This window comes from Centroberyx gerrardi, chromosome 2 (assembly GCF_048128805.1).
Source record: "Centroberyx gerrardi isolate f3 chromosome 2, fCenGer3.hap1.cur.20231027, whole genome shotgun sequence".
Lineage (NCBI taxonomy): Eukaryota > Metazoa > Chordata > Actinopteri > Beryciformes > Berycidae > Centroberyx > Centroberyx gerrardi.
Genome location: NC_135998.1, coordinates 31,160,394 through 31,221,341, shown reverse-complemented (window position 1 = coordinate 31,221,341; position 60,948 = coordinate 31,160,394). Strand labels below are relative to the sequence as shown.

General features: G+C 39.2%; 1 protein-coding gene across 2 annotated transcripts; it reads right to left on the bottom strand.

Annotated features, from left to right (window-relative positions):
• Nucleotides 1-2,613: 2,613 nt before the first annotated feature.
• On the bottom strand, nt 2,614-32,538 carry syk (spleen tyrosine kinase). Of its 2 annotated transcripts, XM_071917557.2 has the most exons (15): nt 32,516-32,538; nt 32,315-32,408; nt 23,443-23,916; nt 22,022-22,182; nt 19,546-19,684; nt 17,616-17,697; nt 15,730-15,770; nt 15,057-15,125; nt 13,238-13,322; nt 12,204-12,363; nt 10,291-10,500; nt 6,925-7,114; nt 4,762-4,902; nt 4,245-4,357; nt 2,614-3,493 (listed from the first exon to the last, which is right to left on the bottom strand). In XM_071917557.2, the coding sequence occupies exons 3-15, from the start codon at nt 23,842-23,844 to the stop codon at nt 3,421-3,423; spliced, it is 1,866 nt and encodes a 621-aa protein (XP_071773658.2). In that variant the 5' UTR covers nt 23,845-23,916; nt 32,315-32,408; nt 32,516-32,538; the 3' UTR covers nt 2,614-3,420. The 2 variants fall into 2 exon arrangements, with proteins under 2 accessions (XP_071773658.2, XP_071773659.2); XM_071917558.2 differs by lacking the exon at nt 15,057-15,125 and having other exon boundaries at nt 32,516-32,537.
• Nucleotides 32,539-60,948: the final 28,410 nt, after the last annotated feature.

The window sequence follows — 60,948 nt, the reverse complement described above, 5'->3', positions numbered from 1 at the left end:
ATGTGGAGCACTGGTCATCAAACCATTTCCTTCAAATTCTTGCATTTGTATAACAGTTATCTTTTCAAGAATTTTGCTAAGAATGCTGATAGGACGGCTGTTTGGGCCATTAAATGGAGAATTACTGTCCTTTGGAAGTGGAATGACCTTTGATGTGCCAGGAAAGGTAAGGAAAATATGGCATATAGGGGCAGAAACATATGGAGCTGCTACACTGCTGCTATAATTTTGAGCCATAATCTACACTGATTTCCCGAAATGAAAACTTACAGGTTGTAATTTTTAGTTTGAGTATGAATGAGATGTGTTGCACCTAAAAGGTTTTCCTTTGCATTTTGCTTCCATTCAGAAAACTGTTACAGGAGGAAAGACTCTACTGCCATTGGAGATAGGGAAATGTAATGATAATGTGCTCAAAAATTCCCAAATAATTTGACTCTCCAATGTAGAAAAAAATTATAAAAAGGTTTTTGAACTGTTATCTTACCTTGTAAATGCATGTTTCATCAGATAACTATAAAATTGTTTATGATGACTTTACCACCAGTTTGTGGTGAAGTCATCATAAACAATTATGTTGGCACTGCAAAGCTGCAGTGCCACCAACTGTTAAAACAGGACATAACACAACAAAAGACAATCATGTGGCTCAAATATGTGTGATAAGGACCTAATCTGAATTCAGAGATGTGTTGAATGGGGTGAACAACGTGGAACACTGACTCATTTTGGGGAGGCTGTAGAATTTTGGAGTAATGATAGAGGAGTAATGCGCAGACCAAACATGCAAATCCTAACATAAAAAGCCATAATGCTGCATTTATTGTGTTTGCTAGGTCACTCTTATTTTGAAATGTGTTCTTGATATGATAGAAGCCATAGGATTATGGAGAACAGGGGCCCGTCTCAGGAAGCAAGATTAGTGGGTTAGAGAGCTAACTTTGGGTTTAACCCTGGCTTTTGGGTCTCACGCTTTTCGGTCTCACTTTGGTACCTATGCTGCACGGCTAACCTGCTCCGGAGCAGGTTCAGTTCAGGCTATCGGATCAAAACGTATGAAAGGCCCGCCTCCTGACCAATCAGCTCTCTGGAAACAGGGAATCGGCATTCCTACAGGACAAATATAGGCCTACTGCATTCAAATGAAAGTGACAAGTAATAAAGAGAACAATTAGGCTACTATTGAATTAATAGATAGTAAGAAGGGCTGTTCACAGACCAGTAGAATCACTTTGCTTTTCATGATAATTTATTATATCAGAAATATAGCAGGTACTTAATTGACCATATTATCAATTAATGAACTTTACTGTTGCATATTAAATGCCCTGATCTTTTTTTTTTTATTGGATTCTCGACAGTGTTTGGTTCCATGCAGCCTATTGCATTCATATTCCATTACCACAGCCCTGATGAACATGACGCTGACTTTATGAATAGAAAATCTTTTTACAGCCCCAGTGCGTCTACAGACTATTTTATCAATGGAAAGTTTGCCCACTGTGTCCTAATGACAGACAGTTCCTCCAGTAATCCTCTCTAGCCATGGTAGCAGAAACAACATGACTTTTCGCTGTTATGTTTTGTAATGCTGACATTTATTCATTATAAGAGTTTGTTCTTCTTGAGAGAAGAACCCAAATGTTAGTAAGCCTAATCCATTTTTTTCCCCGATACCCACGTTGAAAATAGCAATATATATTAGGGCCTATATAATCCTTTAATTAGGCCTATTTATTGTCAATGGCTTTTATTGTTTGATTATTTTATTATTTTCTCCTATTTCTGTTGCCTCTTTTTATAGTTTTGTGCTTATATTCTATATCCTTTTCCTGGCTGAATCATATTATGCTACTTTTGCCGCTGCAACAATCTAATTTCACCAAGGGGATCAATAGTTTCATCTTACCTTATCCAAATTGTCTGATCTGGATCTGTCCATGTTGTATGTGATTGGCGATTTTTTTTTTTTTACAAACCCCGCCTCTTTCATGTGAACGAGCTCATAGCTGATAGGTAAATCCTGGGTTGACACACAAAATGCAGTGGATTTACACATATGTGAATGAGGTTAATAACTGGATCCCATAAATGTCCACACTTAGCCATAAATGACTGTTAAAGCTCCATATTCACCTATTTCGCATTATATATCTCAAAGGCATTCAGTCTTGCCAGGAAAATAGCAAAATTTATGTGAAATTGAAGCATGTTCTTTTTCACATTTGTTTCAGACTTGCTTCATATTCACAGTTTACTGCAAGCTGTCCAGTACAACCACAGTCTTCTACTGGAGGCCACTGAGCAGCTCTATTCATTCACTTTCCCCACTGACGTCACATCATAGCCGCTCCATAGATTTGAATCAGTCATCTTCCAGTCACAAATGTGCTTCTCTAACCTCTGGACCACAATTCATGTTTTCTTTCAGCTTTTCCCTTCAGCTTTAGCTTTAATTCAGTTCGTTGAATTCAAAAACAAATATCAAACATCACAAGATGTTATAATAATGTAATGAACATGTTATATTACTAAATGGTTTCAGCTTTAGATGCGATATTGATAATGCAATACTGATAATCCCCGGCCCTACAGTATATGAGAAGTTTGAAGTCATGCCCATCCATCACATTAAAACAATTAATAAAAATGACTTCATGGTAGATTCAACAACAATCAACATATTTTGCAGGATTTAAGTCATTACCAGATCATTTTTGGCTCTGCAAGGGTGTGTGTATTTTCAAGCTTTGTTTACTGAATAAACTGGACTAGTTTGTGTTCATTACAATTTTTATACAGTTTTTATACAGACCATAAGCAAAATATAATCTTAACTTTTGGACATGCAGAAGGCTCTATAGTTTTGCTCCTTATGCTTTGTCTTCAATATGTCAATACCCCATAGGTCTTAAATCATAAATCAACACAAGAACTTCAACATAAGGTTTAAAATATTTTCTTTTTAGTTTTAGCACATTTGCGTCTTGGTTGTCAAAATTATATTCAGTGATAATTTCACATGTACATTGTATAATTAAACTGTATATTACCATTATGCCAAGTAATCAAGAATGATAAACTGGGATAAAAGAGTGCCTCATGCTGAATCTATCCAAATTACTGCAATTACATACCACATTAGATATTTCCATAGATATCGTACAAGTAATAAAACCACTATAGAGAAGTGCAAAAACAAATAAAAAAAAATTATCAAAGTACATAAAGGAAAAGTAATAAAATACATATCATTTATTTTATTATGGTTACAACAAATCCTCCAGTGCAAGTTAACATTTTATAGCTGCATTCAATTCATAACCATTCACTTATTCATACACGATTAAATGCAATTGTACTTATCAGTACGAACCAACAGTTTGCATAGTCAGTGTCCTACAACATCCAAATGAATAATCATTGTGCAATGTCATAGTAATACTCCCTTAGTCTTGGCTCAACAACTGAAAATCCAGGCCTTTCATCTGCCCTGTAAGAAATGATAACATAGTTAGCGCTCATTTAGTACTAAAACTAGTGCATCTTCCACCTACTCATTTCGTGTTTATGACAAGCATCTACATTTACTTCAAACATGACATTTATGATCTTCTCCATAACCCTGTATCAACTCCCCTACTCTAAAGATACACTGCAAAAAATCTCCATCTTAACAAGTCATTCAGTCTAATATTGAATCCTAAAATCCAAATTTTCTTAAAATAAGCGACAAATCTGCCACTGGGGTGAGATCGTTTCACTTTTTCTGATGCAAATCAACTTGTTTCAAGAATTTTCAAGAATCAAGTGTCATTTTCTTGATAGTAGTGCAGTGATCTGCCTTATTCTGTCAACATTCTGACACTCATTTCTAGAAAATTCCTCAAACAAGTGAAACTGCATTGGAAACAAGTGAAATTATCTCACCCCAGTGGCAGATTTTTTCACTTGTTTTAAGAAAAATTTGATTTTTGGACTAAATAATAGACCAAATGACTTGTTAAGATGGAAATTTTTTACAGTGTACCAAGTAACAACAGAGGAAGAATTTTTATTTTTTTTACAAATTAGAAGTTGACCTAAAAAAAAACAAGGCAGGGAGAATTTATGAAGATCAGTAGTCATCAAGAACAAGGTCTTCTATCATACTCTGTCCTTAGTATTCATATCTGGTGTGAGATAATGAGACAGCCTGTAGTTGGTCCAACCATTACCGAAAGACAAAAATACCGTCCACTCACTTGTATGTCCAGCACTTCCTCATGAGGTCATACATCTCTGGTGGACAGTTGAGTGGGGCATCCATGCGGTTTCCACCCTCAATCATCTGCATGACTTCATTTCCTTTCATTCCCTGTGAACACAGCGCAGTGACACATTCAGATGGACGGTGACATCATCAGACAGCATCTCTTGTTAACTAGTGTTACATCATCTGGAAAGGTGACTAAACAGTCTGTTTTAAACTACATGACAGGACAACTCTGCCAGGAATTCAAGAGGATGTGTTGAAAATATAGGGTGTCATGACCAGGGATATTGTGGTAAATTGTGGAATTCCAGTTGGTGAAAGTATGTTCAAATATGAAAATCAATTATAATTACAGAAAAGCATTAATTTTGTTTTTTTCCCTTTCAAAAGACTATTCTCATACAAATTAGCCCTCCACTACATCCCTAGCCATAATCATGTGAAGACTCCATCATGAACTGGATGCCCCTCATATCAACAGCAGGTTGTTTGGAGACTGTTTATACCTTGTATGGTTTCTGCCCAAGGGAGTAGGCCTCCCACATCAGCACACCGAAGCTCCACACGTCACTTTTCGATGAGAATTTGAAGTAGTTCATACACTCAGGAGCATACCACTTCACCGGCCACTTCCCGTGACCTTTGGCCTAGAGGAGGAGGCACACACCAGAACATCAGTGGCTGTGGTTTCATTGTCATATTGGAGACTGTTTTCCAGCTGTTTTATGACACAATTTAGGTAAATAACTTTTGTGCTATGGGGCAATACAATAATATCTTCACTAGATGTTTCTGTTCTTCTGGATCTCTGTTCTAATTAGCTAGCTTACTCTTCCTCTCTATTGGGAAAATGTGCTCAAGGGAAAGGGAGAGGTGAGAGTGGTTGGGGATAGAGACCTGTGTAGGCGGAGGTAAATAATATTGATGTAGATGCAATTCCTACTTGTCACCAATAGAGGTTGATAAAGGTCAGAGATTAGGTAATGCCCCTTTAAGAAGGTATCCTTGATAGAAGAATAAATTCTAACATGCCAAAAAAATTGGAATTTAATTAAAACAATTTAAAGTTTTGAATTTAGACCTTTTTTAATGCTACCTGTAACTTAAGACCAATTCAAAAACCAAAATAAATAAACACATCATCAAAACCAGCCTATTTCTGATTGAACATAGCTAATGAAAGTATAAGAAAAAGGACACCAGGAAATTAACTGTTAAGGGACATGAGGTCCAACGTGTTTGTCATATTGTATTAACCTTCTGTATTAATGTTCTTTATCAATCCAAGAGTGGACATGCATCATGTGACCAGCTGTAAATGTAAGTGATGTATGTGTTCATATCTTTCGGTGAAAGCATAAAATACATGGCATTTGTCTTATTTCTTTTGCCTAATTTTCCAACTCTGCCTCGACTAAATGTCACTGAATGTAAAGGATCGATCAATACCTATATCTAAATTCTTTATCAAAATGAAAACTAAAAAATAAACCTGTCATTATACAGTGACTTGAAGACCTCCGATGACTGTATTTAACACATTTAATATTTTTAAATATTTTTATGTTTTGACATAATTTAATTTCAGACTTTTCACACTTTTTCAGGATACACTCTCTCTACATGCTCTCTTCTAGCTGATGCCTGGCCTGCTGTCCACTGTAAACAAACAGGATATCTCATCATCATGTGCATCATCTGCATCATCATCTGCATCATCATCTGCATCATCATGCCTGCAAGTCTTGCAGGCATGATGATGAATTTTGATTCTACGATTTATGGTTCAGAAGTTATGGACCAAAACGTAAAGTGGGTTGTTATCGCGCCACCATCTGGTCGATTGGTGTAATGTTTTTTTTTTGCCTAAGTAGTGGCTGAGACTTAGGGTTTCGAGATCCAGATACGTTTAGGGCAGAAGCGTAATAATAACAATAATCCGAACAAAAACAATAGGGCTCCAGCATCTACGGTGCTTGGACCTCTAAATATAGCCGCAAGCGGTCCGTTTTGACTGTTTCTGATGATTGTTTTTAATGAAACTTGCATACTTAGATTACCATATCTACCAAGTTTCACAATTATTGAACAAACTACAATGGAGTTCTGGCCAATTGTGTAGTTTGACACAATTTTTGGGAAATTCATTTGTTAATAGCGGCCAAACAGTTCATGAGATTGGGCTGGTTTACAGTAGGTTTGTGTATCTCAGTCCTCTGAAGCTGTCTACCAATTTTGGCATAAATAGGAAAAAAATGTGAACAGCCTGTTGGAAAAAACTGTTTTGCATGAAGTACAAAATGATGGAAAATCTAAATCACTGACATTTGTATTCCCAAAGGCAAAGATGATTCTAAATGATTCTAAAACTGTGTAGTTTCTTTTAAAAATGACCAGGATTCAATTCACAGCTCATGTCAAGAAGTTTTCTACTGTGAAAGAAGTTTTAATTTTCGGTGAAAGGATTTTATTTATTTAACCATGACCAAACCATACCCTAACCTTAACCAAATTGTTTTGGTTGCCTAATGTACTTAACAAATAACTAAAAGTGGCATGTACATTTCATGCTAACGTGCGGTGGAATGTAATATTCACATAATTTGTGCCCAGAGATTTCTATTATAATTGAATTCCATACATCACTCTCTGTCCCCATCAGCCATTACCTTATAGTAGTTTTCCTCCTCAGTGAGAGCTTTAGAAAGGCCGAAGTCGCTGATCTTGGCGTAGTGCTGGGTGACCAGCAACACATTCCTGGCAGCAAGGTCTCTGTGGACGAAGTTATGCTCTTCTAGGTACTTCATGCCCATAGACACCTGGTGGACCAGCTCTGTGATGTTCTTGACATTTATGTGCCTGTAGATGATCAATTACATGTTGTTTTGACTACAGATCCCAAGATTAAAAAGACCAGGCTGATCATCAAAGATTTCTTAGAATCTTTTGAAAGGTGATACCTTAAACTCTGGTGGGTGGGCTGCACCAGATTTTAATTCAAATGTAACAACATGCCAAGAGTATTAAGAAGACTTAAGTAAGAATATTTTTTTGTATTTTAATTGCTTGTTTTTCTTAAAACCAAAAAGCTCATCTTTGATTGTTTTTTCTTTTTTCTTTCTTTTTTTTTTTGTTAACCAAATGCTGCTGTTTGCAGTTTACTGACATCACATTTACTGGGTGATGAAGTTGCCTAGTGCAGCTTTAAACATTGAAAAATATTTTGTGTTCAGGGTTCGTTTGTCACATGTTCATTTGTTGTGTTCAGTTGCTGAAATTGTCAGCTTCACATTTCATTTATTGCTTAATTTATATTCGATTCTATTTTTGTGCTTACCTTTGATTGTTTTTTTCTTCTTTTTTCTTGTTTAACCTATCACTAACTGCTGCTGCAACAAATCAATTTCCCCACGGAGTCGAGTCGGGTCGAGTCGAGTCTTATCTTCATCATCTTGTAGAGTACCTAGGGTACTCTTCAGGTCTAAACCATAGAGAAGGTATTTCCCTTGTGTGAAGTGTTTCTCAATTCAATTACATTGGAATGTTGTCAAAATAACATGAAATTGTTGATGCAGACTCATGGGACCTTTCTCTCTTTGTCTCTTGGTCTAATGTACTGTATATCTCTTGTGTGTATCTTAAATGTGTTATACTGTGTGTATTCATATGAATCAATTTCCTCATTCATGTTTTCCTCATTCATATTTTATATCAAAACGCTCAGGAAATTGCATTGAGTTTATTACTGTTAATGTTAGAAATGTAAATTATATTGTATAGATCTGGGAGCCAAAATTTATGTTTTATGCATATGTTACAAGCTTTTTCCTGCTGTAACTTTAACATTACCACTCCACAAACGGCTACTTGGCAAACACAACTATACACCATGCACCCTGTTAAACTTCGGACTTATGCACTACATCATCACGACACAAGTGCTAAATGAGATTAAAGGACAACTTTGTCTCCAAAGACTTTCCCTCTGATGGACTCGCCTCAGCATCTTCTCTACAAGCCAAACAGAGAAACTGTTTCACCGTTGGACCTGGGGAAGGCTGCCTTGACAAAAAGACTCTATCTGCCTGACACACACACAGTCCACCATTTCCATTCAACTACATGACACTTTGCACAACACATCATTTGCCTTATTGTGGCTCCCTATGTTTGGTGACTGAGCGCTTTGCATGTCCGCATACAGCTATCCACAATGCAGTATTCTCAGTTATTCAGTATTCTTAGTAAGTGTTCTCGGGTAGTTCAGCTGTCGCCCCTTTCATTGCTGATCTGATTGCTGACTTGTGTCTTCCATTGCTTAAGTTGTGTAATTGTGTCTGCTTAGTTGTTGGTCTAGTTATCATTCTTCTGCTCATATGATCACACATCTCCATATTGCTTCTCATTCATCTCCACAATTCAGCCGTAGATTGACTTCCTGTATACTTTATGTTCACTTGTCAATGCTTAATTATTGAAGTGTGCCTTAGCTTAGTTAATAAATATACTCTTTTACATAAAGTCATCTCCTGTGTTCATAGTATGAGTTTAAATTCAAGCAAGTTCGAAATTCAGTCCTTCGGATGAGGCCTATTGATACTGTCTGACATCTGGTGCCATGTTCTTTAATTCTCATTGAAGTTATTCCTAAATTGTTTATGGATATCAGACACTATCAATAGTTGCTCACACTACAGCTATCAGTTCAGGAATATAGTGAGTAGGGGGAAAGGTACTGTTCTTGAGGCATTAGGTCCACACTCTAAATACAGGGCTGTAAAACCAAGTCCAGCTGAATTCAAGTCAAGACTAGGTCCAGAGGGGGTTGAGACCAAGACAAGACTGAGACCAGAGCAAATCGAGTCCTATATAAGACCATATAATAAGCAATAAGCAGTGTACATGTCTTTCCAAATGTAAAAGCAAAGCTTACAGAGTATCTTAAGGATCAACAGAGATGTGCATCTTTCTGCAGGAGCTCTGTACTAATCTAACTGAACTAATAAACCTAATTAACCTAATTAATGCATAGTAGTTTGAGGACCATTACATACTACATACAGGTGAAATCCGTGAAATTGTTTTTAGTGCTTGTGAGAAAATGAACGAACATGGACCAGCTGGATAAAAATGGATCTTTCTAAATTTTTAGATAGGCGGGAAGAAGTCAAGTCTGTGTCAAAATAGGCACAAGACCGAGACAAGTCCAAGACATCAGAAAAGTGTTCTGGAGACATTATAGCCCTGCTATAAAGTATTAAATAGGGATGTAACAAAAGTTTGTGTTACAAAAATACATTGTGGAGTTGAAAAAAATGTGATCTCAGCAGCAGTCTCATATCTAAGAAATTACATTCAGAATGGTCTTTTCGCTTTTGCATTGTTTGAACACTAGAGTGCGCAAGGTTAGCATGTTTTAGTGTGGGTCATCACACTTCCGGTGAACCCAAGTGAACTCAGCACTGTGTAGATACAGGAAGTGAGCAGATGAACTTAGGCAAAACTGAAACTGAGGACGCTACGTCAGGTTTTATGTGCTATGTGGCAGCATTTTGGTTTTCCAGTTAAAGCTGCATTGAGTAAGATTGGAATGTAGAATCATGAAGAAATCAACCACGATACAATTCTGTCAATTATGGACTTAATTTAGAGGCGAATCTGCATGATTATAATTTGACAGTCTGCTGGACTGTTTGAGTCTTCAATGTGGCTTCAGAGGTCTTAAAAACATAGCTCTTCTAGAACTGGTTGTGCAAATGTTTACTTTACTGTCATTCTTTTTTTTAATTTACTTGTCAAGCTTATTTGAGGATGAAATTGGCCATGAATTTGGTTTGTGCTTTTGTTTTTGTTTTTTCAGCCATAATTGTCTTCATTCAAATTTTTTTCAAAATGTTGTGATAATATAGAACTGTGAACATTCATCTGTTAGATGAATGTATCCTTACATCCCTGGCATTAGTAAATCAGAAATAACCAATGTCATTAGATTGCCTCATTGTAGATAATGACCAGGATCAAGTAGGAGTACGTACTTGTTCTTCTGCAGGAACTTGTTGAGCGGCCCTAGCTCAGCCAACTCCATGACCAGCATGAGGCTCTCAGCCTCACAGATACCAATCATGCGGACAATGTAAGGGTTGTCCAGTTGCTGCATGACATTGGCCTCCCGCAGCATTTCCTCACGCACCACCGGGTTGTTATCATTGTTCTTCAGGATCTTCACTGCAACTGGCTTCTCTGTCCTAATGCACAGGGTCATAGGGCAGGTTAGTATCAGATTCACTGAATACAGAGCCAAAGACAAGCTTACTCCAGTAATGGGTGACCTTGATAACGTCGTCTGAGTAATGGTAATGAAGTGGCAATGAAGTAACCCATTAGTTTAGTAACCCATTAGTATATTTCACTGCGCTATTAGAAGCGTGTGCATGCAGTGTGAAAAATGGTTGCTTGTGACAAATAAAGACGGGTTTGTCCATCCTGTTTCGTAGTTCAACTAATAGCCCACCCAAAACGCTGATCAATCCTATAGCATTCTAATTTTGCATTTATGCCAGCATGTACTACATATTGCTTGCAGACTGTGTGCATTGTTTATGGGAAACAGTAGCTACATTTATATGTATAGAGAATTCCCTTCTTATCCTGGTTGGTAACCTGGTTTTGGGTCAATGCATGTAAATGTCATAACTGGGTTAGAATAGGCCCTTTTCACAAACATGGCTGCCGTACTTCCGCAGGGTGTAGCTCGGTTCTCACCATTGCCAGCAATGTTAAAAAGCCAACTTTCTGTCACCCATAACTCAGTCTGTGATCACTTATTTTGTGCTTCAACATAATGTATAACACAATACAGGTGTTGTCACTGACATATCTTTCTGTTTCTGTTGTCAGACGACTGCACAAATATAAAAAAGTTATTTGATTGAGGGTCACAAAATGCTAACAGTACAGAAATTAGCATTAGCCTTGGTTAGCCAGTTAGCATTTCGTGACCCTCGATCACAGTTAGCTTGTGCAGTCGTCTGACAACAGAAACAGAAAGATATGTCAGTGACAACACCTGTATTGTGTTATACATTATGTGGAAACACAAAATAAGTGATCACAGACTGAACAGAGAGACAGAACAGAGTTATGGGCGACGTTTGTTTGTGAAGAGGGCCTATGACCTGGGTAAGCTCATACTCTGATTATGAGAAACCTGGGTAAGATGCCTGGCTCGTACAGCGTTATGGGTACATTTTGATGTCCGTGAGCAGTACTAATACATTTATGATATTCATTTGTTAAAAGTAAGCTAAAAACTCTCACTTTCTTGCTCTTACTATGCTCAATTAAAGACAGAGGAAGAATATTCTGTTAATGGTAACATCAATACTCAGTCACAGGATATCACATGTTCATGGAAACAGCTTAACCTGACTATAAAGGAAAAATCCACCCTAAAACCTGTTTGTTTGTTTTTTTTATCCCCGATTGAACTAGCCAAAAGTAGATGATGTGATGCCACGTCTAGATATTTCCAGTGCAGCTACAATGGAGTTTGATAGCAGAAAATGTTTTCGCTATCTAAAACATCAACGGTAAACATCAGGTTTTGGTGTCAGAATCAAAAAGCAAGGGCTTCTTTCTAGAGCCGCCATTTTGCACCGATATTCAACAATCATACAGGGAGAAATCCATTGTAGAAGAGGCAGAGAGACCAATTTCTCCACCACCAGTAGCCTCAATAGACCAGAATGCAATGCATTTTGAAGTAAATGAGGCAGGTTGAGATAAAGTAGGTACAACAAAAACGTAAATTCCAACACTTTATCACAAAATAACTCCTGGAATGCATTGAACACCAGAGATCATTTCTAACAGTGTCCCAGGGTGGACTTTTCCTTTAACCAGGGCATGTAAACGTAGCCATTGAATGTTGTGATGTGATATAGCATACTTCCTCATCTTGTAGATGCCCTTCATGACTGTACCAAAGTTCCCAGAGCCCAATTCTCCATCCTCCAGGAAGAGATGTCCGCGGTCCACTGTGGAACTCCTCAGTTCATCTGGGTCTGCATAGGGACTCTCATATACCTCTGTGTCCATAGGCATGGCCTCTGATGAGAAAATTAAACATATTTGACGGATAGTGATTCATATGATTCATTCATTTGAACAACACTTTAATGCGAATGAGATGAATCCACAAAGGGAACTGAATGTCACGAATTTCGCGTGACAGTATCTGGTTGGACTGCACTCTGTACAGTTCTAAGCATGCGGGCGCACCACAGTCACAACAAACTCACAAAATCTCAGATTTCAGTGTTTATTCATTCGTGACAGCCAAACAGCAGCAAGCATGATACTGTATGTTTTGTTATGGAGTTCAGTTGCTAGTGTATGAGTTAGTCGCTCAGAATCATCATCTTTTGTTCAGACTTGTTCAGTTGCTGTATCGGATTGAACAAATCATTCAGGTGAGCAGGCGATGCCACCTTTGATCAAAAGACACTGTACAAATATGAGTGATTTGTCCGTTTAGTTTGTGCAGCAGTGCAGATGCTTGTGTATGGATGTTTCTTTTTTCTATTATTGTACAGTTTAAAGTAGAGAGAGACAGGAAAGATTGGGAGAGAGAGGTGGATGACATACAAAGGTATGTGTGTGTGTGTGTGTGTGTGTGTGTGTTGGGGGGGTTGTTGTCATGAATTGATGATTGAAAAGAATCGAGTTAGTAAAAATAATCGATCTTCACATGCACAACTGGTGAGGGACAGGAAAGCCTGTGAGTGACAGTAATACTTAATGGTATGAGTAAATATAGATGATATACTGTACATGATGTAGAAAAATATCAGAATAAAAATGGAGGAAACCAATCTGCCTAACAACTTTAGGGAAGAGATTATATATATAGTATTTTCATACTCATGGGTGTAATTTTGTAAACCCTTTCATCTTACATAAGCCATTTTTCACTCAACTCACCATTGTTGGCTGCTTGATTATTTAGCACCCTGGTTTCATAAGGATTGAGATTATCTGTTGTGTTGTGTCGATATCCGCCCCAACCCTGTCGGTCCATCAGAAAAGACATTGTTTAAGGAGAAATACAGCAGTGAAAACACAACAGGTATATTTCAGAGGGTGCACTGCTGAAATGTAACCTGCAATGAATGAATTCAATAATCAGGTGAGCATAAAATATTAGTTTTTCCCTTCTGAAGCAGAGTGCCACTCTTTATGGAACCTGTATTACAGTGATAGATTTTTTTCCTTGGAATGTTAAGGTACAATAAAGGGGCATTCTTCCAAGAATCTGATTTGTTGTTCCCTTCATCTTAAAGAAAAAAAAGGTGTAAAATCCTTATTTTCCCAAAGCTGCATCACATTTCTTTAGGAGTACGTAATCTGATGATGTGAACAACTATTGAAAATAATTTCCAGGACACTTAACACTCAATTTAGTTATGACAGTTACTGTTACTGTTACTGAACGACGTGACTATGTGTCAGTATCATCTTCATTCACGGAACATGAATTGTACGTAGAAAAAACCATGGAAAAGAAAGCTTTTTATAGATCAAATTATGTGAGAAAATATTATTAAGCATATCTATCAGTGTTAAAAAATAGTACATTGGGATATCTTGAACATTTTTCCATCCATCACTTTTTCAGTATCACTGTAATACATGGGTGTCCATTAAAGGGAGATTGCATGATTGTCCATACAAAGGGTAAGAGGAAAACAATAAGTGCAGGGGTCAACATATTGATTCACATGCATTCAAAGAAGGGGTATGGAACTATTTTAATAACTGATTTACTGTCCAAAAGTACCTCAGACTGCATTACAAGCAGTTGATATGTAAACTTGAAAAAGTAATAACTTGTGAACCATATGTTCCACACCCCTGCTTTTAAGAGCGGTGTGCTTTATTTACAGAAGCAAGTTCATGTCCAAGAATCCTATTTGATTCTTTAGCTTCAGTGAGCAGAACTTTACATGAAATTCCTAAAAAGGTCTTTAATGCTATTGTATGTTTTGGCAACTGCATTCAGTTAGAAGAGGCTGGAAGTGCTGAACTGAAAACACAAAAAAACAAAGAAAGACAAAGTGATGTGCAAGAGACTCCAAAGCTTGCCAAAACTGGGATAATAATCACCACTCATTCAGTGTCATGCAGCATTCATAGAGTAACTGAACCCCAAACCCAAATCTGTGGTGAAGCCTGACATCTACTGGTGAAAAGTAGGGTACTGCACTGGCAATCTGCTATTGGCTGGTCTTTGGTGCCAGGCGATGTCACCTTCTATAAAGTGGTGACATCACCTGGCACAAAGACCAGCCAACAGCAGATTGCCAGGGCAGTACCCTACTTCTCACCAGTAGATGTCAGGCTTTACCACAAATTTGGGTGTGGTTTAGTTACTCTTAAGAGCGCTGGATATTTTTTTCCAATTGCAACTACACTAAGTAACCTCTGGATGGTGTTTATTTTTTTTTAATCAAAAGTAGGCCAACTAAAATGATGTTGCACAGATTGAATTGAATTGAACACGTGTGTGTGCAATCAATTCCAGTTGTGAAGCTGTCTGCTCCCACCTTTGATTCCTGAGAGGGATGTGAGAAGGGAAGTGAACGGAGTGAAGGACCAAGAGTGCGAGTAGGTCTGAGGTGTGTTAGTAGGTAGCAAACCACACATGAGCAAGATCACACTTGGGAGAGTTATGGGAGGGATGCACACTACTGTTACCAATCAGTTGGGCATTTATGAGGAGGCAGGAGGTGTGTTAGTGCACCTTTTTCCGGCCTGGTATGGGTACAGAGTAGTTTTTGAGTCTGGAGAAAAATCCACCTGTCGCACCTTGCTAGAAACCACAATTTCAGAGAGGATATAAGTAGGTTATGTTGTGATGTTATGGTCATGCATGTGATCGTTACACTAATAAGTGGTCAAGGGGAAAGGTTAGCTCACAATCTAAAAAAGGGTGTGAATAGTACACACAGGTTAAATGTATATATAGTGAATTATCATCCTAATTTGTTAAGATCTGAAAATTACAGTAAGTGGAGAAATAATTCATTCCCAAGTTACTGTACATTTACTTCATGTTCAAGTCAAAAGGTGTGTTGTCAGAAAACATAACAATTTTAAAGCCAGTCTTTAAAGCTATGTCATGATCAACAATACCAGACATCCAAGAATATCAATAATGGCAGATATCTGGGGAGAATCCCCATTTGCTCCATCTAATCATGAGATACATTAAAGTAATGTGATGATTATCAGATCACTAACCATACTTCATGTTTGTTGGACAAACGAAAATGGACATCAAACACTCAAAACACATTCTACAAATGAGCCAAAACTGTAGGCCTGAGACAGACACACACACACACACACACACACACACACACACACACACACACACACACAAACACGCACTGTGTACAAGAAACAGAACTTACTCCAGGGTGGTCCCGTGGTAGGAGTGGCCGTCCTATAGTCCCTGTATAAGAAGAATGAATTAAATGATTTACTTATATTAAAGAATATTATAATAGAGTATGATAAAGCATAGCATGGATGTACTACATTATATGGATCCCAACAAAACATTTGAAATTTAAAATCAGTTAGTGTCTGATTTGGGCAGTGTAGCCTACAGTGATGTTGGCTATGAATCTGTCATTTTTACAAAGCTGAATCAAATGTATGGAGAATCAGATAAGATTTGTTTTGGAATTTACTTGCACATTTATTTGTGTGTTTATTTATCAAGGCATTTATTCATTTATTTTTTATTTTGACTGATCTGGTCCTCAATACAAATTAACCTGTCTTGAATTCACTACTGTCAGACAGCTCGGAAAAAAAAATCTTCCCTCCTACTGTGAACTTAGTGGGGTTGTTCATGTTCCAATGGAGAATGAACACAGTCAAATGTGACAAGAACACCTTCTACTTAAGGAATCCGGTGGCTTTTTGGCAGATTGTCCCATGGCCATTGGTCAATTTACACATAGACACCAAAATCATCCATATGTCCCTCATTGGCTCTTGTGCTCCATGCTCCAACACTTTAGCAAACACTATGTTGAGTGCTGGTAGGTGACTAGTAATACCAAAAGCAAGAAAACTGACCTTTTTACTAATAAAATTTGGTAGTGTTTTTTTATTATATGGCCTGTACATTCATAAATTTCAAAAAATGAAATATCAGTAACTCAGTATAGCTGATGTAGCCAGGTTTAATTTTGGAACTATTTCAGACGAGCAACCAAATATTCATCTTGTTGTACAGTACATTACACAACAGTACACAGTCTCCCATCACAGTCTCACCACCACCTTCACTTCCTATGGAAACAGGGGAAGTAGTCCCTGGTACACAGGGACAGCATGTCATCATATCATATTTCATATATTTCATATCATACATTATGTAAATTTTACCAAGCTGCACAAAACTGCCAGATCACATATCATTTAAAATGACTTACCATTTAGTTTCAGAGCTGTTACAAGTTCTCATTTTCTCTCTTTTGAGATAATGCTAATGGCCTACTATTACTGAACATGCTGTATGCTGAAGTGTTAGCTGGATAAGTGGACCAACGGGACAGTCTACCAAAAGCATGGTGTATTCCTTAAAGCTCTATGGGATAACTTGGCACGTCAGCGGCTACTTTGGTCAGAATTGGCAACTGCACTCTGTCGATTTTACTGCCGTCGCACTTTTAATGACGTCAGACAACAAACAAGCGTGTGCTTATTGATCACGTAAACACTCATGACACTGTAGGCTGCTTGGGATAAAACTGTCCACATAAACCCTCACAATACTGTAAGATGCCTGGGATAAAACGCTGTGCCTGCCGTTGTAGAATACTACTCAAGATAGCTAACGAGCGAATGCGTTAGCTACGATGCTAACGCGGCTGTGGCAGTTAGCATTAGTGTTAGCGTCTGCTAACATAGTACCCGGACGTTACGTAAAACTAGCCTACTACTATTTCCCGCCAGTGTTCTATCCAGTGCACCGCCGCTCAGAATCGGCTGTTCAGAGTCTCATGTTACAATTGTGGTTTCGTTGGAGCTTGGAAAGGTCCAGTCTAGCACTAATAGCAAATAAAAGTCAACGTTTTACCATAAAAAAGTTATCACATAGAGCTTTAAAGGGGAAGGCCCAACAGAGGAAGTTTCAAATTCCTATATATTTATTCTCCTTGGCAATTAAGGTGAATTCTGCCCTAAATTTTGAGTATATGGACATGAGCCAACATGCATGCCAATAGGCTTCTCGTCAATCTTGCTGGATACATGTTTCCATTAATTGTGGGTGTGTGTTTACCACTGTCTCCATCAGGTCGTGGACAGGGCTCGGTTAGCACTCGGAGCAGGCCGTCTGGTTTGTATGAGTAGTGCTCCACCAGCTGTGGTAAAGAGAGCAGTTCAGATGTCAGAGTGTAATCTGACTGGTGAGGCCTGTGTGGGACATCACCAGTCCGTACATTTTCAAACATTGTGGCAAGGCACACTCGGGTATGCCTTGATATTTCTGTGAATTGTTCAGAAAATCTATTAAAAAAAAATAAAATTGGTAACATTATTTTGCAATGGCCTCTTCTCAGTGTTTTAACCTGATGTTATTCTGCAGTTTTGAATAATTGGAGTACACAGTAGCAACATAATACATAATGTGCATACTTACAAATAAAAATCCAGCACCTGATATAAGTGCTGCTGAGTGATGTACAAATATTTCTGGCTTTTTTTTTTTACCAAAATTGTGCTGTATTGACTGCATAAAGTTACGCAGATGTTTAGTGTTTTAGCTGTTTTTATTCAGATTTGGATGATATAATGTGCACATTGAAGATTTTGGGCATACCTTTATGCATCCTGGTTTATTCAAAACTTTGGCTTCTTTGTGCGTCACATTGGTATGGTGGAAAATTGGGCCACAGACATTTCACCTTTTCATGTTTTTGTGCTAAAGCAATTGCATGTCATTTCCATGCACCCTTAATTCAGTTTTGTTTAGGATGAACAAAGGGCCACCGTAGCCAACTTAGCGACTGTTGCTCTATTTAGAAATTTATCTCAAAAGCATTAGCAATAAATCTAGCAACTTGTGGGCTCTATTTTCATCATGGCATATGGTGTGGCTTTGTGCTGGTGAAGGATGGAATTGATTGGTTGAGTTTGTACATTTAGGTCAGTGCTTGTAAACTCCTCTTTACAGGTTTGTACAATCAGCTCAATGCTTGAGAGCATTATTTGGTAAATTTGTACATTTAGGTCCGTGCCTCTAAACCCCATTTTGCAATTTTAATTTTACAAGCTGCGAGGCAAAAATTCACGTCTGCGGTCACAGACTTTTGACAGACACTTTGGCTTTTGCTGTCTGTTTGGCTCTTCGCCTAATATCACTGACCCATTCCCTACATTGGGCAACGATTCTCCTTCGACCACAGCAACACAATAACCAAATGTGCTATCTCCACCCAAGCTACTTTAATTCAAGGTGCTATATATTCGCTCATGGCAATTCTGCACCTCCTACACAGGCACATCATTCCTCCTAGGAGACGCTTTTGTGGTGGAACCGCCCCAGACTCCATCACAAAAAAAGTGCAGTTTAGGCTACTTCACTGATTTTATGTTTTGTATCGTTGATAATAGTTAATGATTTCTAAGCATGCCTGATTTTAAAAAGTAAAAAAGAATGGTATTAATCAGTTTTTAATTTCTTTCAAACCGTTTCGGGAACTTTATGTTGGGGGCGGAACACAAGAACAGAAACAGAAAAATATCGCTTCTGCTCAGAACGGACCGATTGAAAAAAACATTCAGTTTCCAAGCCCTGATTCTGTGTTATGAAGTCCTAAAAACACTTACCTCTTGCTGTCATTTGGAGCTGTCAACATGCAAAATGACCTAGTGCAGCTTTAAGTTTTATAGAAAAGGAGGGATTGAAACTGAAATGTGAGCAACGGGACAAGTAATCTTTGAGTTATTGGTATTGATCAACAACTCTGTCAACCCCCCACACATATATTATGGTAATTTTGTGCTATGGGGAAGGAAAGATCTTACTTGTTGCAAACTTTAAGGTGATTCTGATATATCCATAACCTATTACCTTAGTGGTCAATGAGATACAATATAACTTCAACAAAAAAAAGTGGCAAATTGGGGGCATTGCACAGCAACACTTATTTTCAGGTGCTAGAAGTCCAGCATGATAGACTAATATGGTTAAAATGTATTGCGTTGACCTGCCACAAGGTGTCAAACTTCTTGCCATCCGGGATAGAGAGCTTGCCAGACTTGTCCCTATCAATGCGGTAGTGCATGACTTGTCCTTCATGTAGCAAACACAGAGCGTAGGATCCATTTGCATCCCTCTGTCGTATTCTGCAGAGAGAAAGAGACAGAGATGGAGGGAATGGGAGGAAATACAGCAAAGAAGGGATGGTGAGTATGTTGGTATTATAGGAACAAAAATACCTAAATCTAGCTTAAACTGTGTAAAACCCTTCACGAACAATAATCATAATTAGGGTTTTGAAATAGAGAAGTACAATTGTTTCAGTTTCTGCTGACACTGTGCTGAAATCCCAATAAAGTTGGACAAAGACAATGCACACACAGTGAGGTACAGCGAGGCCTAGATATAATTATTTTCTATTTGGGGAAGATTGTAGCTATAGGGAGGGGAAATTAATGGGAATTTTCTCAGGAATAAATTCAACCAGCAGAGGTGTTATTTACTATCAGTTGTAATGCTAATGAAACAGGCCTCTCTGATACTGAAAGACAGCTGACCCACTGGAGTGTAGCTGTATAGTAGAGTGGATCTATTCTTCTTGACAATACATTGGTGAATGATGTGGTTATCCTGATATTCCAGGACTGTAGTAACTTCAACTACAGTAACAGTTGATGCTGCACCTAGCTAGGCGCCATGGGACTGGACAGCATCTGGATTTGTCTGTTTGTTTCGTACTAACAAGTAGAGTGAGGCAGGCCTCTTCCTGTTTTGGTTGAGGCCCCTCCTGTGTGCCGTAAGTCAATCCTGCACATTTTACAGGAAATATATTTTGTGAATTAAAATATATTCCAAAAACATTATAAATAATTGTTTTAATACGAAGAACTTTATTCTGTCATTGTCATGCTGACAACTGGTCATGAAACGTAGGTACGGCCATATGGCTAGCCTACTCTTCTGCTCACTTTGATCATGTGAAATTATTACTGTGCCTTGAGCATATGATAATAAGTGGCCAAAGCAGTAGAATGGCTAGAGTCTGGAAAATGGTGGTAGCAAAACAAACAAGTGGCCATGAGATATTCACCAATGTATTTTTGATATGGAGACCTGGTCCAATACACTGAAAATGATTTCAAATGTCATATTATTTTAGTCATGAAAGATTCATGTTGACCATCTGGAGACATCTTTTTCAATTTTGAGCGCACTAGTCCTACTCACAATACTATAGTTGAATGTTGTTCATACATGAATTAAATATTTTTTGAGCACTTGATTTTTATTTGGATGTGCAAAATAAATGCAAAATATATATTAATCAAATGGTGTGTATTTCAGGTGATTTTATTACTGTGGTTTTTCTAATACAACCTTAAGTAAAATTGACAATAATAAATCAAATACTATCTGCCAAGATAAAATGACAAATGATTACAATTGACAGAAACTATGACAATAGCATATTAATTAATAGACGATACCTTATTTTCTGTAAAACCTGATGAGAAGCTTATACAGAGATAGTCTTAATGTCCCCTTGTGGACAATATTTGAACCATCAGTCATTTTCTAAAAGTAACCTGCACTATATTATTTCTATGAAAAACTGGCCAAGTGGTTCGCTATAATGAATGTTTCAGGCTGCGTTTTATTGGAAAAACATGATTTGTAGATGATTCATGACAGAAGGTACAAAAGACAGAACAGAGCTGTCATTCTTCCAGCTCTGTCTGGCTACTGCAGGAAGTCCTTTGCAAACTGTCACAGCGGAAACCACAGTGTGCTTCTCTCTCTCTCTCTCTCTCGAGACCACTGCCTCTCAGCTGAAGGAACTATAAATACTCCACACACCCTCAACACCCCTGCTATCTGTTCAAATGCTGCAAAGCAAGTGGCCATATTTCATTTGTTAAGTGTGATTAAACTGTGGGAAGTAGAACGTATCGATGCAGTTTTTACTGTAGTTTTACTGCAGCATTTTTATTCACTTCACAACTCATAGTGTTGCAAAGCGGTTCTTCATGATAGTTTGACCACAGACTTCTGTCATCAAGCAGCCTAGTGGTAGGTTAACCCTGTATTGGATGAGTCCGCCTCCGCCAAGGAGGTCATGTTTTCGGTGCCGTTTGTTAGTCTGTTTGTCAGCAGGATTATGGAAAAACTACTGGCCCGATTTTCATGAAACTTCATGGAAGGGTGTAGCATGGGCCAAGGAAGAAGCCATTACATTTTGGAGCGGATCCGGATCCGACTCACGAAAAAGCAATAATAGCGAATTATAGCGGATCCGACTCACGAACAAGCAATTCGTAGAAGACTGGACTATTGGCCTTGGCGGAGGTCTGCGCTCTCCGAGTGCCCTTCTAGTTAAATATGCACTACATGTATCATATTTTAACATTAATAAAGGAAATGCCTTTAAAGCACCTAAAAACTAATGGTAAAAATAAAAGAATTGACAATTGTCAAAACCTTACAGAAATTTTCCATTAGTGCGGGAGCCACTTTGAAGCCTCGGCTCCGAGCCCTCTCGAGTTATGGTGCCATGGAACCAGGGCATTTTTTCATGGGCGGTGGTGGCAATGAGCTTCTCCAGCTGAGGCCTCTGGCTGATGATTGCCTGCTCCAGAGCTGCCCCCTGTAATAAGCAGGAAAATATTCAGGCCAAGCTACAGAGTCCAACTTGGACACTGCAAAAAAATCTTAACAAGTCATTTATGGTTAGGGTTAAGTCTATTATTGAGTCCTAATCCTAATTTTTTTAAAACAAGTGGAAAAATCTGCCACCGGGGTGAGATAATTTCACTTGTTTCCAATGCAGTTTCACTTGTTTCATTTTCTAGAAATGAGAGTCAATATCTTAGAATAAGGCAGATCACTGCACTACTATCAAGAAAATGACCCTTGATTCTAGAAAAATCTTCAAACAAGTTGATTTGCATCAGAAACAAGTGAAATTATCTCACCCCAGGGGCAGATTTTTTCCACTTATTTTAAGAAAATTAGGGTTTTTGGACTCAATATTAGACTGAATGACTTGTTAAGATGGAGATTTTTTGCAGTGACTTGGAACTAATGAGATATTCAGCCAACCGTTTATATGACCAGGTATTCTAGCGCCTCATGAAATCTTAGGTTGGTGGCCTTAGTATTGGAGTAAAAGTCCACAAAGTAGCTAAAGTATTGTTTGAATCATATTGCATTATCTTGCAACATATATGCATTTTATCATGCCAAGAGGTGTAACTACAATACATAACTATACATGCTATACTGTTGAAGTAATAATCCATAACATTTTCATATAAATAAATGACATTGTGCTACTCTTTATCGCCAACTGATATAACACAATAGTGATTCAACCTATAGCCAATTCATGAAAGCTTTTACATTTGCTGTTCTAAACTCCCAGTGTCTGGTAGGTCTTTCCTGGGAAAATCCTCTGGTGCACAGGAAGTGATGTTTGGAATAAACAGAACACAAACTGGGTAGTTAGTATGAGCAGCGATAGCCACCATGGCTGAACAGACAAAGAAAAGAGAAACTCAAACTGCATCAACAGAAAATCCAAGGAACAAGACGTCACAGTACTGGACACACTTTTTGATTGACAGGTGATCTCTGGGAAGAGCAGTGCAGAAACACCACAGCAATGAGCGCTGAGCACCAAAGATAGAGACAAAATCAAAATGACAAGCAACTCGCAGATTGCACCACAAGACTCATATTTTAAACAAATAACAGTTTTATGCACACCCACAAATTCAATGAATTGGCTTCTATGATACAGATGAAATTAGCATATTAATATACTGCTGCCTTTAGTTTCCATTCTGGATATTCTAAATGACTTTCCTTGTCTACTTATAGGACAGCCAGTTGTGTTGAAACTTACCTGCAGGTTCCAGGTCTGCTTTACATATTCCCGGATGAGCTTCTCCTTCAGGTCTTCAAACGGCCCCACCTTGGGCTGCATGTTCTTGGGCCTGTTGCAGGGCTTCTTCAGGACACACACAAGGCCATCCATCTCCTGCGAGTGGTAGTCGATCACGTCCACAGGGTTTCTGTGGCTCTTGCCACCAGCAATGGCATATGTATCATTGGGTTCCCTCTCAATGGTGTAGTGGTAGCAGTGGTGCGTATAGGCCACTGACAGCGCAAAGCCCCCCAAGTAGTTTCGGCTTTGACGGAGCAGGTACAAACCGTTAGCCATGCCTGCCTGCTGCAGGTAGTCCTCCGCCTCTTCTCGGGTGATGTTGCCATAGAAGTATGGCAATGAATTCACTTTCTCAGCCATTTTGTCTTCTGGCTATTGGCTACCTGGAGAAAGGGCCCACACAAAGTTCAGCCAAGTTGTCAAAGGAGTCACCTAAAAAAGGAAGTACAATCAAACATTAAGATTTTTTAAAAGTTTGTTTTTATTTTATTTATCATTATTTTACAGGATGTAGTAAAATATATCAAGTCGAGTCACACCCAAACTCAACATGTCGTTCTCCTATTTTTCAGATTGTCTTGTATTATACGTTGTTATTTTTGTATTATTTCTATTGCATAGGATTCCTGTGGGGACACCTTATTCTCAACAGAATGGTGAAAAGTAGGGTACTGAACTGGTCTTCTGCTATTGGCTGGTCTTTGAGCCAGGTGATGTCACCATCTATAGAGTACAACAGGTGGTGACATCACCTGTTCTCCGGGCATGGATTGATTTCTTTTAGAGTTCTATAAAATGTTTCTGCCCAAGCTCATTGACCCTATGTTAACGACATTTAATTATGCCACAGAAACAGGTAAATTCCCAGAAACACTGGCAGAAGCTCTAATTATAGTTCTCCCCAAGCCTGGTAAGGATCCTAAACTTTGCCTATTTCTATATTGTCCAGCGAATATAAGATTTTCTCTAAAATTTTAGCATTAAGGCAGGAAAAAATTCTAACTGACTTGGTGGAAATGGACCAAACCGGGTTTATTCACCTACAGACAACATAAGGAGACTTTTCAATTTAATCCATTGCTCTAAAGCATATTCCAATTCTTAATTAGCAATATCGTTGGACGCCAAAAAGGCGTTTGACCGACTTGAATGGTATTATTTATTTGAAATGATGGAAAGAATTAAGATTTATTGATTTAGTTAAATTGCTTTATAGACGCACAGTAGTCCAGGTGCAGACTAACAAAGATATCTCTCCTAAACCTGTTCTGTCGTGCGGGGCTCGGCAAGGCTGTTGGATCTCAGCATTATTATTTGGGATTGCCATTGAACCGTTGGCAGTGGCAATTAGGTCAAATCCCTTTATCCATGGTACTCAGGGTGGAGAAAATATTCATACTTTGTCTCTATATGCAGATGATATCTTGTGATATCTTACAAACCCAGACATATCTGTCCCTCCTCTTATGAAAACATTAAACAATTATGGGTCTTTCTCTGGCTACAAAATGAATTTAACTAAAAGTGTTGCCATGCCACTTAATGCCAAAGCTGAAACTTGGACAATGGATAGTATGCCATTCCATTGGAGTCCTACGAAAATGACATACTTGGGTCTTCAGATACCAAATCAGTTAAGTCAAATCTTTTCCCTCAACTACTCCTCTTTACTTAAGAGAACAGAGGAGGACATCAGCAGGTGGGGGGGTTCTACCTTTGAATTTGATCAGGCAAATTCATTGTATTAAAATGACCATACTCCCCAAATACATATATTTATTCCAAATGTTACCTGTTAAAGTACCCAAATAATTCTTTAAGAAACTCAACATGCCTGACACAGTTTATATGGAAATAGAAACTGCCTAAAATAAAACTTTGAGTGTTACAGAGGCCAACAAATGAGGGAGGTCAAAATATGCCAAATTTTGAAATATTCTATTGTACTTCCTGCACAAGCCAGGGCAGGGCGTGGAAACAAATTGAACAATATCACCTCAGTAAGTTCCCAGTATCATCACTCCTCTATATCCTATCACTAAAATTACTGCAGTCCCTAACCACTAATCCTCTCATTCAGCATATATATATGGTATGTAAGCCATTGCTAGTTCTTATGTTGCTGTATACCTGGGAAATAAATCAATTTTTTTAATCAACGTTAAATAATTTTTTTTTGCCTTGTTAAGCCGTTTTCACATTAAGCCTTTTAGAATGTCCCCTTTTGCTTTCACAATAGGAGGTTCTGTTGGATTGAGTGCAATGCTACCGGTCTACTGGTCTGAACATCACCAAATGACAAACATGACATGATGTGCACATTTGGCGCAGCGTTAGAGATCGATTTAGATCAATTTCTATAAATTGACCAACTTTTTATTTTGGGGCGGCTATGCCAATACTGTAGTGGGGCACCACAGCTGAGCCTATGTATGGGAAACACTGCTCGCAGCCAAAGACGCCCTCTAGAGGCCATCTTATGAAGCGTTGATGACTGCCTCCCCGCCTGACCAGAATATGCCTCTTGATGCCCTCGGCTGTGCCATGGGAAAAAAAAATTCAGCTACAAATGAAAACTTCACTCATGGCAGAAATCTTCTTGGTATGCGCTGGGAATCAAACCCGGGTCATCGGAGTTGAAGGTAAATGTATCCACCCATCCACCACTCTGACCTCAACACCTTTACTTTCCACCGCACTACTACTCTAGTCGTGCCACCTTCACATAATCCTTTTGTGGCGGGGAAATATTTCTCTCACTTCCCGTGCATGGAGCACGTATTTAAATTTTAAGACATCGTGCCCATTTCAAGAAAGATCAGGCTGGCTTTCAGCCAACACACCCTCTGGCAGCCATACTGGAGGTCCTTAGCTCTTGGGCAATAGTGGCTGAACAGCTGATCGCATTCATAGATATACAATGTGGCTGTCTTAACAGAATATAAGAGACAAGGTTAATTTCTGTACTCTGTTTGACTGGGAACTGGTCATTTCATCACTGACATGCAATTGATTTTATGTTTACATTATGTCAGATTGTTGGCTAGCAGCTAACCATCACTGCCTTGTAAACACATCTGGTTTGTGCACTAGCTAAAATATCTAGTATAAGTACATTTTAGCGTTAGTAGTGGATAGTAGTCGCATCTTGACATTAACATTGGTTGCTTAGCTGACTCTTCTTAAGCTACACTTGTGACTTGAGACTTGGGCTATAGACAAGACAGCTTACTGTGTTGGAAGTTTACTGTGTTGGGAGATTACTAAAATTTTGGGGAAAAAATGTCCAAGTCTCAAAATTCTCCAATGGATCTCCATGATGGAGTCACAATCAAAATGACAAGCAATTAGCGATTACCACCACGAGATTCATATTTTAAACAAATAACAGTTGTATGCACACCCGCAAATTCAATGAATTGGCTTCCATGATACAGATGGAGTTTGCATATTCTTGCTCTACTATCTACCTGGTAGATAGTGGATTTGTGATGCAAATGCAAAGCCTCTGTGCCAGTTCTCATACATAGTGTAGCTTCCCAATGGCAACTCCTAAACTGGTGTCACAATAAAATGATGAGCTACTAACTCTGAAGAATTTTTTTTTTTTCTTTCATCTAGCATTAGTGATATCTCTGCAGACAGATGTTGACATAAGAGAGGCCAAATCAGACGCTTCAGGTGTGTATGCTAGATATTAATGTTCCCAATGAAAGACATAGATAATAAATAATAATATACATCTTATAAGCCTTCCATGACAGTCAGCTTACGGAAATTGGGTGAATTCTAGCTAAGAATGACAAGCGTTTCCACAGTATTAACATATTTATATTTAGACAAATTTCTAAACAATGTGACTCATGAGTATATAAATACAGTATATCACTGTGCTGTACTCATGCAGATTATTTTTAGCAGAAGCTGAACTTTGGAACTTTGGTCTCTCAAATAAATACTGATTGTTGATGGGGGTACACTGTAAGAACTCCCTGTATATTTCCACGCTTTAAATACAAATTCTACCCTAAACTTTTTAAAAACCTGACTAAGAAAATGTGATTAGTGAACTCTGTGTCTTTTTAAAGAAATAACTGAAAATGAATGATTTGAATTTGTATTTAAGTGGAGTCAGAAGAGCAAATCTTCACATATAGATGATTGTTTTGATCATCTTTTTTAACTTTGCTAAGGAATGTGCTATACAAATGCAGTTACTAGTAGAACTACGATGACAACTACCAAATGTAGAGATTATACACAGAGCAGTAAAATAGTCATTCAGGCAGTCACCCAGGGCGACAGCTGGCTGAGGGCGGCACACCACGGTAGAGTGTTGTTTTATTTATAATTATATTCAAAATAGTTCCCTTCCTGTGTGCTCATGCTGTACGCTGTGCTAAGAGCAGCAGAGTGCTGTTTTTGTGTTTAATTAATTAATTAATTAATTTCAAAGTAGCTCCCTTCCCACTCTTGTGCCGTGCGCCCCATCAACTGTGCTGCACTGCTGCCCTGACTGACTGACCACTAAAGGCTTGTAAACACAACTTTCAAAGTTGACCCCTTCTCCCTGCGGTTGCCAGAATGGTAAAAACCAGTAAAATAGTACAGTGAGGCAAAATACCAAGCAGACAAGGTACGTTCCAAAAAAAGAGTGAATCTGTTGGCTTTCACCCATTGGAGAGTATTGAAGAAGAGGATGGGGATGAAGAGCGACAGAGTTGGCCTGTTTTGTGTTGGACAGGTAGGTGCCAGTTAGCTTACCTATCAGTTTTTCTACTATAATGAAGCTACGCTAACAACGGTAGCTAGCTACCAGCTCACGATACAAACAAGCTCTGACCAGTAGCTCTGTTTTAGAGTTCAGACCTCTACCGCAGCCAGCAAGGCTTTTATAAGCCTTAATATAAAACGATTTAGCATTGGTTTTGGTTGCAGGACACACCTGCTGCCAAAAGGCTGATGTCCAGAAATGTCTCAAACATTCAGAAATTAGAAAAAAGCCGGAAGGCAGGCTCTCTGCAGACACACACACTGTCACACACTACCAATGGGCCATAAGTAATGATTGAGTAGGATCATTTTTGGATGAGTTTATGCTATTTCAAGGGGGAAAATCCTGCTCAGTATGCCTTTATCACGGGGGGATGGGCAATCACTTGGTCAAGCACACAAACAAGAAGCATCAGTGAGTGAGAGAAGAAAGCTTTGATGTCTTCACAATGCAGCAAGAAGACATGCATGCATTGTGAAGACGTCAAAGCCTTTAGGTGAACAATTTAGAAAAAAAGAAAACAAGTAGAGAAGCAAGAATGTCATGTCATCATGAGCATTTTTATAAGATAATGGTTATGATTTTGAAGTGTCAATAAATTGTTCACTGATAGCTGGCTAGCTAACTATAGGTAGCCGGATGGCTACCTATAGTTATGGCTGGATGGGCTTAGATGGCACCCAGATGAAAAATAAACACCAGCAGTTTTTTGTTTCACCTAGGTTCATTCATGAAATAGAAATAGTTCAACTTTGAAAGGCATTGCTACCTTTCTTCTTTCAGAGTGAGGCATCATTTTTGAAAACACTCATGAACTTTTAGTTTAACTTAGGCCTCATTGATTTCTGTAAATTGAACTCTAACGCTTTTTGGAAAAGCATCCAAAAATTCGAAACCAGTGTTTACAATGAAGGTGCACACACCGCTGCCGACTGGCGGCGTCTGGCGGCGGCCACGACTTCCAGCGCTGCTCAGAGTCTTGGAGCGCCAAGACCCACAAATCAATATTACATGTGCAGCTTGAAATGTATCATTGTGAACAGAAGTAGCAAGCTATCTAATATTTTAAAAGCAATAACTCGTTTTTATTTTGTCAGCTGACATTTGTTTTCCATCTAAAAAACATTGTCTAGTAAATCAAATAAATGTAGGCTATCCAGTAGGCTATATCCATTCATTCACTTTATGAATGGCCCTCAAAAAATAAAAATAAAAAATAAAAATATCTGGAATTATACGCCACCAATCACAGATTATTCAAGGATAACCAATGAAAGTCAGCAGCTTGGAGGAAGATTGCGGGAGTATCGGGATGCACCGGTAAGTTGTAACATTATAACGTTAATCTATCATACATATTAACGTCTACTGGTGCTCTCTGTGCGACGCTTCCTATGTGGTATACCTGCGCCTTGTCCTATCTGCTACGCGGCGCGATGCTGTGCTTCTCGTCCTGTGTGCGACCCCCTTAACAGTGTTACTGCTACACTGAGCTACCTGACCACAATGTATTTGCCAATAACCATTGAACAGTTTAAAAGTTGAAACACTGTTGAATAGTGCACTACATTTTCTTCTGGACTTAAAGGAGCAATAACTAAGAGTTTTACTGCTCCATACCACAAAATGATCATAATATATCAGTGGGGGGTTGATAGTGTTGGTGGTCAATACCAATGACCCAACGATTACTTGGCCGCTTTCCAGCCTGTACTTTACTTTGGAACAAATTGGACTCCATACAGTACAGTTGGAACCATTACACCAATAATCATCATTCACAATGCATCAAATGTTTTAATATTCTATAAGGGCAAATTCTGTGATTGGGTTCTTGTGAATTATAGTAATTCAAATCCAAATAGCCAAGGTGATAAATTATATTCAGCAACTGAATTGTCAAGCAAATAGGAGATTGCCAATAAACAGAAACACAATAAGGCAAACAGCAGGTACGATTCCATTTGCTATGAAAACAACAAGCAGGCCAGGTTGCTGGGAAATTGTCAATATCTTGATTTATCTCCAGATATTTTCTATTAAATCCCTACTTAGTTGTCATAACACCATTACATCAAATTATGGAAGCTACAGATGTAACCCTCATTGTCAAGCTATTTTTTCAAAGTAGTGTAGCTTGACCATCCATTATTTAGGGTAGATAAAATATACTGTAATCTCACTTCCTTCTGTGTGAAGTAATTAGTTTGGTAAATTACAATTTGAGAGTAGCTTCCCCATCATAAAATAATAACAAGATCTGCTTTATTTGCTTACTTTAATTACTTACTTTCCAGTTGAATACTAATTTACACATCAGAACCAGGGGTGAAATAAGAGCAATTAAATATACCAATGGAAAGCAAGTAGAAATATACCAGTGTATACCAATTAATTTGACAACAAAAATCCCATGAGTTGTTTTTTAATCACATCAATATGTGACCATAACGCTGTTCAGAACAGCCCACATTATGTTATTAGAGGGACTTTGGAGAATTATCCACTTAACAGTGCAGAAGTAACATAGACTTACAGTTCCTTACAGTACCAGGTCTCTCTTGTGAATGAGACTCCGTGTCTCAATGAGATTACCTGTCTAAATAAAGGTTTAATAATAATAATACAGTTGATGAATTTTGGAACTATTAAAGTTTGGGTTTTTGTAACATTTGGAATGTTTAAAAATAATAATAATAATAACATAGAGTATCAGTTAATTTGTTATATTAATATATTAGTTATATAATTTTTCTTTGTCAAGCATATTTTTTCTCATTCAAGTTTCAGAAGTATAAATAAAAGACTCAAAAAAACAAGAAAGAAACCAAGTAGTATTAGATCTACTAGCGGTAGTATTTGACTATTAAATAAAGAGATCATACAAATATAATGGCACTTGCTGAACAATAATATAAACAAAAGTGTCTAAAACAAAGTGACAAAGTGAAATTTGAAGTTACCACTTTGATTCTATCTTTCACAATTCTCTGCAAGCTATCTTTGATATATTATGATTTGATGTATATCTTTGATCTATTATTGTACAGATAATAGATCTGAGAGATCACCACAGAAGCACCTCACAAGCAAATCAACTACTCAAACATGTAGTACATACTTCACTGCATTAATGAAGCAAAAAAAAAGATGCAAAATTAATCTACACTAAAGGAAGGTCAAGGCAGTGGCTTCCCTAAACGTATTTCTAAATAACAATAATAAAATAACAATAAAGGAAACACTTGCACTGCTGGATCCACACACAGAACTGAAATGACACAACAGTGATATTAGCATACAAATACATTTTTTTTATATAAAGTGAAACTATATAAGTGAAACTGACGGCTTGTAAACGTACCTCAGGAAAACTTCAGAAACTATGTTGGACATAGCCTAATTAAATAAGCAATACTACTATTTCATAATAAGAACAATAAGAATTTATCAAGTTTATAAGAATGAGTTTTCAGTTGTTTGTTAAAAAAAAGTTGTTCCAAAGTTTAAGGGCTCTGACCTCAAATGCTGAGTCACTTCTTTAATCTGGACTTTTGAATAGTCAAGAAGATCTATGACCACACCTCTATACCTAGAGAGTTAAAAACTCTGTAATTTAAGCTGTGGCTAAGCCATTTATTTCTTTAAAAGTAAAACATTTAATTTTAAAAACAAATCACAAAAATGAGGTATCTTTATGTGCGACAAGAATACAGCTGCAGTCATCAATGCCAGATGAAATAAAGGAAAAACGCTCCTCAGGTCAGAAAAGAAATGACCTATTTTTTAAGAGATATTTCTGAAATGTTAGAAACAAGACTGACAAATGCTTTGGACTTAACTCAGACACACAGACACAAGCAGCTTTTACATTCTTAAAGAATTGCATGACGATGAAGATTGCATGACAAAAAAACTAAAAATATTGGATGTTTCCAAACTAAGAATTGTATGACCAAGTGGGAACATAAAGACAAAATAGAACCTAGGATGGACACCCAAATGCATTTTATATTCACCACAAAAATGAAAAACAAGACCATGAAGTCCACTTACTGTATATGTGCTGGTCAATTTGTTAGAGTGTTGGTCGTCTTCTAGTGCAGTTTGCAGTCCTTCACTAAGAAAGCCATAGTCAACTGCCAGCAGCCTGAACAGGATGTGAATAGGTCATCTTAAATTCAGTTGCATCACAAGAAATAACTAAACCAAAATTGAAGTAACACCAAAACCATGTTAAATCGGTAAAGCACTTACACTTTCTAAAAGACGTGTTGAAGTTGATTAAAAGTATATCATCCTCTTACTGTCATGAAAACACAATATAAACCCTCAGGTGGCGAGCTTTTAAGCTTCCTCATTTCAGCTACTTCCTTGAGTATTTAATGGCTCTACTTCCTTTTTTTTCTGCAACACACTGACCAACATAAGTTTGCCACACTGAGGAAATAATGCGAACAACAGAAAATTAGGAGTGCAGCTGAAGGATGGCCTATACCTTTTGCTTGAAATTACTCTTTACATTGAATAGAGTTACCAAAATTTAGTGGTGTAATTGTTATAATCATTTCAAGAACTTCATTTTTAATTAGGCTTCAATATATTGATGATCTATAATAATGTTTTTTACTGTGCTTATATGGTATTTTACAATACTTTGATACAATACTATGCTTTGTTATACTATGTGGAAAAATTCTGTTCTGAAATCACACTGAGTGTAATATAAAACTTTGGCCATAAATAGGCATGAAAATTACTGATCAAACTACGGGGAGACACGGATGATTACTTCTGATTTACATTTATAGGTGTGTATTTGTGTATAGATGTGTATGTGTGTATGAGGAAATGCTTGTGTGTACATGCTTTTATGTGTGTAGTGACCAAGTTCCCCAGCGACTACAGGTGTCTTTTTGAAATTGAATTGCTTATACCTGTTTCATCTGTAGTCCCTGTCTTTGTTTTATGTACACACAAAACACAACTGCATTAGTCAATGCAGTCTGTTAAAGTGCACTCTGCTCCATTGGTGACCTATTTATATGGTAAAAGTTTGAGGCCTGAAGTGCAGCCATTAATGGGATTTCTTCACATAGTTTGTTGTTGCCACAACAAAAGTTTTTTTCTTTTTATCATTTTCAATACTTTAAAATAGTACTAACTGACAGTTTATTTTGTTTCTAACTAGTTCTTGAGATATTTTGTGACACAAATGCAAGACCAGAAATGGAAAGTTTCTTTGATGTGTGTGTGTGTGTGAGAGAGTGCGTGCGTGCGAGGGAGAGAGAGAGAGAGAGAGAGAGAGACAGGGAGAGAGAGACAGAGAGAGAGAGAGACAGAGAGAGATGGAGAGAGGGAGAGAGAGAGAGAGAGAGAGAGTGTACGGTAAAGCTGTGAAGTAAGTGGGGGCAGTCAGTCGTGTTATAATTAGACCACATTTACAACTCAGGAAGTGCCATCTGTGTTCATTGTGTTGCATACTAACATGCTGTAGTAGTATGAAACACACTGAGCAGCCTGGAAAATAAACAAAATCTACCCCTTCTAGCTTTGAGTTGGGAAATATTTTCTACAATTCAGAAATGGATTTTAAAACAATGGCATGTTATGATAACAACATGAGGAGGATTCATTGGTCTTATGTGTTACGTGTATTAAGTAAAGCAAATAAACATCAAGAAAAAATATCCTGTTTTTTACATTAAGTAAAAGCAACTTGGTCAGTAATTTAACATAACAATAACAATAACAGTCACTATATGAAATGTTAAACATATTGTCCACACTGTCCATAATGAATATTTATTCAGATTCATTGCCTTTAACTAGTGATGCAGAGATGTGTGTGTGTGTGTGTGTGTGTGTGTGTGTGTGTGTGTGCACGTGTTTGTGTGCAATTGCATCCTCATTTACAAAATGGTGCCCTACACTTGCATTTACACCTGCTGTGTCACATTACTGCAATATGCTTTCTCAGTAACATTTCAAAAACGTTTGAAATTGCTTTCATATAATTTTTAATCTGAAAGAAATATGACAGGCTATGAACACTAGGAACAATGGCAAAGCCGTATTGAACAGAACATAAAAGATATTGTGCAACAGCTTGACATTTCAAGCAAATAGGCAACATTTGAAGTTGAGGTGCTATATAGAGTAGTGGAAAATCTTGCCATATATGTCTACTAAGACTATGGTCTTTTTTTTACAATCATCTTACAGTATAGCAAGCTGCTCAAGTCTCTTCTGGTGTGCAGTGACCAAGTCTCCTGAGGTGTGAATTCAAGGAAGTGAAGTGTCTTTTCATGTATTTCTTCCTCTGCAATTGGACCTTAAATGGTAAAAGGCTTAAGAATCGATGTTAGCTATCACTTTTCAATTATCTCACTCTGTGGTGAGGCGGGATTTTATGTGTAGATCTAATTAAGCTGATATTTCACCACTGAACGAACAGTGAAATGCCTCAATGTAAAAAAAATCTCATATATTTTGCAATTTCACATAGATTTATTATTTAACATTAGGTCACAAACTAGGTCCGCCTGCTAGTATTGAACATCAAAGCATTGAAGGCAATCTAGCAATTCATATCAACTCAAGTCTCTCAAGTAGTAGACAATTGTAATTGTAAATTGTAGGCTATGGTTAAGGCAGTCTCAAAGTTTGTAACTTGTTCAGCACGGACAGTTAGTGTCAGCACAGACAGTTAGCGTCCTACAAGAGAAGTCTACGAGGTTTACACTTGAATAAAGCTAGAACTTCCTCATAGTCGAGGGAATCTGTCAAAGTCGTGAGCAAATAACAAACCCAAAAGAGGACTTAATGAGACTCATGCTTGAAAATAGTCTCTGATAGGCAACGTTATGAGTGTCTTGAGTACAGGGTACATGTTAGCAAATATATCAAGTCACATGAACCTAACACCTCAGTGAGTAACGGAAGCGGCTCTTCTCGCTCGTGCTTGTGATTCATATGCTGCATAGACACGGACGTACCAGCGTCTGGTACATTAATGTTCAACAATTTTGTCACAGCAGCAAGTGTTTGTTTAGGAGGGGGATCTGGACATTATATTCACCAATACACAAGATCTAGTGTAATTACCCTTGTGTTATTTGAATGATGAATAAATATAAATGTGTATACCAGGAGTTGAGGGTGGTGTTATGACTACCACCTTCTGCTTCATCGTATGGAACAAATTCCTGTCTTATCGCAAAATAGATTTCACTGCTTTGGACACCAACTGTTATGCTGTCTTTTTAGCCAGAGACACTGGCTGATATTTTCTGCTGCTTCAGCTTCCATTGCTTGCTGGAAGCCCTGTCTCTACATCCCTAATTTTCTGAATAAACTAGTGATAGATGTACCTAGTAGTAAACTAGTAGCAGATGTAGCTAGTTGTAAACTAGAGGATGTGGCTGGTAGTAAACTAGTAGTGAATATGACACTGGTTTTCCAGCCTTACTGTTCAGCCTTGGTCACTAACTCAGTGTATCTAAGGTTTTTCCTTTCATATGTCTTATCTACCATATGGCAGAGGGAGCTCTATAAAGTACACAGACCACTGTTGGATCTCAATACCAGGTCAGGTCTCTTTTATTTATTGTCTAAAAGGACTGCACAGTAAAGGACTGCAATACGTGACTACACTGAAAATCTATCAACTATCAGTGTGTTTTCAACACCAGCTCCCTCTCCTCCTCTTATTCCTAGCCATCTAACCAGTCCTGGTTAATGACCATCTTGTACAGGTAGTGGAGGAGTTTAAGTACTTGGGAACCGTTTCTGACTGTAGGCTAGCTTTTACTGCAAATACTGATTACATTTTTAAGAAACAATGCAACGTTTGTATCTGTTAAGGAAACTATCTTCTTATGATGTCAGTAAGGACATTTTAGAGTTGGTTTACAAAAGCCTTATTGAGAGCATTTTATCTTTTAATATGTCAACATGGTATGGGAACTTGGGGGCCAGGGACAGAAATAAATTGACCAGAATTGTAAATATGGCCAGCAAAATTATAGGCAAAGATCAGAGACAACTGTCTAGTATATACCGATCAGACCAGACGTAAGGCCCAACAAATTGTGTTTGATCTAACACACCCACTCTCATTTGTTTTGTTGCCCTCTGGGAGGCGCTATAGAGCTGTAAGAGCAACCAAGAATGTGTACAAAATGTCCTTCATCCCAAATGCAATCACCTTTCTGAACTCCTAACTCCACCCTCCATTACTGCTCTTTGTTTTGGAATTGCTGGCTATGTATATTGTCTTTGTGTGTTGTTTTGTATGTATTTATTATGTTATATTTTTTCCTGGAACTCTGCTTCCAGTATAGTGAGTCTGTAGGGAGCATATTTCCAGTGAAAAGGGGAGAGGGTTCAAGGATAATAAGATGGAGAAGATAGCCAATAGACATCATCTAATGATGGGTCATTCTGAAGGATATGCCAATGTAACAGGGGCGACCTGTATGGATACTGGTGTTGTGTGTGGTGGAAGGAGGATATTTGCTGTGAATCAATTGTAGTGGACTTAGTTCTTCAATGCTCGTCATGAGCCCCACCAAGACATCAGTTCCTTTGCGCTGAGACTACAGGAAGATTTCATCAGGCTTAAAAAAGGAGGATTCAAGGGGCATCAATGACGAAAATGTTTTGTTCAGAGATCATCTGATCGAGGGGCTGAGAGACATGACAACCAGGGGTGAGTTTAGGGCCAAGATAACTTAACGTTTGAAGTTAAAGCGGACCTTGCACTCTCTGTCGGCAGCCGGCTATGTACCAATAAGTGAAGCTAATTTACTACGTTAGGTTGCATACTGTACAGGTAGCTGACTACATAAATAAACTATGCCATTACACATAACCACAGATATAACCAACACTGGTCCTAAAAAAATTGTTGAAAGCTTCAGTAACACAGTTTGATACCCTTATTGGTATTTCACTTACATGTGTAGGAGCTCTCCGACGAGTGAACACCCGGCTGCAGGTAATTCTGGTCTGACCCCGTGCTTAGTCACTCTCCTTAGCTCTTAGCTCATAGGTCCGTGGGGCTCCTGGGGTGTGGTGACCAGGAGCTCCAGTCTGCCGTGTGCCAGTGGTTCAACTCTTGGTTCCAGAAGGTGAGCAATATCATGTTTGGCAGTTGTGCCATGAACAGGCAGGTCATTGGGGCTCTGAAAAGACAATATCATTGATTCAGAAAAGATTCTTTTGGCCTCGGCTTGCCAAAAAGATCACAGACTGGTGTGTTGAATGTCGACATTGTGTTCGGCATAAAGTTCCTAGCTCTAATGCTCTCTCCAAATCTACCCAAGTCAAGTTTGGTGTGCCCCAGGGTTCAGTCCTTGGACCATTACTTTTTTCCATATACATGCAACCTTTCAGTGACATCATCCAGAGACATGGTATAAGTTTTCACTGTTACGCTGATGATACCCAGCTGTACCTACCGATCAAACCTAACTCTAATCTCTCAAACCTAGAAGCTTGCCTCTAGGTTTGATGTCAGACATCAAGTGGATGTCTGACAACTTTTTGGTTTTATACCCCGACAAAACTGAGCTACTAATTGTTGGACCCACCAAACACAGGCATTCTTTTGAGGGGTTGATCCTAAATTTTGATGGTTACACCATACCACAGAGCTCCACCGTTAAAAATATTGGTGTTATTTTTGACTCTCCACTCACGTCCCAGCCCCACATCAAAAACATAACTAAGTCAGCCTTTTTCCACTTACGTAACATTGCCAGAATCCGTCCTATGTTATCTATGACTGATGCTGAAACCTTAATCCATGCATCTGTGTCATCCAGACTTGACTACTGTAACACCGTTTTCTCCGGTCTGCCAATGTCAGCCACCAGAGGTCTCCAGCTGGTTCAAAATGCTGCAGCAAGAATACTCACTAAAAGTAGGAAATTTGACCATATTACACCCACCCTAGCCTCCTTGCACTGGTTACCAATACAGGCGAGAGCTGATTTTAAAGTTCTTCTTTTAACCTACAAATCCATAAATGGTATAGCGCCAACATATTTTATGAGATTATCAGGCCTTACACACCAAGTCGTACCTTGCGCTCGCTGGATGCAGGCTATCTGGTTATCCCCAGAGTTAATAGGAGCCCTACTGGTGGCAGAGCGTTTGCCCACCGTGCCCCCTCCCTTTGGAACGCCCTTCCTGTGTCCAGTAGAGAGTCTGACTCTATTAGTGTTTTCAAATCAAGATAAAAGACCCATCTTTTTTCTTGCTATTCCGGCCAACACTGATCCATTTGGCTTTCCCACACAACGTACATGCCCTGCATTCTGCTCCTTGTTCACATGCATGTGCAAGTAGGGAGCACATGCACGTTTAGGCTTTTATCTTTGTATGTATATATGCTTCTGTATGTACGATTACATATGATATGTGCAGTATGAGTGTCATGTATGTATGTTGTTTTATTATCTATGTGTGTTTTAACTTTTCTTTATGTGCACTTTTATCTTAGTATCTATGCTTATTACGTGAACTGTGTTGAGACCCTCGTTGGTGATAATGCACTTTAAATAAATCCGACTTGACTTGACTTACTGTGGAACAAAGTCATTCAGCCATTCTGTGCTCCCAAGCGGTTGATGTCAGACCAAGGCCCTAACTTTGAATCCCAGCTGATGCATGATCTCTGTGACTTGTATGGTATAACAAAGAGTCACACTACTTATCACCCAGCAGGAAATGGAGCTTTGATAACATATAATTTTTGTTTAATATTTTTCATCAGTGTCACAGATACGCACGCTTAAGTCGTGTAAATTGACACATGGGGAGACTTCTTTTAAGAGAAGCAGGATGGAAGCTTTTAGCATACAGTAAGGTATTTTTGTCTGTAGTTTTGAGGATATTTGCTGTGAACCAATTGTAGTGGACTTAGTTCTTCAATGCTCGTCATGAGCCCCACCAAGACATCAGTTCCTTTGCGCTGAGACTACAGGAAGATTTCATCAGGCTTAAAAAAGGAGGATTCAAGGGGCATCAATGACGAAAATGTTTTGCTCAGAGATCATCTGATCGAGGGGCTGAGAGACATGACAACCAGGGGTGAGTTTAGGGCCAAGATAACTTAACGTTTGAAGTTAAAGCGGACCTTGCACTCTCTGTCGGCAGCCGGCTATGTACCAATAAGTGAAGCTAATTTACTACGTTAGGTTGCATACTGTACAGGTAGCTGACTACATAAATAAACTATGCCATTACACATAACCACAGATATAACCAACATTGGTATCTATGCTTATTACGTGAAGTGTGTTGAGGCCCTCGTTGGTGATAATGCACTTTAAATAAATCCGACTTGACTTGACTTACTGTGGAACAAAGTCATTCAGCCATTCTGTGCTCCCAAGCGGTTGATGTCAGACCAAGGCCCTAACTTTGAATCCCAGCTGATGCATGATCTCTGTGACTTGTATGGTATAACAAAGAGTCACACTACTTATCACCCAGCAGGAAATGGAGCTTTGATAACATATAATTTGTGTTTAATATTTTTCATCAGTGTCACAGATACGCACGCTTAAGTCGTGTAAATTGACACATGGGGAGACTTCTTTTAAGGGAAGCAGGATGGAAGCTTTTAGCATACAGTAAGGTATTTCTGTCTGTAGGTTTAGAATACAGGTCGGACAGACACTGCAGGAACACATCCTATTGACCACAAGTATTGAAATCCCTTCAGTCACTTCTTTATTCCAAAATACACTGGACAAAGCCAAGCCAATGTATCTTAAACACAGAGAAGAAGTGGCTTGTGAATCTTATGAGCAGCTGACAAGTAGTTTCATTTTGACAGGGCAGAGAAGCTTTTTCTATAATCATATGATGGCAGACTGGAGGATATTGATAAAGCAGCAGCCTAGGTCACTGTCAAATTTGACTTGATCAGAAACATTAAAAAGCATATAGGCCTACTTACGTTTGACAGCTTGCTAGCTGGACAACCAAGACATGGCCTCATAGCTGAGGTGACACCACTCACCTATACAGGTGACAAGCAGGTGGTTGCATGCAGACACACACACACACACACACACAGATTTTATGGCCAGCAAGGTAATGTTTAACCAACAGGGGGCAGAATAACAGAGCAAGAACGAGACTGGTGGGTCAATGATAATGACAAAACAGAAGAGTTAAGCCTACTTGCTGTGTGCTGTGGATGCGCATTGACAGCTTAGGTAATATCTGAATCTACAACATAACAAATTAAAAAGCATCCTGAATTTGTTTCTCTTCTCCACTGTATGTTCTAACAGTAGAAATTAATCTCCTCTATTATTGTCAGTAATCCCTCTTTAGATCAGAATTTTTAATCTGTGGGTTTTCAGTCATAATAAAAGCAGCTTTGTGTTTGAAAAAAAAACAAAAACAACAGCACCATTCTCATGCATACTAATCAATCTGCTCAAGAGACACAAGCTAAATCCTATAAAGCCAAATAAAACACATTTGGAAATGTGATCTGTCATGACTTGTGTCAGTTAATAACAAGGTACTTCACAGTTGTTAAAACCTCATGACAATTCCAGCCAGTTAGCACCCCACCTCACCCACAGAAATGCCATGCAACCATCTGAACCAAATTCTCTAATTGGGGGCATTTCTAGTTAATTAAATTATAAAGAAATCAAACCATTCCTCATTTTGCTGGCAGACTCCCTGGAACCTCCTCAAGGACCCCTGGAACACTGGACCCCACTTTTAGAACCACTGATCTAGAATTGCAAGTTAAAGCTGCCATCATTGAAAATATAACATTATAAATCAAAAGTGTCAAATTATGGAACAAATTATGCCTTTCCTTTTTCTTCTATTCTCTAGGGAAAGTTTTCTGGTTAATGTTGAATTTGACCTTACATTTAGCCTATGCTTCATTAGACATCTAATCACTTACAAGCTTATGCTGGATATGCAGGCTTATGACTGATTGATATGATATGATTAACCCATTATCCTAAAATGATGTTGTAAATTACTTGTTAGGATACAATGTAGCTCTCCCTGTATCTAATATTTTCCACCAAATCTTCCAAACCTGCTTATATTCAGTCATTTTCTGACTGATGACTGACAAGATATTATGTGGTCATTGAGATAAATTATTAGAAGTAGGGACTGACAAGATATTATTATTCTATCAATGTCATAAATTATTCTAATTACTAGAAGTCATTTTATAGTGCTCTACGAACCAGTAATCCCTTAAAATATCTTTACCTTTTCATTAAGTTACATTAATTCACCCCTTAATTCATGCAAAAATTAATGAAGGGAGTTATTAATGGAGGAGATTCCATAGAAACCTCCTTAAACTTCCCCTTAATCTTGACTCCTTACTTTCTAATTTAAAGAAAAATTCAGGGAGACAGGAACTTTCCATTAATAACTAATTAATAACCCTGTAGACCTGCACAAAAGACATGAAAAATCCCTTAATTTCTAGTGTCTCTGTGAATAAACCCATGAATTTGTCCCTTATAAACCCATGACACTAACCTTACTTTATTAAAGCTATGTTATTTTTAATGTAATGTAATGTAATGAGAAATTAAGGACAGTTCAGGGATAAAATTAAGGGGTTTGGTTTGGTCCTGTGCTCCCTGGTGTGATGTTTTCTAGATATGGCTTCCAGTTAATTCCTGGCGATTTCTGCTTGAGCTTTGCTTTTCATAATGATAGACACTACCAGACCATATGTGGTCTGTGTGATGTCCATGTGTTCAGAGTTGCAGAGTGGGGAGGTCCCACGCTACGTCATGCAGCATCTCTTCTTCAGTGAACTGCGTCCTTAAAGCCCCCCAAGAGATGGATTTTGCGACATTGCGGACCTCTGCGGACCTCTACGCAGACGGAACACATGTGGTATTTGTTATTGCCAGTCTCTTCAATGCAGCATCAAGTCAGCCTAACGTTCAAACGTGAGTATGTGCGTCTAATAAACCCGTCGGCAATTAAAAGAATTCAGCTTGCATGCGTCTAGACTGTTAGATTTATTCATTTTTTGCCAGTTTGCCAGGAAATAAACCCTTTCAGATTAAGACGCGTTACTGGTTAGAAGCTCTCTGGTTTTAGTCTCACTCTGCGGTAGATTCCTATGCATTTTAATTATCTGGCTACGTCTTTTATTTAGGCTACACCCGCAGTATTGACACATCTAGTCGACTCTCACTTTGGAGCTATACTGTTATTTGAATTCATAGATAAACGCGGCTCTTAAACCGTATAGTCTAAATGAGGGATGATGGATGCAAATCTAAATTAAACTGATGTAATGAATAGATATTTGCAGCCATATAGCTACTCACCCTCTGTAGTACTGTAGAGTCAAAGATGCTCTAACCGCTGAATACCTGTCACCTGTGATCTTGCAGTCTATGACTTCAAAATATAACGTATCCGAATTGAGCTTGAATTAGCATTCCTCATTATTGATTTTAATAGGACTGAAGGCTGTTTTAGGGGCAAAGTGGTGGCATCTCATAATCAGTGGTGTAGCCTAAGTCAAGAGATGTTTCATACAGGCATAGAGGTTTCTACTTCCGCTGTGGAGCTGCCTGTTCCTGGATCAGCTCCCATTGGTCCACAACCATCATTCATAAACCTTAACTATGCCAATAATGCACACTAAAACATTCACAAAACTATTTCCACACACAATCACATTCGTAAATCTGGACTATTCATGTGCACTCCCAATATCTTAAATTTCTTAAATTGAAATTACATATTGTTAGGAATCTCTGTTAAAGCTGTAATATCAAAGCAGGTAAGATATCCTTTTCATTAGAAAAAATTGATGAAAACATTGAATGATCTATATATAATTCATTATCAATTATAGCCTATATCACCAGTTGTTGGTGTTTGATTTTTTTTTCTTTTCTTTCTGTTAAATTGAAAATATTTTTATTTTGGTTTATTTGAGATTGTATAAGCAAAAATTTTGTATAGGTGCTACTTGTATCATTTTTAAACATAAATTTATCATTGTTAATAATGCTACCTTAGTAGCCTATAATTACCGTAAACAAATGAGACCATGGTGGAAACGATTGGTAGCTTTAACCTCATACCAGTGGTATTGTTAGTGCTAGAGTTTCTCCAAATTAAGACCACGTTTCCCATAAACCCCTTTGTTTTCTGTCCCCCTCCCCCTTCCTGAAATCTTTGTCTCTACTGAGGAGGATAAACATGTTGGAAGTGATTTTTCCATCGGCCGTTTACTCCTTCCATCTGTCATGAAACTCTGAAAGATTTAGCTCAGTTTGTGCTAGAAGAACAGCGCCCTCTTTCTGTTTTGTGCCGTAAAGCAATCCAGCAGATTTCCCTCCAAATCAGACCAGGTGGCTCACAATGGAAAACGCAGTGTAGAGGCTGTCAATCTTCTCAGCGATGGTCGTTTGTTTTACGGTAATTATACTAATGTCTTTTTTTAACATGACAACAACACCGGTTATGCCACCTTTCGCCACTAGAGGGTAACGTCAGTCACGAAAACAAAGTTTGTTAGTCCATACAACAGTCCCCGAGCTTCACAGTGGAACGGCGTAGAGGCCTTCTCCAAAACAACTTAAGTTGCTGGGGACCTGACTTCACGGTTAAAAAAAATTACGGAAAATAACCATAAAATGGCTCCATCCAGCTCGTCCAACATAATGCAAGTCTCCTGAAGCCAACCCATCTCAAAGTGACTTGAAAAGACCGACATGTACACCTAGCTGTTGATTTGAAAAAAAAGCTCACATTTGCGCACCCGAGACACGATAACGAGGAGAACTACATGTGTAACTCTTACTCAGATTACCAGAAACAAGACTTCTGGTTTGGCCGTTTATCCTTCAAAATAAAAGCGCAAAATTTTAAATAGGTAGAAATACTGTTTTAAACCAATTACCTTGTATTTAATCGGCAAATTCAATCAGTGAGCACCCATATTAATATTTGATGACATAATAATAATGAAAAATGCCATAATATGTGCCATTTTAACTATAAACGCTGCATGTATTACACTATGCAGAATACATACAGAACAGACTAAAGTGGACATCAAACATTGCGTCGGTCCGTTGCCTCGCTCCAAGACTGGCAGCAATTACCTATTGACAGTAATGTACCAAAACACAAGATATCCTCCGGCTTACCCATTGCGTACAATTACAACTAAGTCAGTGGTAAAAGCTTTGTCACAGTTTATTTCAGTTTTTGGTATTCCTAAAATCATCACCAAGTAACCAAGATTCAAATTTCTCGTCGCATATGTGTGCTCAGGTGTTGAAACAGCCCTGTGTTGCACATAACCAGTCTTCTGCCTATCAGTAAGTAATCTGCTAAGACATTTACCAGAATCTATGTGTGAAGAGCTGGTTAAGCTGATTAAGAGCTATCCTGGCTTGTTTGGGGATACGACGTCGAGTACCCATTGGATTGAGCACGACATTGATGTGGGGGATGTGCAACATATTAGGCAGCGCTTCTAGCGTGTGGCTCCTGAAAAAAGTACATATTTAGATTCCGAAATAAAATACAGCATTGACAATAATATAGCTGTGCCTCTTCCTCTGGCTGGGCTTCTCCGTGCTTGATGGTTCCCAAATCAGACAAAACGCCTAGGTTCTGTTCTGATTTTCGAAAGGTGAACAGTGTCACCAAGCCTAACTTGTATCCACTTCCTTGTACGGAGGACTGTGTGGATCAAGTGGGTTCTGCCAAATACCTGAGTAAATTTGATCTTCTCAAAGGCTATTGGCAGGTTCCTCTCTCTAAACGAGCGCAGGAAATCTCTGCATTTATTTCTCCATTGGGGCTATACTCCTACGGTCATGCCATTCGGGTTACAGAATCATGAATCATGTCGTCGCTGGGCTAGATGGTTGTGCAGTATATCTTGATGATCATGCTGTATACAGTGACACTTGGGACTCTTATGTACGTGCCCTGTTTGACCGGTTGGCTGAGCTACACCTTACCATGAATCTGGCAAAGTGTGAGTTTGTAAGGGTAACAGTTACGTACCTGGGTCGAGTGGTTTGACAGGGGCGCGTGTGTCCTGTGCATGCAAATGTTGCAGCAATCGAACGGTACCCAGTGCCCACTACAAAAAAATTACTCATGCGATTTTTGGGCCTGGTGGGGTACTACCGTAGTTTTTGTAGGAATTTTTCCACTGTGGTTGCTCCTTTGACTAGTCTGCTCAAGGCTAAGTATGTGTGGTCAGATGATTGTCAGCAGGCATTTGATAATGTAAGGTCTTTGCTATGCTCTGCTCCTGTACTGGCTGCACCAAAGCTGGACCAACCTTTCAGGCTTTATGTGGATGTGAGTCTTGTGGGGGCAGGGGCAGTACTGCTGCAGTCAGATGACAAAGGCGTTGATAAGCCTGTGTGTTTCTTTTCTAAGAAATTCAATTCCTATCAGTTAAACTACTCAGTGGTGGAGAAGGAAGCTTTTGCTCTGATTTGGGTCCTGCAGCACTTTGAAGTTGGGTCAGGTGTAGTATCCTTGGTGGTCTACACTGACCACAACCCATTGACCTTTTTACATTCAATGTAGTGCCCAAATCAGAGACTGATGAGGTGGTCTCTGTTTCCACAGTCGTGTAACCTGGACATTCGTATGTGTGTCTCTGCCTGGTAGGCGGAGTGTATGGCGTCATTGATGGAATTGATAGCACCTGGGCCCAGTGCTCCAAAGCCCTCAAAGGACATCTTGCCCAGTGGAGTGTGGGTTCTTTTCCCCACCAGACCTTGTTTGGTTTTTGGTTGGCGTTTATTTGGTTTAGGTTATTGTTTGGTTGGCATTAGATTACTTTTTATTGATTATTGTACCTCCATTCCCAGACACAGCTAAAGTCCTGTGTGAGGATGACATAATTGGCCATCCTGCATCCATCACATACCATGACTGTCTGAAGCAGCTTGCTCAATATCTTGTGCTACCTGTAAACATGTGTACTGCTAAGGGCCCAAACACCAAGGTAGAGCACCTAGACCATTCGAGATTAATATCAAGTGCATGGGCCCAGCTGCCATCGTTGAATCTGTTTGCGGCAGCACAGATTTTTGTATATGTGTCACACATGTATAGTAATTGTTGCTACTGTACTGTGCTGTCTTTCTCCACCTGTGTCTTTTTCAGATGTGTCCTCGTGGTCGCACTGTGTGGAAATGGACTTCCCAGCCCACTCCAAAGTATGGGATGCTGGTTGGGGACTTTGTGTTGTCCAGTAACATACTACTCTCTGGCAACTACGCAAAGATATCACTCCTATTCAAATTCATGAAAATGGGGATGGTGGATTGGTTCTCTTTCTTCAAGATCCAGGACTCCTACTGTGTGGACACAATAAAGGATTTCTGGAATGCGAAGAGAGCCGAAGTCATCACCCGGCTTCAGTCTAAAAACACTGTTGTGGCCCTGGGTGAGTTTGGCACACACACACACACACACACACACACACACACATACACAATATAATAGAACTGTATTTGTTCCCAAGGGGCAATTTTAGCAGGGCAGATGCATGGTGATACAATGACAAAACACAACAAAATCTACAAAAAAGTGCAGCACTGGCATAAATCACTATCGTAACAGTAGTAATCAAATACAATAATGTGTGCACAGACTGTCCATAGTATGTGTTTATTGGGGGTAGGCTTCATTCAGACTCAGTTGATTGTGAAGTGATGCCAGGCTACTTTGGGTTTTTCTATGGTTTCTGAAGAGATGTTGACAATATTTTCAATTAGGTTTTTATTTGTGAGATTTGAAGTGCTAGCCTAACCTAGTGTTGTTTCATGCAGTTGGAGCAGCAGAAAATAACATGTTTAGCTGATCATTGAACTCATTTTTGTTCTCATTTCTATTCAAAGGAGATGCTCGGACGGACAGTCCTGGATTCTGTGCTCAATGTTGCACATACACTGCCATGGACAATGAATCCAAAGAGATCATCTGCATGGTCAATATTGATAAGCGGGAGACAATGAGGAACTCCGTCATCATCCATACCTTTGGGCATGAGCACAGATGCTCATATTATGCTCATATATTTGTGTGTATGTATATATACATATGTATATTCTAGTATTTTTTTTTTTATGTGTATTATTTTTAGCCTGTGTCTCATAACTCTAAATGAGTGGTCCTCAACCTCCTTTTTTATTGGGGTACTGTGTTTGTTGCTCTGTTTGACCTGTATGTTGAGGAGTGACACATAAATAAAATTCTATCTATCTATCTGTCTATCTATGTGTTCCAGGACTTGTTTTGTCCATCAGACAGGGGGAAATACAAAGACAGTGGAGTCCACCACACCCTGGACATCTGGCATTGGTCCAAAAACTTGGGTTGAAAATCATACTCTCTCTGACCAATGGGATGATTGGGATGACTGTGAGTACAGGTTTCCATGTCTGACTGTCTCTCCTGCTGTTGAGGAGTGGCAGGAGGAGGAGGGGCATTTTCTGTCATTTACTGCCCAGGATGAGCTGTTTCTGTGTCTCTTTCTTTTTGAATTATTTGTGTGTGTGTGTGTGTATGTATGAGGGGCTGTGTTGGCATGTGAGCTTTTTTACTCTGTTTTTTAAGTAGGTGTTTCATTAAAGGACTTCAAAATTCAAGTCTCTCTCTCTCTATTACAGAAATTTAGCTTTTGTCTGTCTTCAATGGTGATATTGAGAGACCAAAGGCCAAAAGATTTTGCAGCTTTTATTTGAATTCAATCAGTGCCTGATGCCATTCCCTCAACCCCAACTATGACTTATAAAGTAATATAATTACTGATATACCGGGCCTTTAGTATATGCCTCAATGTCAAATGCTGTATTTATGTGACTAGCTGTACTAAATGGTTAAATATACAAAAATCTTTTGCTGACTGGTAAGCGTGCTCACCTGTGGTCTGTGCAAACCGGGTTTGACTCCTTGCTGCCCCCCGAATTCACAATACATTTTTCCTTCAGGACATGTGGATTGGACTCCTGCACCACGTTATAGGAGAGCATGCGTGGGCCCTTGGTGCCTGCCACCATGACCCCTTGGCGAAGAGTAGGGAGAAAGAGTGGATCCAGAAGGGTTCTGTGGCACACCAGAGACTGACAGAACTTATTCTTGATGCATGCTGGCTGAAGGTCGTCCACAAGTATCTGCATTTCAGGTATATCAGCATAGGTCTATGTTCTACTTACTGTTTTCCCTTATGCAAACACTTCACCATCATTCTGAATTGGTGCTGCTATGCTTTGAACTGTAAGGTATTACCAGAACAGAACGCAATTATATATTGGTTCCACTGTGCTCTCAGGTCAACTGCAGAACTGGAGTCCTTCCACAATCCTATGTACATTCTTACATTCTAATATTCTTATGTCTGCCAGCAAGCGCTTCAGCTTCTCCCCTCCAGTATACGCAGCTCGGACCATGCTGGCTGGCCTGGACTACAACCACCACATCCACAGACCAGCCAAGAGAAAAGCTGATGGCTCAATTCAGTATGTTGTATTGAAAGTACTACTATGCGTTATAGTCAATAAACTTTTAGGTGCGGAGTCAAAGCAGATCCAATAGTATGACAAATACAGCTATATTATTTTGTTTTTGTAACAGGAACAAAATGTATGGTGCTGATTTAGTGTGTTGATGCCATTTCTGTGGAAATGCAAACTACTGAGCAATGTAAAGTAATATGAATATATCCTTTCTCTTACGCCAGGTACTGCAAGGTGTACAACAAGAAGTCCAGGAAGTGGAGCTTGTATACACTGAAGGTGGAGAAAGACTACAGCTACATCACAGACCTCCAGAGTGCTATCCTGCGGTGAAGGTTGTTTGCTACTGAGGGGATGCCACGGATCAGAAACAGGAAAACAATCCCCGTCAACATGGGGTTCTGTCAGGTGTCCCTGCCCCAACCACCCAGGAGCTGTTGCAGATGCAAGTCAGCAGAGGGCTAGGTGAGAGGGCTTACGATATTGTACCTTGAGCATGAAGTAGTAATTTGGTGGTACTTGTGTGCACGAGCTAGTTTAATCATCCATACGACTTTTGTAAAGAATGCCAAAGTGGAGACATTTATGTCAGGTTCCACATCACCATCTTAAGGTCAGTATTTACAGAGAGGTTCAGATTCTGAACTTCAGAACTTCTTATTCTGATATAAAACAGTTATCTAAACAAAATCATGACACAACGGTATGAAATGTGTGGCTCCGTAGCTAAACACAGACATAGTAATAAATTACTGATACAAGTGTAAAACTAAACACCGACTCCGTCAATGAAATGTTGCTAATATGGGGGTAAATCGATGTCAAAATCATTGTAAATGCACAGACTATAAGTCACAAATATATATTACAATTTGTAAACACAAAACACGATCTACAAACAAACTCTTCATGATCCACAAATATAAAACACGATCCACAAATACATTCGAAATCCACAAACAAACAACTCATGATCCGCAAATATAAAACACGATCCACAAATAGATTCGAAATCCACAAACAAACTCTTCATGATCCACAAATATAAAACACGATCCACAAATAGATTCAAAATCCACAAACAAACACATCATGATCCACAAATAGAATTCAGTGACTTGTACTTGAAAACCAGAATTTGAATGAATGCAAAATGATTTGTCTGCGTGTGTGGGTCGTATTCTATTTGTAGATTGTTTCGCATTTGTTTTCAGAATTTTGACACTACTGTTCCGCTGTTTTTGGGTGTAACCAATCTACAAATGCACTCTTCACAATTTGCAAACAAACACAGTCTAACTTGTATTTTCAACCAACTGTTTCAAGACACACGTACAAATTCTGTGCAATGCTCAGCGTTCAAGTGTCAAATCTGTGTTTGTGGATCACAGTGTATTTGTGGATCGCTTTGCATTTGTCTACAAATAGTTTTGACACCATTTTACCGCAGAGAGTGTGAATACGATCCACAAATGTAGTCAGCCAATCAGGGGTATTGCTTGCTATGTGATGTCACGACGCCTCAATAAGCCTTTCAAAATAAGAGCGTGAGCTGAAACGTGTCAGAACACCGTGGTAATGTGAAACGGTGTGTTGATATTCTGTATTCATTACAGATTAATTGTTTTAATTTCAGGAAAGGAATTAATAATTTTAGTGGAAAGGAACTGTGCCATTGTCACTTTCTACAAAAGACCACGGGTGCAGTGGACTAAGCCACTACAGTGCAATTTGATTGGTAAATACGTCATTTACTGCTCAAACTCCACAAAGCCATAATGTTTACTGAATGAACTGCACACAGTGCACCTATAATTTGCAAAGTTCCAGCTACATATTTTCTAAAAACATTGTTAAAAGTAATACTGTATAATAACCTTGGCCAACAGAGTTGGAAGGAGGTTACGTTTTTGCCACATACTGTTTGTCTGTTTGGTTGTCAGCAGGATATCTTTAAAAGTTATAAACAGAGTTGCATGAAACTTTGTGGAAAGGTTGGTCATGGACCAAGGAGGAACTGATTACTTTTTTGTTCGGTGGAATTGGGCGTGGCTTCATATAAAAACTCAACTTTCAAACGGATTCACCCAACATCATAAAACTTTGAACAAAGGTTGGTAATTTCGCAAGGAAGAACTGCGTAATTACATTTTGGTGTCTATCCAACATATGGAACTGGCATATCTCTGCAATTGCATAGTGTTGGTAGAAGTATGCACTCTACTGTGTGCGTTCTTATTTTAGAATGTGCTAGTTATGGGTGCACTGTGACTTTTCATGTCATCCAATTGGTAGGTTGATGAACTCTTAGAACCACATTTACTGAATTCCAATATTATGTTTTACAAGGTGATGCTGGCATTGGAGAAGGGGTCAATAGACATGTACTGTCCATAGTAATGGGAAGAAGACACAGGTATTCAAATATTTTGACTGACAGCCTTGCAGTTGATGTGAAGTTATTTTGTTAAGCTCTTTTATTTTTGAACTAACCCTAACCCTAACCCGAGGGTGAGCAGGACCATCTCATTCCCTCATCATCAAAGTCGCTTTTGGAGAGTGACTTTTTTGTGGTGGCTGGGCGAATTATTGGACACTGTTTTTTAAATGGTGGCCCACATCTGGTTGGTTTGAGCCCTGCAATTATGCATGTACTGTTTGGGGGGGGGGGGGGACCCAGAGACGGCGACGATAACAGAGTCTGACTTCGTGGACCTGGATGTCCGGGACATCTTGCAGTTGGTTAGGATAAAAAGATTTTTAATGATATTTTTACCAGTGGCTTTTTTTCCACATGATTACCTATATTGCAAATATTCTTTTTAACTTTTCTCTGCTGATTTCACTGATCAGTTGGAAGGAACCAAGGACCTGTCTGAAGATGAGAAATCCCAGGTCCTCTCTGTGACTTTGCCCTGGGACCTGCCTGGTGTCACACTGAATAACAGGTGGTGGCTGAGGGAGAAAATACTCTTCCATGCTGCAAGCTATCTATTATGCAATGTAATGATACATATTGCAAATTGTTAATAGATCTTTTTTTTTATTAAAGAGTGTGTCTCACAAAGTGAATTTGGGGTTTAATGTTATACAGGTATGACAGTATACTATTGCTATTGTATTTGTAATAAGCTGCGTCCAACTATGGCAGGTTTGTGTAGAGGGTGCGTTTCTGATGAACACTGTGATGACTTATTGTTGGTAGGCTTATGTTTGGACTAGTATTGTATGAATTCTAGGTTAAGTTAATGGATATTTCAGCACATTGATATGGAACAAATAAGACTGTAAATGTAGTTTTTTACTTGGAGGGAAGTTGGGTTAGTTTGTGAACCCTAACCCTAACCCTAACCCACTAACCCTAATTAAATGATTCGAAACTAGCGATTATTCATGTTAAAGTGGCTGCTAGGTGTCACCATTACATTGTGCATCAACGCAGCAGATCTGTAAACAGATGCTGTTTGTCAGTCATCCTGCCTGTAGTAATGACATTACTTTATTTATAAAGAATTAATAAAGGGATCAATTAACAGCCAACACCTGGTGACATTTAGAAAATATTTACACAGTTACCAATAACTTAAAGCATAAACCTTTTTCTTAAATATAATTTCGTTACACGTTAGCATTGACAGGATTTCAAAATTAAGTTTGGAAAAATGTTGAAATGCTTTCTGTTACCCCTGTTTAATTCAAATTATTATTCCGCCTGGATGATCTCAAACAAGCAGTTCTCCTTCACAACAGATGTCACAGTGATCTGTTTTATCCTCATAGCCTCGCAGCCCCAGTCATTGTGTTTTTGTACATTTTACAGGTTCTTGGAAGGACGACCCAGCAGGTGAAACAAATAAGGAGAGGCCTGAAAGACACAGGTGTCTGGGAGTTTTTCAGCTCCAGGCCAGATGCTGTGCCAGTCCTATTCCTAAGGGCCTGTGACGCAGCGATCACACCACACGTAAAGCAAATAAATTAAAATAAAGAAATTTGTCAAAGTGTCAGGGGGCAGGGATTAGGACCGAAATGCAGACGGTCGAGGCAGAGAGCTTTTCTGAAGCAAGAAGCTTTAATAGCTGAAACTTAGGCAGAGTACAAAACAGGAAATCCAAAAAGCAAAAACCCCAACAGGCTGGCAAACAAAGGAAGACAAAAACCAAACCTGGCCGGCAACAAGGCAAGAAGATATCCACATGAAACACAGGGTACAGAAGGCGAAGCAGGTAACACGGGGAAACACAACAGACGAACTGACACCACTCCAGGGAAACACAGACTACTTATACACAGAGACGGGGGAACGGGGAAATGAGGAACAACTGGCAGGAGGGAAAAGAGTCCGGGAGCTGATAGGTGGAAGCAGGCTGGTGAAGGGGGAACAAGGTAACAGGGCTAATGAGGGTGATGCAGGGCAGGTGTGGAGGGAAGGAGCACAGAAGGGAGGAAAGTCTGAGGACATCTGGTGGCTGGTGGGAGGATGGCAGGACTGGGGAGTGAAAGGAGTGGTTGACCAGGGGCCTCATTTATAAACGTTGCGTACGCACAAAAGAAGGCGTACGCCACTTTCTAAGCAAACTTTGGGATTTATAAAAAACAAACTTAACGGGAGAATGTGCGCACCACCACGGAAACTTTGACCCATGCGTGCGCACATTTTGGAGACAGTGGGAAACGGTGACTGACATGGCAAAGCAGTAAAATAAAGCAAAAAGTGGCATTGTACACTCAGTTAACTTCCAGGCCGACTCCACATCAACTTAGAAACCCCTCTAATAATAATATTCCTTGTCGGAAGAACGTCTAGGCTACAACTAAATAGTGTCTTTGTTGCTTTCGTTTGAAAGCCAATCATTTGTCCAAAAAGCATCTATATGTCATTATAGGCTGACATGGTGTGAATTAGTCTCAAGTAAGTGCATTACAGTCTTTTAGCAGAGACCCAGTTTGTCACAATTAAATCTGACAAATTCAAGGTGTTAGGCAATTGGACTGGATGTCTCAAGGTAATAAATAATTATGCGTTATGACGCACGGGACGCATTGGAGACGCCGGTTCCAGGCGCAGCGTCCTCTACAGCCAGCTGTTCACCCCGGTCGCACACTGTCTGATCCCCTGAGTCAGAAAACGAGAATACAGAACTTGTCTATGCGTTTTTTATTAAAATCAAATGAATGTGAAATGCTGAGTGCGTGGTTACGTTCACTCTTTCCAAAAACAAAAGGCACATTTACGATACCTGGGTATCGTAGCAGCATCTCATCTTCCTCTCTAACGTTAAGTCAGTGTCACGCTGTTTTTCTGGCACAATGCCACTAAATAGGGTTTCCCCCGTCATCGAGGTGTAACGAGAGAGCTAGAGGAGAGAGCTCCGGTGTCTCCTCGCCCCGCCGGTGGTGCTGACATAACAGTCCAATGCGCTTCTTGGCATCAACCTTTATATCGGACAATTTCTTTTTTATTTTTATAAAGGGTTCTCCTCTCTGAGCTGCAGCATTAAATACTGCTGTGACATGTTGCCACTCAACAAACTGTTTCTGGTTGGTGACGCCTGAACTGAGGCCACCGGGGACATTTCTCTTTTCCGTCTGGTCCGGCTTTGCCAATTTCTCACACAGAGAATGGAATGACAAGTACATTTACATACACATCAGTATTCATTCAGGGCGTTTCATTGACCATATATGGTTAATTGTAGGAGTTAAGGGGCGGAGTATGAGGCTTGCGCATGTGCGCAACATTTCGAGTTGATTGTGATTTATAAAGGGAAACCTGCGTAGGACGTGCGTGCGCACTGTGTTATAAATCAGAATATTTTTGTGCGTAAGCACTTTCTGTGTTTCGTCCGTACGCAACCTTTTGACGTGAATCCTACGCACAGTTTTATAAATGAGGCCCCAGGACACAGGGGCAGATCATGGCAGACACAAAGGCTAGGGCTGAGATCGTGACACAAAGCCAAGTTCTCAAATATGCTACTACATAAATTTTGTATGTGTACTGCTAATGTCAAGGTGTTGCTGTTTACAGCCTACTGTTTGCCATTATATATTGCCCCCCTGTAGTGTAGGTATAGAAAATATAGTATGCAGAAACTTAGTGGCATACAATGATGCAGTGAGAATGCTTTTGTCTGTGCCTTGATTTCATAGTGCTAATCAAATGGTTGTCAATGTGAATGTACCATCCTGCCAGGCATTAATTAGAAAACTTGTGTAAGTAGGTTGGACAGTTCAGACAATCACATCATTGAAGTCTTGGTAAATCCTCCTAAGCTGTGTATGATATACATCAGTGCTATGGAGATTCTGGTGGAAGAGTCTGTTAGTCCATTTTGAAAACGGGTAGTACGCAGGGTGACTTATGTCCATTCGTTTTAGGACTGATACCACTACTATGGGCTTTTGTACTTTTACAGTTAGCCTACAATTATTTTGTGTTTGTGTGCTATGGACCTTCTGAAGTGTCTGCAGTACAACTATCAATCAGTCAATCATGGGCAGTGGTGGCCCAGGTTAGAGAAGCAAGCTTGTGACCGGAAGGTTGTCGGGTCAATCCCCCGGACCGGCAGGATAAATCGGGGGGGGGGGGAGCGAAAAGCAGCACTTGCCCCTCCCTCATTACCACCACTGAGGTGCCCTTGAGCAAGGCCCTTAACCCCAACCGCTCCAGTGGAGCTGCTCAGTGGCCAGCAGATCAGACTGTGGTTGTACTGGTCAGCTTCCAGGTGTGAATGTGATCAGGGCGTTCCTGAAAAAGAGCGCATTGCTCTCAGTGAAACTCCCCCAGAATAAATAAAGGTGAAAAAAAAACAAATCAATCAACAGTGGTCTTTCATGTCCAAAGTGCATTTTTTTGAGAACTCGTCTTTTCAAATTACATTATTTCCTCCGCCAAGGAGGTTATGTTTTCGGTGCCGTTTGTTTGTTTGTTTGTCTGTTTGTTTGTCTGTTAGCAGGATTACGGAAAAACTACTGGCCCGATTTTCATGAAACTTGTACGTGAAACGTGTAGCATGGGCCAAGGAAGAACCCATTACATTTTGGAGCGGATCCGGATCCGACTCACGAACAAGCAATAATAGCACGAACCTTGGCGGAGGTCTGCGCTCTCCGAGTGCCCTTCTAGTTCACATTTACATTAGTTAAGTTTTTATATTTTTCATTGAGGGGATATTTTGCTTGCAGCTAAGTCACAGTACAATTACAAACATTACGACACAGAAGTAATACTGATATATTCTTGCATTATTGTGCATGTTGCATCTTAGTTTACACTGTTCAATATCTGTACACTTCAAATGTTTTATTCATATATAAATTACCGCAAGATCAATATGAAGGAAATTCATATTGACTGGTGCGTTTGTTTGTTTTTTTCATTAGTTTGTTTTTGTTCTACTCTTTAGATATGAATAGATATTCAACCTTATTTTGATGTTATGTATATATATATATGTATGTGTATGTATGTATGTATATATGTATATATATATATTTTTTATTATTTTATTTTTTTAAAGGTACTCCGGAACTGCTGAAGACTTTGCTCACATTCTGGACTGGCTGGGGTGTTCTTTCCCCAAACCTGGAGGTGGAAATTATTGATTGTGCCCTACCACAGTCATCAACTTGCTTTCTAACTCTGAAGCTGTCTAAAAATACACCAAACTATGAAGACTTTCACCGAGACCTGATGGCAAGCATATCCTCCTCCTACTCTGGCTTCGGTCAGATTTGAGCACTGACATTGACACCCATGGAGTAATTATGATGCATTCCAATCCATTCTATCGGACTAAACAAGGCAGGTGGGATAACGCCCATAGTTTAAGACAGACACCTGTTAATCCCAGAACACCTAACATTTGATGTTCATTGTTTTGTTTTGTTTTCTTTAAAAATTGTTAATTAAACTATTTTGGAGTTGAAATATTGCCTCCGCTTTACATTTATTTCCTAAAATTATAATACACTTAGTCACCAGTGAAATTGTGATGCTGAACATAAACACACAGTAAATATATAGATTATATTGTATTGAAATATACAGTATATCAGTGTAAGACTATCTGAGGCTGGTTCTGAGTGGAACAAAGATATATACAGTCTCTAAAGAAAACATAACAGTCAACAGTATGATATAAACATATATATAAACAAATATTTAGTTTGCTGGGTTGGTTATCAGCTTGAGTAACTGCAACGGGTTCACAGCATACTGTAAAAAAACAAAACAGATACAAACTAACCACATGGTTAGAAAAATGATACATGCTGTATAACTAAATAGATTAATCATCGACACAGTATATAGACAGAGATCAGCAAAGGTTAGTCAATGAGTCAAAGTTGTGAGGTTGTGCTGGATGTGAATAGGATATTTGTAAAACTTGTGTACAGATTAAAAAATAAAGTGGAACTAATAAAATGTGCATGCCTGTGTTTAAATTGTGTGTCAGTGATCAAATAATTTGCTAAAGGAATACATGAAAGGAAGGCTGGAGAAAGGGAAAAATACCTAGATCTCGTTTTGGGGAAGTCCTTCCACACTTCACAATCACGCCGGTCATTGTAAGTGTCACAGTTAAGGGAAGTCCTGCAGCAATGGTAGCAAGGTCTCCGTGCCACATGCCTTCTGGTATCTTGAACTCCTCGCCTCCAACTGACAGGAGCACTAATGAACCATTTGATTCATTGAGCCCGTCCACCACCGCCGTTACATGTTCTTGGTCTATGCTTGCCTGTGGGAAATAAAAATGAGCTAAAAATACATAGTGATTAGAAGAATTGTTCAGCAAGTGGGAAAACTTGCACATCCAAACAAAGGTTAGTGCAGGTGCGTCTGAGAAACACAGTAAACTATACAATAGAATGAACTCCCGCAGACTGCTACTTGCAATGCAACACCTTTTATTGTAGTAACGTTTCAGTCCAACCGGACCTTCGTCAGACTAGTAACAGGATCCGGTTGGACCGAAACATGACAGACAGATAGATAGCTATGTAATATGTATATGTAGTGTTAAAATTGTGAGAGTCATGACAGTTTAAGAAAATTGAATATTTATATGGGAGTCCCATTATAAAGGTTAAAAAAAAACTTAAACTGTGATTACTCAAAAACTACAAAATACTAAAAGAGGTGACCCGTGTAAAGTTTGAATGGAGTTTCTAGCTTAAAGTATGAAAGAGTAGTTAGAGTTCAAAGAGGGCATGGTTTGAATATTCCGCCCATAGACTCCCATTATAAAAAAAGTGGGAAAAAGTGGAATAGTTTAAAAAGTAGAAATCAGATTGCTTAGAAAAGTAATAGCAATAATGTCCTAACAAAGCTGAACAGTTTAAAGTTTGAACGGAGTCTCTAGGTGAAAGTATGCAGAAGTAGTTAAGTGCCAAAAAACAGGCGGAAGAATAATAATAAAGACCGAAGATATTATACTTGTGATTGCTGACTCAGCAATCACACAACTATTAACTCATATTCAATCATAATGGTAGACATATCAGCAGGGAGGATGGCCTCTACATCCATTTCACGGCTTTCTCCGGGCCGCTTGTTTTGGCGCTGGGGACGCTGGTCTTGCTGCGTCACCCTTTTCTTGGATGTAGAGGCGTTCTCTCCCTCTCTTCCTGGAAGTCTTCTCACTTGCGGATGGAGCAAAGTGAGAGATCTTCTCAGGGTCTGTTTGATCGGCGCTTTCCGGCGTCGCATGCGGCAGAAGGAGCTGCACTCTCCATTCTCCTCCCAGCTGGCCATCAGGTGTTTCTGGAGGTCGCGGGTGGTGAGGAAGTGATCGTCACAAAGGCCACACGGGTAGCAGTCCGCACAGAGTTTCTCACTGATGGCCAGCACATTCCTGATTTAGCAAGAGGAACTTAGGCCAAGGCTTTGACTACTACACCAGTTCCCTATACCTGGAATAAATGGGAGCAAATAATTCTCCTTGTCTTTGGAAACAGTAGGTCTTCCTCTTTCAGAGGATGGGCCAGAGGCATCCAGAGGAGCAGTCCACAGTCTGGACGGCTCAGATGAAGCAGCATAGGTAGAGACCCGTCTGTACTCCACAATCATCAGTTCGTCTGAAGAGAAGAGATGACACAGTTAAGAAACTTCTTCAAAGGGGATGTTGTGTTGCATTTGTACAAGACTTCAAAGTGTGAAAAATAATTTCTGTGTGATTCTAAGTTGTGTAACCACATTCAACTTATTGCAAAAACTAATAAAAAGCTTTACTACAAGGCTCAGATAACTGATCCCTTTCCATTTCAACAAATTAACTTTAAATATCACTGTAAAAAAATTATTGTACTTATACAGTAAAATACTGGCAATTAAGTTGCAATAAAGTACTGTGAAATTACAGTATCCTATTGGTAACTATATTGTCAGTGAAATTCGCCGTTTTGAATCCAAAATAGGCCACTTAGATGATTCGTGCAGATCCGATGAGAATGTTTATTTAAAAAAAAATGGGGGGGGGTTAATTAAACAAGAATTGTTTAATATATTTAATATATTATAACTAGGGATGGGCATTTCAAGCAAAAATACTATTCGATATTCACTGGGAACTATTCGACCATTCTTCGAAGATCAACCCCCCCCCCGCATGGACGGTGCGAACTAGGCTAGCCATATTGACGTTAGCTAGCCAGGCTAACTAGCAAGCTAGGCGGACGTTAGCATAGAGCTAGCTAGCTAAGCCAGCTACCTAGTCCGGCTAAATAGCTATGGCTTGATTAGCCCGTCCTTCTCTCGTTTTGAGAAGGACCAGTTCAGGGCTAATCAAGCCATAGCTATTTACTACTAGCAAGCTATGAAAATATACTTTTTAAGACAACACGATAGCCGCATAAACTATTCGATTTTTTATAATTTAATGACTATTCGAAAATTCGAAAATCATGACCCATCCCTAATTATAACTTGATAGCTAGATAACCTAGCGTTGTTGGCTAACATTAGCTAGATAATCGACCAAATATTCACTCAGAGTGACAGAGAGCTAAGGTAATGTTTTTGATATGGTTTACTTTCAGAATGAGTGATTTAGGAGCAAATGATGCGTTGTTGGTGAAGCAGGTGGATGCAGGCATTAAGTGCAGCTGGAGCTGGTCATGGCTGAAATTGGAGGTCAAAATTGAGGTTAAAGGACAAGAGCATACGTTCCCTTTATCGGATGTTTTCAGGAAAATAAATAAAAAAGGTCATGCAAGGTGCATTCTCTGCCACAAAGAAATAAACTATGCAAACAAGGGCAGCCATGCTTTGCTGGCACATTGCATAACCGACATGCACAGGAAGAAAGTCTATGATATCACAACAACACACAGTGTAGCCAGCAGCCTTCTACCCAGTGAGACAGGAGCATCTACATCAGCTACACACCAGGGTCCAGAGAACATAAGACAGCAATGTCAGGCAAAGCTTCCAACACCCACTGTGAACCACATACCAAATGCAGAGGTAGGTGTAGGCCTATTAGTTCAGCACTAGCAGCATCACTACTTGGGCATAAAATACACTACCTGCTTTTAACTAATTTCATAATTTGTGTTCTAGGCCATGGTTCTTGGAGTGCTAGCAGAGCATTCCCTCCCCTTTGCTATTGCTCCAGAAATGGTGGAGCTTGCTCAAAATCTTGCTCTGGACAAAGTGGCTTTGCAGGGAATAAAGCTTTCTAGAACAGCGGCATCATACAAGATGGTCCATGGCCTAGGGAAGACCTTCTCTGAAAGGACCTTCTCCAACCTGAGGAGATGCAATCATTTTCCTGTCCAGTCAAAATGTTTATTGTGCATGTGGCAAATAAACCCTGATTTTTACATTTGGTTTGATTTGAAGATCCTCTCCATGCTCGTCAGCTACTACCATGATGACTTGAGGAAGGTGATGGTGGAGCATTTGGGGTCCCTGGAGGTCGTGAAAGTGAACGCCGCCACCTTGCCTTCCTACACATTTTCCAGGGCTCTGGGAGAGATGGTGCTGGAGGATGACATGCTGCTGCCTGCCAGGGAGATGTATGTGGGACAGGAAGCAGACACATTCAGGACCAGGAATCCCAATCATGCTGTTAGTACCCTGCAATTTAATAACATTTGACACTTGACCTTTTTTTCTCATTGTTTTGAGAAAACATG

What these genes read in the sequence shown, in the direction of transcription:
- syk (XM_071917557.2), bottom strand. Translation starts at nt 23,844, where the DNA reads ATGGCTGAGAAAGTGAATTCATTGCCATACTTCTATGGCAACATCACC. An exon ending in GGCATCTACAAGATGAGGAA is followed by an intron (nt 10,501 to 12,203) that starts GTATGCTATATC and finishes CCTGTGCATTAG; the next exon opens with GACAGAGAAGCCAGTTGCAG. An exon ending in AGGAGGAAAACTACTATAAG is followed by an intron (nt 4,903 to 6,924) that starts GTAATGGCTGAT and finishes CTCCTCCTCTAG; the next exon opens with GCCAAAGGTCACGGGAAGTG.